This window comes from Prionailurus bengalensis, chromosome B2 (assembly GCF_016509475.1).
Source record: "Prionailurus bengalensis isolate Pbe53 chromosome B2, Fcat_Pben_1.1_paternal_pri, whole genome shotgun sequence".
Taxonomy (NCBI): domain Eukaryota; kingdom Metazoa; phylum Chordata; class Mammalia; order Carnivora; family Felidae; genus Prionailurus; species Prionailurus bengalensis.
The window spans coordinates 24,920,675-24,992,527 of NC_057349.1; the positions used below are offsets into that span (position 1 = coordinate 24,920,675).

The 71,853-nt window shown below is 45.8% G+C and overlaps 1 protein-coding gene across 1 annotated transcript; it reads left to right on the plus strand.

Moving 5' to 3' along the window:
• The first annotated feature begins 8,653 nt into the window (after window positions 1-8,653).
• PXDC1 (PX domain containing 1) lies at window positions 8,654-37,881 on the plus strand. The gene is made up of 5 exons (XM_043590922.1): window positions 8,654-9,262; window positions 23,652-23,743; window positions 24,443-24,560; window positions 32,459-32,570; window positions 36,647-37,881. The coding sequence occupies exons 1-5, from the start codon at window positions 9,007-9,009 to the stop codon at window positions 36,762-36,764; spliced, it is 696 nt and encodes a 231-aa protein (XP_043446857.1). The 5' UTR covers window positions 8,654-9,006; the 3' UTR covers window positions 36,765-37,881.
• Window positions 37,882-71,853: the final 33,972 nt, after the last annotated feature.

The window sequence follows — 71,853 nt, forward strand, 5'->3', positions numbered from 1 at the left end:
GATAAGCTGCAGGCCTGGGAGGGCTGGGGGGAGAGGGTGACACAGCAGGTCATGTAAAAGTCTTGGAGGACAGGCTGGATTTGGGAGCTTAACTCTCACATGGGAAGCCATTTACAATCTGCATTTAGTACCTGAATGCAGGTCTGTGGCCTGCATATCTATGTACCAAATTTCCTTTGCTCCTCTTTCTCATCCCCTGTATTGTTTTAGACTTTCAGTTGTAAATTATGCATTTTTTATTGCATGTATAATTTGGCAAGTCACCTGAAATCTTTTGTGGAATCAAACAAGACATATCTGTATCTCTAAATCTATCTATCTAAGCAGTAAAAAAATTTTAAATTATATTACCTGTTTTGGCCTAACATTTCTGGTTAATATGAGCCGCTATGTTAGCTCAAAACACTAAAACCAAGTTCAGGCATGGAAATTTTATTTTATTCAGAATAAGGAAATTCAGAATCCTAGTAGTAACCATGATCCTTTATTTAATCTAACTATTCAAAGAGGACTGATATCTGTCCTAATATAATAGATAGCCCTCATATAAATATTATGGGCAGTCACTGTGTCTCAAGCTACAATGCCAATTCCTTAATATTTCAACTTTGGTCTCGGGGTGCCTGGGTGGCTCAGTTGGTTGAGTGTCCAAATCTTGGTTTCAGTTCAGGTCATGATATGGTTCTTGAGTTAGAGCCCTATGCTGGGCTCTGTGCTGAGCATAGGGCCTGCTTGGGATTCTCTGTCTCTCTCCCTCCGCCCTTCTCCCCTGCATGTGTGCTCTCTCTCTCTAAAATAAATAAAATGAAAAAAAATTAAAAGTATTTCAACTTTGATCTTCAAAGTTTCCTTATTTTTCCTGTATAGTTTCCACAAACAAGCTTACTAATTCTGCTCATGGTGGCCAATAGAAAACAGCTTGACTGGATGTTTTTTTTTTTTTTTAATTTTTTTTTTCAACGTTTATTTATTTTTGGGACAGAGAGAGACAGAGCATGAACGGGGGAGGGGCAGAGAGAGAGGGAGACACAGAATCAGAAACAGGCTCCAGGCTCTGAGCCATCAGCCCAGAGCCTGACGCGGGTCTCGAACTCCCGGACCGCGAGATCGTGACCTGGCTGAAGTCGGACGCTTAACCGACTGCGTCACCCAGGTGCCCCATTGACTGGATGTTTTGATGAGCTAATAAACGTGAAAACAATGTTTATCTTGAAACCAGAAAATTATGTTAAATCACCTCATATATTCATGCATTTATACCATTAGAGGAAATGGAATGGGTGCGGGGAAGAACTACAAATGTTGTGTCTGTCCACAGGCTGTTTGCTGACTCACCTCACACAGGTTATATATTGAAGAATATTCATGGAATTCCAGTAACTAAACAGTGTGAACACCATCAGCCTTTCCCAGTGGGATTTTTAGGGCTGTGACTAATGCTGATAGTCTCAAACAGTCTTGGGTTTTCATTGAATTTTCAGAGGGTCATGCTAAAAAATGGCAACTTAAATTTAGGCAAACACCTTGGCTGCAGCGAAGGGTGAAGTCTGTTATCTGGGCCTTAAGTAACGAAATTCCATCCTCAGAAAAGGGAGAGTGTGAAACAATACTCAGTTTGGCAGAAGCAAAGATGAGATTGGCGGTGTAGAGGCTGAGGGCAGGTCACCTCAACATGTGCCACTTTGGCATACTGATGATTTCAAATAAAAGTTACCTATGATACAGCAGTGCAAGAAGGACTTTCAGACTGTCCTCCCTTCCCCTAGAAGCAGGATATAAATCTCACATGGAAAAGGGAGCCTCCTTGTACCAGGAGGTAAAGAGATATCCTTACCACCAGACAGAGGGAATTCAGAGCTTAGAAGGCCATATAAACAACCTTTGCTACTTTTTACTAATTTACCACCCAGCCCAAATTCTGTTTAGAATTTTTTTTTAAGTTTTATTTATTTATTTTGAGAGAGAGAGAGAGAGAGAGAGAGAGAGGCGGGAAGGGACAGAACGAGAGGGGGAGACAGACAGAATCCCAAGCAGGCTCCACACTGTCAGCACAGAGCAGGATGCAAGGCTTGAACTCAGGAACCATGATGAGATTGTGACCTGAGCTGAAGTTGGATGTTTAACAGACTGAGCCATCCAGGTGCCCCTAGAATTTCTTACTGAATGAAGCTCTCAAAGTTAAGTTTTATTCATTCTGTCAACTCCCTGTAGATTTACAGTCTCTTTGTCTAAAAAGTATGAAAACTGCCTGTTTGGTCATCTCCTTAGTTCTTAATTTCACTGTTGGGCCTTCATGCACATTTAATAAAACTTTGGGTTTTTTCTCCTGCCAATTTGTCTTATGTAAATTTAATTCTTCATCCAGCTAGAAGAATTCGAAAGATAGAGGAAGAATTTTTCCTTTCCCACAATAGGAATAGGGTTAGGATCCCTTGGGGATAAGAAGGACGAGAGGGATTATATGGATAATAAGACAGATTCAGGAAGAATTGATGGGTGAGTGAGTCTCAGTGGTCATCTACAGCCTGATCTTACTTCATAGTCAGGAAACAGAGACATTAGGAGCACAAGTGATTGACTACACAGCTAGCTGAATATCCTTAGTGACAAAGGAGAAGTGACCATGTAGACAGTATGAGAAACAATCTGCTTAGATGAACTTGAACTTTTAAATTACCTTCGATTTACTGCAGTCATGCCTGATTATTGCATGAAATCTGGAAAATACAAAAGTGCACAAAAGAAAATAAAAACCCATCACTGAGAAACAGTCATCGTGAACATTTTAGTCTGTCCCTTTTTAAAATGGTTCAATGCCTGGGGTTGGATGATAAATTATGAAACTTCCCCAATGTCTAATTGTTGGAAATCAAGGGATGTCATTTTGACAGGAGAACAGTGTTGGCTCTCTGGCTCATTCAGCCATTCTGCAGTTATTCAGTAAGCATTCATCAGGCACCAGGCCCTGTTTTGGGCATGAGGCATACAAATATGAACAAGACAGGTATAGTTAGTCCCTGACCTCATGGAGATTACATTTCTCTCCAGGAAAACACGATTAACACTTAGGTACAATTATGAATGAATGAAGGCATTATGAGATTGTATAATGGTGTCTCTTGGCATATTCCAGAGTCACTTTCTCTGGTTGTTGCTACCCAGAGTGGACTGCAGGCCATGAGCATCAACATCTCCTAGGAACCTGTCAGAGATACAGACTCTCGGGCCCATCCAGACTTAATGAAACACGATCTGCTGTTCACCAAGCTTCCTGGAGACCCACAAGCACATGAGGGTTTGAGGAGCACTGGTCTAAAGTATGAGTGGGAATCAGCAGTCCATGCAAGTGGTATGGGAATGGGGAAGGCCTGTCAGGCCCATAAGTGGGCTCTGGGTGAAGGCGCCTGCCACCTGGAGACAGTGGAGACAGCCAGTGTGGCTGAAGCAAGACCAGATGGGGCTGGTGGGATGAGCAGGGAGGCCCTCAGTCTGGGGCTTGCCATGGGTTGGAACCACTTTAGATCCTCTTGGAGCCTTCAGTGTCCTCACCTGCTAAGGGACAATTATCCTCCGCCCCATCCCCCCATCCCCAGGGGCTGTTGGGAGGCTCAGATTCGTTAATGTGCCACAGGTGTTCACAGCTGTGGGCCTCTCACTGCTCTTCTTTGGAAGAAAAACGAAGAGCTGTGGTTTCTAGGATGCTCATTGAATTACCTTACCATGTTTGGAACTGGTGAGGTGGGACTCAAAAGTAATTCCTGGTGCTCATACAAATAGTTTATCAAATGCATACTAAGCACAGGTAGTCATTCTGCATATTGGTGGAGGTAGAGTGTTAGGAGAGGGGTTACAAATGGTGGAAGCTGTGAGGTTAGGGCTGCCCCTGGGGCCAGGACTACCTCCCCCATCCCCGGCTCACTGCCTGGCATCAGCCCCTGCTTCCTATAGTGTTGTGTTGTCAGACACAGGAGGGGGGACACAGGGTGACCTGGAGAAGTGACTATCAACCTTTGCATTGTCTTCCTCTTAACAGGGAGGCCTGGAGAGAAAGGGTAGAACTTAAAGCAAAACAAAACACCACCAACAACGACAAAGCCAAAACAAAACAACAAGAGAAGAAAAATAAACAGAGAAACCAACCTCCCTTCAAAAGTAAAGGCCTTGAAGCTCATTTGCTATTATGAATCCGATTGAAGTATCTGGTTTCCATGGCTCTTACCCAGAGCAGGGCTCTTCCTGCGTTGCACCTGTGTAACTCTGCACCAGGCTTGAGAGATGGACAAGGTGAGCCAGAGAGCTCCTCTTTGTTCTCCACTTTCACACGCTATTATGCAGGCTCAGGCACTGAGCTGGCTAATCGGCTTGATTTACAGCCTGAAACCACCCTACCTCCTGTGTATCTGGTCCTAACATTTATATACTACGGGCCTCAAAGGTGTTCATGGCTCACTTTCTGCCACCTACCATGTTATCTGTCCTAGTAACAGGCATGGGCTTTTCCAAATTCTTGTTTACAATTCCTAATTCACAGAAAGGCATATCCAGGCCAAGAAAGTTTAGGTGGGTTTGAGGTAAAACAGCTGGAATCAGTCAGTGGCTCGACAGGACAAGAACTCAGAAGTGCTAGTACTTATTTCAGAGATCCATTCATCACCATCAGATGATGATATTTAACTAACAAAAAAACACTAAGACGGAAATCTCATTAGCAATTTTTCCCACCACCGAGACGCTAGCACTGGGGAACGCTCATGGCTATGTACTACCAGCCTCCCACAGCACCCTAGCCTTTTTAAAAATTACACAGGGGTGCCTGGGTGGCGCAGTCGGTTGAGCGTCCGACTTCAGCCAGGTCACGATCTCGCGGTCTGTGAGTTCGAGCCCCGCGTCGGGCTCTGGGCTGATGGCTCAGAGCCTGGAACCTGCTTCCGATTCTGTGTCTCCCTCTCTCTCTGCCCCTCCCCCGTTCATGCTCTGTCTCTCTCTGTCCCAAAAAATAAATAAATGTTGAAAAAAAATTTTTTTAAATTACACAGTATATGGGGCACCTGTGTGGCTCAATCAGTTGAGCATCTGACTTCGGCTCAGGTCATGATCTCACAGTTCATGAGCTCGAGCCCTGCGTCAGGCTCTGTGCTGACAGTCCGGAGTCTGGAGCCTACTTGGGATTCTGTGTCTCCTATCTCTCTGCCCCTCCTCCCCTTCAAAAAATAAATAAATAAATAAATAAATAAATAAACATTTAAAAAAATTACATGGTATGTGAATTCCTCTAATTCAGAAATATACATAAGAACAGTATAGATAAAGCCAATATCCCTCTGACACCCTCCTATCTGGACTCATTCACCACCCCAAAGGTAGCTTTATGAATTTGGCAGTATCTTTCTAAATTTAGAATTGCTTTGTCATACATATCTTTATTACTACACTATACCCATCAGTCGTTTCCACTGACATTTTGTTTCTGGGATCTATCATACTTTTATAACTGATCCATTTTTTTGGAGCTGTATTGTATTCTATCATGTGTCACTAATTTATTCATTCCACTTTTGATGAATGTTGAAGCCCTTTCCAATTTCTTACTGTGACAAACACTGCAACAATGAGTGTCTTTGTACCTTTCTTTTGCTGCCCACGTGTAAATACTTCTTTAGGATAGAATCCCAGGTGTTGTTGGATGAAAAGTTACACACATTTTCAATTTTAACAACTACTGCTAAAGTGCCTGCCAAAGAGCCTGTCCCATCTGATGCAACCAAATTAGTGTATGAGGGTACGTGTCTGTCCATAATCTTGCAAAAATCCTTATTGTCAGACGTGTCCAAGTATACTTTTCAAAAGTTAAATACAACTCTCAAATGTTTCTACAAATATGGCATGCACATATGTCAAATTTTTTTTTACTTCATCAATTAATGAGAAAATTTGTAAGATGAAAAAGTTGATTCGAAGACCATTTGAAGAAACAGGTTTATACAATCCTTAAAATATATTCAAACAATATTGCTAGACTAGACATAAAGATGGTTAATGTCCAGGGTGCCTGGTTGGCTCAGTAGGTTAAGCATCTGACTCTTGATTTCTGTTCAGCCGACTCTTAATTTCTGCTCAGTTTATGATCTCATGGTTGCTGGGATCAAGCCTGATTAAGCCCCGCGTGAGCTCTGTCAGCACAGAGCCTGCTTGCAATTCTTTCCCTCTCTCTCTCTGCCCCTACCCTGCATTCACATGCACACGTGCATGCTCTCTCTCTGCGTCTGTCTCAAATAAATAAAATTTTAAAAAATGGTCAATGTCCTACAGGGCAATAAATTATAACCTGTGAAGTTATCTTTTCTCTGGGGCGAAAATTATCTGCATCTCTACCAAGCACAAATCTACAAGTTAATATATAACTTTGCAGTCTTAGCCTTTCATTAATAGTAAATAGCAACATCAAACAATGGTGCATTCTGCTAGAAAATTAAGTAATCCTTGGGCTTTAAAACAATGCCCAATAACTATGAAAGGACATAGATTGAGAGGGTGACTATTCTCTTGGCCTTCTTTCTAGATATTGGATAAGTTTCTTAACAGATTTTTAGAAATCTGTATCAATGCAATGTATTAAAAAATGGTAGTTCATTGTTTTAATCTGAAGTTCTGTAATTACTAGTGGCTTTGGGGCAGTCATTACTTTTTAGTTAGCCCTGGTTTTCTCTCCTTCCAGGTCTCTTGAAACAAATATCACTGATAGGAAAACACTTTCTTCTCTTTAGTGACCAGGAATGCCCGCCACAGACTGAGGGGCAACTTTACAAAGTTAGGTCTCCCTAGCAACAGGGGCCCAAAGACCTGTTCCTAGGCAAGATTTTACAGAATGCTTAAAAGCACCTTAATTCTGGCCTTTAAAGTACTAGGGATGGCTGTTCAGCCCAGTGGCAGTAAGAGAAAAAGGGTGTGTGTCCTGGGAGGGTGACCGTAGGGGGGGGGCTGGGGGGGGGAGAATTGGGGGGCTCAGTGGGGCTTTGTTGAGGGAGGTCAAACTCAGCCCTGCTCCACTCCTTCAGACTCTGCCCTCAGGCCCCTGGGTGCACAGAGCAGACTCCCTGGGGTCAGCCTATCAATCACACCACACTTACTGATTGCCACCACAGTGCCAGGAGGCCATGCCAAATTGTGGAAAACCCCTTCTCCTCCCAGTTTGCACAGCAAACGGGGACTATGACCAGCACAGGGGACCAGGCGGGGGTGGGGGGTGGTTTCAGATAAACCTAGATGGTGAACCATGAAGATAGGATACCTACAAGTCACTGGAGCAGTCTGAATAAAACCTGGTGGTGGTGATGGGGGTGGGAAGGAGGACACGTCTGGGTCTGGACTCAGTCAAGTGACCAGCAACCCGCCCTCAACCTCTACAGTTTTTGTGCACTAGCTGGCCTTTCGATACTTTCTAGAACTCTGCAAAGTGCTGAAGGGCCAACCCGGTCTCTCCCACCCCTGCCTAGAGCTATGTGAAGTCACTTGAGACACTTCAGGACCCAATTTCCAATTCTTAAACTATCGCTTGAAATTATCTACCAATGAGGAACAGCCTAAGAAATCAAGGCTGCTATAGATCCCAGTTTTCAATGTGGGCAGTTAACCCACTTAGACTTCCGAAATCCCAGTCTCACAAAGGGCTACCAGGCTCCGGGGGAGGCTCTTTCAGAGGAAACGTCTTTCCCACCACCAGTTTGTCCCACTTCTTAAAAAGATTTGGGGTCTTCTCTTCCTTTTGGGGGCGACCGCTTCGCTGGCTGGCCGGACGAGATCTTAAGAGACGCCCCTTCTCAGTCTGTCCATCCCGCCGCGTCCTGGTCTGCAGCAGGCGTCCGGGCTGCTGCAGCACGACTGGAATGCGCGGGGGGACGCGGGGCGGGGAGCGGACTCGGGGCGGGGTGGAGACGCTGGGCACGGGGAGGGGACGCCGGGCGCGGGGAGAACGCGGGGCAGGCGGGTCTCTGCCCTAGACCTCGGCTCCCGGCCCTGCCTGGGGAGGGTGGGCGACGGCTCAGGGACTAGGGCGAGGCCAACAGTCCCGACGCCCGGCGCGACCGGACCTCTGGCACCGCAGCCTCGCCCGCGCTCCGCCCAGCCCTCGTCCCGGCCCCGGCACACGTGCAGTTTCCTTCCCGGTCGCCGGCCGGGTGGGGCGCGCAGCCCCCCACCCACGAGTTCCCCAGGACCGAGAAACGGAAGAGAAGAAAGTCTGCACCGCGAGCCCCGGGAGTGCAGGCCCGTCCCCGCCCTCCCTTCCCAGCTTCTCGTCCAGTCACCGGCCGGCGGCTCAGGGGCCGGGAGGGGAAGGAAGCGGCGGGGGCGGTCCGGGTCCGGGCCCGGGCGGGGGGCGCGGGGGAGGGGCCCGGCGCTCGGGTTTCGGCCCGGCTCCCGGCCGCCAGGGTGCCGGCGGCCCCAGCAGCGCGGGCTTCGCGTGGGCGGCGCGGGGCGCGGCGGGCCAGGCCACCCCCTCCGCTCGCGGCCCGCGGCCCGCGGCGCGTCCGCTCACCCGGAGGCGGGAGGAAGGCGGCGGCGGCCTCGACGTTGACGACCGCGCCGCCCGCGATGGGAAGTGCCTTATAAAGCCGAAACTCGGCCGGGCCCGACCGACTCGCCGCCGCGCTTCCCCTGGAGTGCGCGCAGAGGCCGGGGGCTGACCCCAGACAGACCGGGGTTACGACGGACTCCGGCCCTTGACAGCCGCCAGACGGACCGCGGCTCCGGACAGACCTCGGACGGCCGGCGGACTCCGGCCCCATCCCGGGTCCGAGCGGACCACAGGCAGACCCCGGCCCGATCCCAGCTCCGGACAGACATCGGACGGACCCTGGCCCCGGATAGACCTCAATCCCGGGCAGACCGCAGGCACACGGCGGCCCGATCCCGGCTCCGGAGACCTCGGACCGACCCCGGCCCGGCAGGCGGGCGGGCGGGCGGGGGCCGAGGGCGCCCCCGGAGGCGGGGGCATGCGCGGCCCGCGGCATGGCCTCGGCGGTGTTTGAGGGCACCTCGCTCGTGAACATGTTCGTGCGTGGCTGCTGGGTGAACGGCATCCGCAGGCTCATCGTCAGCCGGCGCGGCGACGAGGAGGAGTTCTTCGAGATCCGCACCGAGTGGTCGGACCGCAGCGTGCTCTACCTGCACCGCAGCTTCGCAGACCTGGGCCGCCTCTGGCAGCGCCTCCGCGACGCCTTCCCCGAGGACCGGCCAGAGCTAGCGCGCGCGCCGCTGCGGCAAGGTTCGGGGGCCGCGGGCACCGGGGTGGGGCCGGGGGTCGCCTCGGATGGGATCTTAGCCGGAGATGTGGTTGCATGGTCGTCTTACAGCGCAATGAAGGGAGGAGGGGAAGTTACTTAAACCGAGATTGCGGCTTTCCCCTCCATCCCTGGCACGGGACAGGGGACGCTCAGATCCTCCGCTCCCAAATGAAGGGCGCCCGAGGCAGCAGTGGTCGGAGGACAAGGAGTCAGCCCGTGGAGCCCTGGGGGCTCCGGGCCGAGATTGGCAAGACAGGCGCCCTGACTGTCCCCAGGGACGAGTCACTGACCAGTACCAGTGCAGCGGCCAGTGTTGGGGTGAACCCAGCCCCTGCTCCGGACTGGCGGTCTCCCCACCTCCCAACCCCCGGGAGGGCGGGCTGCGACCCCCGCCTCGCCCGGAAGGGGACAGGAGAGAGTCGGTGAAACATTTGGGAAGAGTTAACCACAGTGTCCGGCTGGGGTCGCGTCGGCTCTGGCAGCCGCCCCTCCGAGGGCTCCGCTGGAAGGGGCTGTGTCTCCGGTCTCCTCCGGTGACGGAGGAGCCTGGGTGCGAGGTGCCACGCAGCCTTCTGTCACTCCTCCGGAGAGGCCTCCTTTCTGGCGACTACTAGGGAGAGCCCGGTCCCCACCCCAGGGGTGGGTCTAACATTTGGGTTTGATTAACCGCGGCAGCCTCCTCCCTGGCCTTGTGACTGCCCTGGCCCTGGGAGATTTGAGTTCTCAGAGAACTGCCGCGGCTTCCTTCTGCCAGGCTGACGCCCTTCCAGGGGCTGCACTTGGGAGGCAGTAGGAGAGGCGGCCGGCCGCCAGAGGGAAGGAAGCGCCTGAGCGAGCGAGCCTAGAAGTAGGAGGGGCTGGGGGAGAGGGGGCCAGGGAAGACTGTAGGGCTCTGAGCAACCTTCCTCCACCACCGCTTGTGACCACCTGCAGCGCTGAGAATGGTCACACATCACCCAGAGGTCGTCCTGTCCACAGTCTTCTAAACATACCTGGGGGCTCCTGTGGGGGCATTTTACTGAAGCAGAGGGTGGCCGGGAGGAGTCTCCTTAGCTGCTGGTCTGTCTGCCTGAGGTCTTATGATAACCTCTACTTCCCCGGTCAATCCCCACCCCCCCGCCCCAGTGTGTGAATTATATGGATAATTAGCTCAGTTCTCATGACACATCCTTTGGAAAGGCTCCCAAAGCCAGCAAGTTTGAAGGCCCTGAGCCAGACGGCCTGCCTTTCAGGCTTCTCTTTGCCCCCCAGATTCTCACATTGATTTCGGATATGGAGATAGCTTTGTATTGTTTCAGCATGGCAGAGTTTTTTGGATTTGCTATTTGGGTGTGGATGTTGTTGTATTTTTTGATTTACCAAATGAATGCCTGAATCAGGAAAGCTTAGATGCAGGAACAGCAGTTTATTGTTGACTTACGTCCTTGCTGGAACAAGGCTGACCATTAACACATGAGAGCCCCTGAGAGCTGGCAGAGAGCTGGCCCTCCCCTCTGTGCTCCCCCCGACACACCCCGTCCACCCCTGCTCTAGGTCTCACTCTGGTCAGGTGACACAGCTCAGGCGTGTGACCCCAAGCAGGTAGATTGGCTGGAATTGTTCCCCCCCACCCCACCCCACCCCGTAGCATAGTACTTTTCCTATTCTTGTCTTTTTCTTTTCATTTTTTTTTTTTTTTTTTTGTGAGAATTACAATGCATAGTATAGTGTCCAGCAATAGTTAGTCCTTCCTATACTCTAGTTGTTACTGTTACCCTCAGCGTCAGCACTTCTGGCAAGGGTTGTAGCCAGCTGGGAGGCCCCAGGATATGGTAGTGAAAACACCTTGCCTGGAGCAGAGGCGGGGGTGAGTGTGAGGCACCAGACTTGCTTTACACACGCAGCCAGGCTCTGTCCTCTCTGCACTCACGCTCTGGATCCATTCTGGGTTCGTGATGCAGAGACACATAGCGTGCGTCTGAAGAGTGGAGCATCTACAAGTGAGAAAGGTTTAGGAAGAAAGTGATTATCAGGGAGAAAAGAAGATCCAGAGGGACAGGATGGCTGCTCAGGTATCTGAGGGGGACTAGAACTGGGTGTTAGCCAGGCTGCTGGTAGAGGTAGGGGCGGTGGGGGTGATCAGGACGGGGACCAGTGGTTGGCTTTATACTGGAACTGTTGGCACTACCTCCTGGGCTAGAGTCCTGTCCAGTGGAGACTTCCTGCCAGGGCTGGGCTGGCACCCCCTGGAGGGGAGGAGATGGGGCACTGGGACCAGAGGAGGGCGTGACCTTAATTCTTTGTTCCGGTCCTAGATTCTCTGCCTGGGGGCAAGCTGGTACTGACCCCCTCCTGCACCGCCTGAGTTTTGGGGCGCAATCCCAGGGGAACCCCTTTTCCTTTCTTAGATCCTTTTAAGTCCAGGGAAATTGTTCACGGAATAAAACACATAACAGTAACGTAAGAGAAGATTCTACCTTATTTTTATGCAGGTTTATTATTTGCATAAAAACATTGTCTGGATATACAAACTGTAAATACAAAAGGTAACCAGGTGCATGTATTCTATTGGAAATGCCAGGTTTTCTCAGTATAATTCCCCATCAGATTCCCTCGCTTGAAATTTATTGAAATAGTTCTGGGCTGGGCTAGATCTGGGCTCTCTACTTTTATTAAAAAGCTTTGTGAGGAAATCTGGGTTTCGGAGCTCACGCTGGCAGCCGGCTGGTAGCTCTTATAAATGTCTGACTGAACACCCTCATGGGGTGTGAAAGCCTTGGCCCCTACTTGCATTTTTGAATCTGCATGCAATTAAAGGGATGTTGAGCCCTTTTTCTTAGTCCCCCAAGTACTGCAGTGGAGGAAAATGTTTATGTGGAGAGAATGTGCTTTTTTCTCCCTTGTGCACATGCACTGTGGTGTTAAGCTCGGCAACCGTCCGTGGGCCTTGAATATTTCACAGACACACATGCGCAGAGATACTTAAAGCCCTGCATGGGTAGAGGCATAGTGCTCACTAATTTACTTTCCTGGCCTCCTCTTTGGGCAGGGCTGACCACCCCATCCTTTCTTGGGCCCCAGCCTGAGAAGATGGAGCCAGCTGCTTCCTGTGGATATTATCTCTGGGTGACCAAGGGGTTCCTTTTGCCTTTTCTACACCTTCTACCCAGTGGGGCTGGGTCTTTAAGTTGAATTCCCTCTGCATAATACTTGTGTGGTTCAGAGTTTCCTGACCGTGGCCAAGGTTTCCTGCCTATTACATCCCTTACATCTGGGAAGGTTTAACATGTTAAAACATCAGCATGTAGAATCTCTGATTGACCATTTGGGGTTCTTGGACTATTCTGATTTTTGTTTTTTTAATAGCACCAATATCAGGCTTTGTGAAGTCATCTGGTCACCACTGCAGCAAGAAATTCTATTTCCAAAATAGTCAGGTGATCTTTGATTCCTGACTACTGTGAAGTCAACATTTTGATTTCACATTCATCCATTCAGTGAGTATCCGCTGAGTACCTACCATGTGCCAGGAATTAGTCTAGGTGGTGGGGACACAGCAGTGATCAAAAGAGACAAAAAAAAAAATCCCTGCCTTCATGACTCTCATTCTTTTGTTGGGATAAATCTAATAATAAACAAGAAAGACAAATAAATAATATGTTAGATAGTAATAAGTATTCAGAAGAAAAAAGTAAGCAAGGAAAGGGCCTATGACCTCTAAGGGGAAGAGTTAACTTTCAGATAAGGTTCTCCAGAAAATCTCAAAGGAAATGAACTTTGAGTCGAGACCTGAAGGAAGGGAGGGAACAAGCCATTTTGTCAATACCTGGGGAAGAAAGCATTCCAGACAGAGGTGAGAACAAGTGCAAAGGCCCTGAGGCCAGCATATGCCTGATGGCTTCAAGAAGTGAGGAGGCAGCCCTCATGGCTGGAGTGGAGAGTAGGATGTGGAGAGTAGGTGACCAGAGAGGAGGGAATGGGCAGATCTGGGAATACTCTGGCCGCTGGGAAAGACTGGAGGTGGGCAAGGGGGAGTCAAGGAGATGGGAGACAGGTGCTAGGGCATCCTGCCAGGTGCAACAGAGCAGGTGTAAGAAGTAGTCAAACACTGATGTGTGTGGAAGGGAGAGATATGAGATTTACTGAGAGACCAGAGGTGGGGGGTACGGGAGGGTCAGGGCCACACCACAGCGTTCAGTGTGAGAAGTAGAATAGCCATTTCCTGGAATGGGGGAGCCTGCAGGAGGGCTGGTGTTGGGGCCCAGCTTGAGTGTGGTATTTGAGCATTTTCTCTAAATAAAGCCCATCATTGAGGGCCTGGCTGTGCTGCTAGCATACAGGCCCGTATTCACTTGTATCACCAAGGACGTTAATCAACCTGCATATTGCAGATGGTCTATTCTTCAGTTTGAGATCTGAGGAATGGAGTTAAGGCATCCAGGACAGCAGCAGAAAGGGCTGGCCGTGGATCCACTTGCCCAGCTCGCACAAGCCTGACTGTGCCCCCAGGCCCTAAGCCTGCATGCTTATTCTCATGTGGACTGCGGGGGCGAAGGTCTGTGCTACCCTGAAGCTAAAGGAGAGATTACCACCTGATGCAGCAGCAAAGCCACTGACTTTACTTTCTTAGTGAAAGTGGCTGAAAAAAGGTTAGAGGCCACACGGGTCCCAGGCAGCAGACCAGAGACAGAAAGCCCACCTCTGCCTAGCCCAGTGGACCCTTGCAGCGTGGTTCTCAGTGGTGTGGGTCTGACACAGCTCCCCAGGCCCCATGCATGGCTTCACTTTAGGGCATCCTGCCCCTTCTGACTGGGGCAACTTCACTTCTCACAGGGATTTGGGGTGTTTTTGATTCACAGGTGTATTTTTGAATCTCTTCTATGTATAGGGCGCCGGGGCTGGTGTGCTTTTCCCGGGCCCCCGGGGTATGCTGTGCCGCCCTAGCCCAGCACCAGGACCTCCGCCTCCTTGTAACTTGTTCTCTCCTCTCTGCCTTCTGTTTTCTCTTTCTTCCCCAAATGTGCACCCTTGCTGCCACCCAGCCTCCGCTGTGATTTCCTTTTCCACTGCTCCAGGGCCCTCTCCTTTCTCTTTAAGTGGCCACGTGGCTGAATTTGGTTCTTGGTCCTGTGATCTTATCCCATCGGATCTCAGACTGCTGTGGGCCCCCGGTGACCTGACCTAACCTCTCAGCTGGAGAAGGAGCCAGCCAGAAACTTACACAGGTGGTTAGGTAGCTTGCTTCTAGGTCACGGTGACTTTCCGCCCAATTTCCAGGGAGAAATTTGGCCTGCTTCTTGAGCACACAGCATTGTGAACCTACTGGTGGCATCTTGGCTGCCCTTGAACTAGTCCCCTGGAGACACAGGTCCCCTTCCCTTTTAAAACAAGTCTGGGCCTCCTGTGTCTCTGCTGTCTGTTTTTACAGACACTTTTCCAAATGGTGAAAGATGTTTCTGTGTTGTGAAGAGTCAAGTAAAAGGAAGATTCAAAGTGCTAGTGGATGGTGACAGTGCCACACAAAGTTACTGAAATAATGGGCATTTGATTGGGGTGCCTGGGTGGCTCAGTTGGTTAAGCATCTGACTTCAGCTTGGGTCATGATCTCACAGCTCATGAGTTCGAGCCCCATGATGGGCTCTATATTGACAGCTCAGAGCCTGGAGCCTGCTTTGGATTCTATGGTCTCCCTCTCTCTCTGCCCCTCCTCCACTCACACTCTGTCTCTGTCTCTGTCTCTCTCTCTCTCTCAAAATAAATATTTAAAAAATAAAAAAAATAATAATTTTATCAGTTTGCCACTTCTCACTGAAGCTCCGTGTGGAGGGGGTTGGGATTTGGGAGAGTGAGGACAGGCTAGGAGTATGAACCCAATATGCATTTTACCCTCATGGCCTCCCCGACAGATGTTGGCCATGGCCCACTCTTTGTGTGTCCTTGGGAGGGAGTGGGAGAGACAGTAAACTGAAGTGAGTCCTCATCAGTAGTTGGTTGCTGGTCCACTGAATCCATGGAAATAGCTTTTTATTGGTGTTTGTGTTCACGTTTACGTTTTTGGGTGACAGTAGGCATCCACTGGACACTTTTGGTCGTCATCACTGAAACATGGACCCCGTGTCCTGGAACGGGTCTGGGAAGCTCCCCGGGGCCGCTTCATCTGCATCCTCTCTTTGATTGATGGGTGGGGCAGGGATGACGTGAGGGTGAAGGTGTCCATGCCCCATCCTTTCCTGGCCAGGCTGCAGCCTCCCTTAAATGGTGAGAGCACAGATGTGTCACGCCCGGCACAGACCCATGTGCAGGGATGATCGTATTCTCCAGACAGACTCCTCCAGTCCACCCTCCTCACCCCACCCCCTAAATTGAGTCATGACCGTGGACAGAGCCACTTAGCTCTTTGGCTGATTTACACTGGCAAGTTTTCATATTTGTCTTAAGAACAAAACATCTTAATCACCCTTTGCAGGTACATAACTTAGAATCAGCAGGAAAAATACGATGCACAGCAGTTGGACAGAGGGTAGAGAGGGAAGAGGGAAGGAATAACATGTGATTAAAGCTTTTACCTACAGAATCTGAATCCCACCAGAAACCCCTCCTGTGTCCTTCAGGAGAAAATCCCCAAGGCCCTGCAAGATTGAGGACCCACCTGGGGACAGAGGGTCCAGGTGGGAGGGGTCAGGGTCATAGTGACTCACCTATGGATACAGCAGTGTCACCATGGAAGAGGATCAGGCTGAGTGGTTGAAGGCATTGGCTTTGGAACCAGATGGGTGAAGATTCAGACTCTGGCTCTGTCACCTGCTACTTGCTGGGTGACTTCAGGCAAGCTGCTTGGTTCCTCAAGCCCCAATGCCTGACTGATGAAAGAGCAGTAATGATATCCACAGGCAGGACTGCTGGAGTACCGAAGCAGTGACAGCCACAAAGTACCCAGCACCTTGGTGGACACTGGAGAGCTGCTTTGGACTCAGGACCATGTGTCCCTGAAGCTTCTGCCCTTTGCTCTCAAACACACAGCCTTCCCTCACCGAGAGTCAACCAGATGGGCAAGTGCGAGTATCATTGCCCGGCCTGCTGCCTCTGACAGCATCCTCTCCAGGTGTGGCTCTTCGTCCTCATGTCCCTAGGAGGCAGGGATGGTGATAGCCCCTGGTGATAGCCCCTGCCCCTCAGTGGGATGCTTACAGACCAGGTCTGTGGCTTTGCTTATCCAGAAACTAGAATTTGGTGTTTGACGTGGGTCATGCTTGGGGACTGTGCTCCAGGGGGCAGTTTCACAGGGGGCAGATTAGGGTGGACTCCTAGGGCAGGTATATGTATTAACCGTAAGAAGTAGAACTGCCAAGTGGGTAGAGTTGGGACCAGAGCCTGCATAGGAGGCCATGGCTCCCCATTGCCTGCCACAGGGCAAACCCTTAATGCAGTTTGTAAGGGCCTACTTGTCTCAGTCCTCGCCTTCCAGCCTCCTTAGGGTCTCTACACTTCCTGACCCCATTCCCTGTTCCCGTCCTCCCTCCCTGCCTCCTGTATCTGCTCACCCTTCAGGCTTCCTCGCCTAGAGAGGGTGGTCTCCCTGCTGGGAGTCTTCCCAGCCCCCCATGTGACACCCTACTCTTTGTGTCCAGTGTTTGCCACAGCTCCGTTCTCCTGGCTCTCAGGAAAACTCTGGGGATCTAGGGGTGCCATGGCACCCCCACCTGACAGGGTGCCCGGCCAGTCAGTACTTCAGCATGTGTGGGTAAATACATGCTTCCTGTTTTGTGAGTGTGGCATGGGATGGGGTGCCCTGAATACCTTTGTTGGTTGAAGACAGACTGGCCGAGTGAGTGGATCTTAAACTCATGAAGTGTGAAGTTCAGGAAGGGAACTGTGCTTTTATTGGGAGAGAATAATGAAGAGGCCCAGGGAAGGAGGGATTGGGAAAGGGCACAGTAGAGACCAGTACGTTTAAGTCAAGCACTCACTCTCTTGTGCTGGTAAAAGGATGTGTCACTCAAGGGAGCACCTCCCAGGTGCAAGAAGAAGCAGAGGAAGGAGGGTCTTCTTCTCTCAGCCCCTTCTTCGATCCTCAGGGAAGTGCTATTTCTTCTCTGCCTCTCTGTGTCCTCCTCCTCCTTTCTGTCCCCTGCTTTTCATTCTTGGAAAGATGCAGGGAAGAAATTAATGCCCATCAGGATTCCCCCTCTTACAGCAGGTGTGAGCATCACTGAACTAGAGCAGCCTGTAAGAGGGAGGGAGGTACCACCGTCAGCTGGGAACGAGGGACAGACAGGGTTTCTGTCCTTCCAGAAATGCTGTGCAATACCCCACACATGGGAACAAGGAGACCTGCATAGAGTAACCACGGGCTCCCAGGGAATTAGAACTTCCACTGAGATGCTTAAGTACGCACAGAATAACCACCTGGGTCACGCTGTCAAGCAAATCATTATTTACTTGCCACTTCTTGAATGTTGAGTACCTACCTAGAAAACAGGCACTTAGGAAATCAGCACTGAAAATTTCCCTTAGAAGATTTATAATATTTTGCTTCTAAAACTCATACGCAACCTTTAAAGAATACCTACCCCTATGCTCCCAGGATGACTGTGCATTCCTCACCTCACCTGAGCAATCTGCCTTGCTGTACAGTGTGTTCATGGACACATTTTTTAAATGGAAAAGGACCTCTTTAAATGTAATTTATTATTTGAGTCAGTTTGAAAGGTCACTTTACAGAAAATTTCCATAGGACTGTATTCTGAGAATCTCCTCTAAGAGACTTGTGTTCTTAGGGTAATGGGCACTTCTTAATGTGCTTTGAAAAGGACGTTCTTCCTTCCCAATTGACCCAAGAGACACCTTGTCTTTATTTCTGAAATGATGGAAGACGGCACTCAGGTTAGATTCCGACCTCTGAAGCCCAGCCCCCCGGGGAAGCCTGGCTCAGTTATCAGAGGAGTTCATCCCAAAGCCTCCACTTACTGAAACAGTGGGACTTTGGACCCACGTTTCTGAGGTTAGGAAACTGGTTTGTTTACATTAGCTCTTACTGATAAGTCTTTGTGCTGACCCTGAAATGTTCAGTTTGGGTTCCAAGAATAAGTCAGGTGTTTATGATTGCATGAAGAGGTTAATCCTGAAAAGTGACAGAATCACATTTTCTGTTCTCAATTTTCAGTGCCAAACTAGTTTAGAAATAAAGGGCACCCTGGCTGCTGTAGGCTGATTTTTGGCCACCAAATGTATGTTAAATTGGCGCACTGTAATTTACATATAATCATATTATCGGTCTTTCGGATTCAAATCTCTATTTTAGGATAATCTGGTTAAAATCTCCACGTCACAAACTGTGTAGATTGTAATTTTACAAATTGAGGTTTTATTAAGTGATTATGCTTTATCAGAAATTAGAAAAATTGCCAGGGGCTGTGAAGTTTTCTGAGTCAACTTCCTAACAACTAAAACATGCAGGTGGACGATTATCCTTCTATCCTCACTGGATTAAATCCCGTGGGTTCCACAGAGTGCTGGCCCCCTCTGCTGGCCAGTTCTGGAATGACATTCTCAGTACCAATAGATAATAAAGTTTTTCCATCCGGCTGTGCAAAATCACAGCCGTTGGCCCGCCTGCAGTTTTTGTTATTACCATCTCAGATAGTACAACGGAGCCAAACAATATCTCCACAGAATTATCATTTCATCCACAATATTTGGAATAAAAACCTAAAAGTATTTACATTGTTGTATTTAAACATATTTTTGAAATAAGTTTTAAAATTGTTATTCACTGTAAACAGTTGCTATCTGGAGAAGCTTTAGCAGCCATTAAAAACCAAAGCTGTTGCATCACAAAGGAAAAACACAACCGTTAGGGTAGAAAACAACCCCAATGCATAGAATTAGTCTGTTTGGGATGGGCTCAGTTCTTGGCCACCTGCCACAGAAAAGTAACGCAATGACCCACATGGGGTTCTCTTTACTACTTCACTCATCAGCGCTTGTAGCATTTTGAGAATTTATAATTTCGGGTGTGGCCAGCAGGTGTCTAAGGTTTCCACCAGTTATGAAACAAACCTGAAAGGAACCCAGTGACTATGAAACAATTAGAAATTTTAAATTTTTTAAAATTAATTTATTTATTTTGAGAGAGAGAGGGAGAGAGAGAATCCCAAGCAGGCTCTGCACTGTCAGCATGGAACCTGTTGTGGGGCTCAAACTCACGAAACCGTGAGATCATGACCCAAGCTGAAACCAGGAGTCATATGCTTAACCGAATGGGCCACCCAGGTACCCCAACAATTAGAAATTTTAAAATAAATATTTATTTCATTTTTGCACTGTGACCATTTGGGGTGTGTCTTCTTAAAAATATTTTCCTAAAGCATTTCAGGTACCCATTGTTCAATGGGAGGCACTTTTAAAACAGTCCAGAAGGGGGGCACCTGGGTGGTGCAGTCGGTTAAGCGTCTGACTTCAGCCAGGTCACGATCTCGCGGTCCGTGAGTTCGAGCCCTGCGTCGGGCTCTGGGCTGATGGCTCAGAGCCTGGAGCCTGTTTCCGATTCTGTGTCTCTCTCTCTCTCTCTGCCCCTCCCCCATTCACGCTCTGTCTCTCTGTGTCCCAAAAATAAATAAACGTTGAAAAAAAAAAAAACCCAGTCCAGAAGGGTGATGTCCAGGGCCCAGGACAGAAGGAAAATGCAGATGTCTGGCCAGGCAGTCAGGGGCTGCTTGGAGAGTGGTGAGTCCTTCATGCCCACGTTTGGGGTGTTGGGAGACTTGCTGTGCTCTTAGCTCTGGTAGTGGCTGTTAGACGGCTTTCACCACATTCTGCTAGATCCGTCATTTCATCAATTTCTGCCTTTTATTAGCTGAGGCCCCTGCTGGGGAAGAGGCCAGTGCTAGTTGTCACCCCGTGGATACATTTCTTCAGAGAGAGGGGGATGGCACCTTGAGGGAGCTGATCCAGATTGCCAACGTAATTGTCTCCGGGAAGCCCTGAGAGAGAAGCAAATGATAAAATGTGCCCCCAGCAAAAGGCCCAGAGCTTAAAAAGTAATCATCTGTCCTTTCTGTTCTTGCAGTGAGGGATTCCAGCATCTTCCTTTCCCTGGTTAAATTTCCTCAGCCTCCTTTTGTTTGGAAACATGTTTACATTTCCAAGGAGGACCATCTGGCCGCCATTCGGAAACATAAAGACGGGTCAAAGGAAGCAGTGTGGTTCCACACACTTTCACAAATAAAATCGAGCCAGACTGGCCGATGACTCACACGGTATGCCCCTTTGCTCTCAGGCAGCTCTCCTGTGAGGCCTGTGACCTAGAGCCAGCTGGCAGGAGGTTCTAGCTGGGGTCTGGCTGAGTGTGGTGCTGAGAAGCAAGAATTAGGGTCACTGCCCCGTGGGCAAGACAGAGCACACGCTTGGAAGATAATGCATGCTTGACTTGTGTTCACTAATACTAGACTTCTGTGCTCTCTTATGCAACTTTACTCAGTCAGCAAACGGCTAACAAACATGGATCCCCTGCTTGTATCAGGCCCTGTGCTCAGTGATGATAATGGTGAGATGAGCCACAGGCACATCCTACCCTCAGTTTTGCACAGTGGGCTTGGGGAGACCCAGAGGTCCAGGAGCAGTCACAGTGCCAAGTAGCAAATACTGTGGTGGGGGAAGGTCAAGGGGTTTGGGTAGCATGGACCTTCTCAATGGGCATGAGAGTATGGGGATGGCAGGACACAGAGCTGGGCAGGTGGGGTGGGGTTGGTCATGGAGGGTCTGTGCATTGAGCTCAGATACCCATACTTTTTCCAGTATCTTCATCAGGTTCTTCATCAGATGCTTCCAGAGGCCTCTTCTGGTATTTCCTGCCTTTCTCCACTTCATTCTGGAAAATGGAATACTCTACCAGGAAGAGAGAATTGCCAGATAAAATACAGAACCCCCAGTTGACTTTGAATTTCAGATAAACAGCCAATAATTTTTCAGTAGAAGTCTATCCATACTATTGTATTATTCACTGCTTATCTGAAATTCCTATTTAACTAGGTGTCCTATGTTTTATTTGCTAAACCCGACCATGCTTAAAAAAATCAGTATAGAAAAGAATGTATTTATCTGACTAAATCTTACCCTTTGAGGTCATAGACCCAACCAGGGGCTGAACATTAATTAAATCAAAGATGTAACCAAAACTATGTCATTAAGGCAAAAATGCAAGAATTATAAACCTCTGTGCTAACTTAAGATTGTTAAATTATGATTTATATTCTATAAAATGGGTTTGAGTATGTTGCATGCATTGATTTTATGAGAGGCTAATCTTCCTACAAATGTACGTACAGAATATTAAAATACAGCTACTGTGTCATAAACTTGAGTGATTTAAAACTTATGTTCTAGAGGTAATCAAAGTTGTAATTTAGTAATAGTTTTGATCATCTTAGGGTACAGAAGCATTCGGTGGAGATGATTTATTTAGTTGTCCTCTCTTTAAAAACAGTTTTGCAGTGGGTTTTGCATTGGCCCTCTTTTCCTGTGTAAACTCCCCTGTGGTAAGCAGAAGATGAAAGCATTTTGGTTCCAAGGGCGGTGGCACAGTGTGTGTGTGTGTGTGTGTGTGTGTGTGTGTGTGTGTGTTTCTAAGCAGGGAATTTAGGGCCTAGGGGAGAAGCATCCTGAGAATCTGGCACTATTTTCTTTCTTTTCCCTGCTTCCCACAATATGAAGGGTGGTGTGGTAGGGCCTGGTAACCCAAGGAGAAGGGGAGAAGGCCCGGTCCCTTTCTCTAGTGACTGCTGGGATGTCATACTGGGGTGTGTTCGAGTGGACAGAGGCTGTAGGTTTCTCAGCAGGCGAGTCACAGCCCACCCACCTCTGGGACTCCTCCCTGAACAGCTACAGGCTGGCCACCTGGGCCTGCATGGCTGAGGAGGTAGGCAGGGCCAGACGGCCCCTCTGATACCCAAGGTGGCCTGTACTTTAGGAAGTTGAGAGAACAATTCTCAGCCTTGACTACAAGTTGTCCCTGACTCAGGCTGATGTGAGGGATCCCCCTGCTACCACCCAGGCTTTCAGAAATGTCCTCACTCATGTTTGGGGGTGTCCCTGGCTCCAAGAAATATATGTTCTGGTCGTCTTATTTTAATCATATAGTTCAGGAAATTAATTTTATCATGATGTAGTCTTAGTCAATGACTTGCCTGAAAAACAAACAACCCTTTTGGGGCACCTGGGTGGCTCAGTTGGCTCAGTTGGTTAAGCGCTTGACTCTTGGGTTTCGGCTCAGGTCATGATCTCGTGGTTTGTGAGTTCGGGCCCCACACGGCAAAGAGCCTGATTGGGATTCTCTCTCCCTCTCTCTCTGCCCCTCCCCCACTCACTCTTTCAAAATGAATAAACTTAAAAAAATAAAAAACAAAGCAAAACAACAAAAAAAAAGAACCTGTCTCCTGCAGAGCAAAACCAAACCAGAAATGAAAAACTTAGATTCAGCAAGTGACAACAGTTCTGGGGTTCTGGCGTCTGGTTTGGCCGTGACTCAGGGACAGTCATGCTGGGTCACACGAAGTATGGAGAAGAGGCCAGTGCCCATGGGAATCTCCTATTCCCCTGTCTCTAGGACCCCGATGTGGAGAAACTGAAAGGGGAAGGTTTGTGTCCTTTACTGTTCCTGGGGAGAGGGAAACGTACCCCGGACCTCCAGGCTGCCAGCTGTAGTATTTTACAAACAAAGGACTATACTTTCTAACAGCCCCTTGGGACTTCTGGTAAGTGTAACAAGGATAGATGTTCAGATTCCTGAAAAGTGCTGTGAGTCATACCCACTTTGGGTTTTTCTGGTTAAAGGTCTGATTTTTCCCTTCCAAACCCAGCATTTAAATGACTTGCCTAAATATGGGCTTCATTTACATATGCCCTGCAGTGAAGTCAGCTGAGGCTGGCAGGGCAAGTCCTTCCACTGTGTGGTTGGGGGTAGGCAGGTCCTGGGGAGCCTCCCCTGGCTGTGGTCACCACGCTGGCAGGGGCTGAGTGGTCCCCAGGCAAGCTGTGGCCTTGTCCAGGGTGTTTACAGGGCTGGCCCAGACTGTCCCATTCAGAGGAGACTTTGATATGTGGCTTACACCTACCTTCCCCACTCATTCCACTGTCCCCAGCCTGCCTGACTTCTTTTGGATGGACATTGTCCACTTCGGCACATGTGTAAATCATTCAATGGGTCACTGAAACTCAAAATGAGGTTTAGGGGAGGGCTTTCAGGGTAGGACTAAGGAAATAATCCCAGACATCTTTTCTGGAGGATGGCGCAGGGCATCCTTGTCATGGGATGCCTGTTGTTCTGTATTTAACTTAGGGGCACAGTTCCTGGTCTGATTTTTTGGCTTTAAGGCATTTCTGTCTCAATTCTAGGACTGGTCGCCATAAAGGATGCGCATGATATAGAGACCAGGCTCAATGAAGTGGAGAAGTTGCTGAAAACCATCATAAGCATGCCGTGCAAAGTAAGTAGCATCTGGGCTGGGCTGGAGGTGGGAGGTCAGGACACATCTGGCCAGCTGCCCCCTCCCTGGGGGGGTAGGAATAGCCAGGGGAAAGGAAGATTTTTGTGGGGTGTTATGGCTCCATTGTTTTCTCCTTGGGGAAGAAGCGGGAATGAAGGGCCAAGGAGGCATTGAGTAGGAAGAGACAAGGTCCTTCCATTGTCGTGGTCTTTGCTCTCTTGCCTCCACTCAGAAGCCCACTCGTCTTGCAGCGGGTGTTTTGGAAGAGGGTGTATGGGAGCCAAGAAGAGTGTTAGTAGATGAAGTTTGCAAGCTTCATGTGGGGTCGTGAGGAAGAACCTGGACTCTAGTCAGGCAGTCACCACTTGACTATCATAGCATCCGTTTCCTCACCTGTGAACAGGGAAAGTCGACACACCGCAGTTTATTGTATAGTGAAGGCACCTGTGTGCGGAACACTGGCACATACCAAGCGCTCAGAAAAACTCACCAGCGTTTCCATTAACCCCATCCTATCTGTCCCTGGGGCCTTGCATTTTTGCCACATGGGGCCCAAAGTAAATGAAGAGTGTGCCATTATTGAAGCCTCATCAGTGTGGTCAGTCCTGCAGAGCATCTGAACAGTGCGGGGATGTTAACATCAGGTGAGGCTGCCATGACGGAGGATGAAGTTGTAGTAATTAATGTACTTACTCCCAGTATTCTAGGTCAGAAGTTGTGCTCACCTTCTTTGAAAGATCTCCTTTGGATCAGGTGTTAAAAAATGACAATGTCCATAAAATTCAACCCAGCTTTCAAAGCCCAGTGAAAATATCAGGTAAGAGCTACAGGGAAGGCATGGCGGGGGGCAGGTGCTGCTGTTGATGGGTGTGGTTTCCCAGAAGCCCTTCCAGTTCAGTGTCTGTGTGGTGGGCACCCCCTTCTATGGGATCCAGAAAGACAGTGCAGCAGAAGGGGGAAGATAGTGGGTGTAGCTGTGGCCTGATTTTCATGACACACTGCGTTTTCTGCCTACTGACCTGCATTTACACTTTTCCTGTTTCCAAAGTGAGTGACATGGCATGTAAATTGGAACTTACCTAAGAAATAGCATAACGAGAGGCCCGAGAGGGTGGCTCAGCTGGTTAAGTGTCTGACTCCTGGTTTCGGATCAGGTTATGATCTCACGGTTCATGGGTTTGAGCCCCGAGTCAGCCTCCACACTGAGAGTGCAGAGCCTGCTTGGGATTCTCTCTCTCCCTGTCTCTGCCCCTCCCCTACTTACTCACTCTCTCTTTCTATCAAAATAAAGAAACTTTAAAAAAAAGATATGAAAACATTAATAAGGGTTTTTGAAGCAAACTACTGTAATCGGGAGCCTAGCATGCTAAAATAAGATAGTTTCTGTAAGGTGGCAATGAATTTGGTTTTAGGGCACCCAGGACAAAGAGGGAAGCCAGTTTGGGTATCACCAGTCTTGATGCCGGGCCATGCCTTCTAGCCCCGAACAGGCAGATGTCCCAGCAGCAGGAAGAGCGAATGGTCAGCTGGGAGGAGCTGCTGGCTGGCTCAGCTGTGGGGTGGATGGAAAGGGAGGGCAGGCCTGGACTTCACCCTGTTGGGTAGCTTTCTGAATCTAGGTCACACCTGTTGCTAGGACAGTAGAGTTTTATTTTTGCAGTACGATTGTGGTGAAGGCTGCTGAGGGGCATTTTGTGGGGAAAAGAGCTCTGTCCCGGGAGCCTCAGCTACGGGGCTCCCCCAGGCAGTGGATCTATTTCTGAATGGAGGATGGAGGAGAGAAGGAGGAGCAGTGGAGGAGGAAGGCTCAGGAAGTTGATGAAGAAGAGTCCACAGATGAGAGCACATCTGAGCCCAGAGCTAGCTCATAAGAAGGCATGGGGGGTTCATGGTGATGGGGAGACATAGGACAAATCAGGATGGTGGCAGCTGATATCTTTGGTAGAAAAGTGTCCTTACTGAGCTATGTGTCACACAGCAGGGTTGAGATTCCTAGTTGTGTGCGGTGGCAGTGTGGACAGGATGGACAAGTCCTGGGGCCCTGGAGTGGAAAACACGTTTGGATATGGCTACATGTAAGCAGGATGGCTGTTAGGCCTGGGTTTGTTGGGGTCTGGTGCTTTTGATGTCTTCCTGTGTGTTCTTAAAAGAGCAGGGTTGTTTGGGCATCTCTCCTTAGCTGGCACCTGGCACCCAGAAACTCCTTTATAAGAGAAATGGCAGTCACTTATCTTGGTTGGGTGTCTACGGACCCCAGTCCTGCAGGGCACAACCAGGACTCCGGGAACCTGTCAGTCATGTTGGGCTTTACTTGCTGTCACCGGGACTGTGGGCAAGTGTCTGTTCTTTAGCCCTGAGCAGAAAAGTCCCAGAACTGGTATCTCTGTTTTGCCTTATTTCTTTCTGTTTTGAGCAAATAGGACAACAGAGAGCCACAGAACCCTTTCAGACCTTGTGTTGGTGGCTGAGCTGCATGGAGTTGCTTCTGATTCATTCCTGGAGTGCAGCAAGCTGGAACACTCCCTTTGTCTCTGTGTCCTGTTTGTACCTGTGGCTTGGATAAACACAGGACCCATGTTTACCCTAAAGGGCTGAGAGTAATGAGGTGAAAATTAACAGGGGTAACTGTAGTGTCCCAGGTGAGATTTGAACTACATTCTCTGGGTCTATTTGCGAGGACTCAGGACAGGTTTCAGCCTGCAGGGACACGGCAGTAGGTGGAAGAAACTGGAACAATTTTGGCTCCACACAGAACGCTTTGTAACAACTGTGCCTGCCTAACAATGAAGTCTGTAAACATCTATTGTAAGTCTGTGCTGAAAGACTTACACTCCGTGCAAAGGCCAGGGGGCCTATCAGAGGCATCCCTCTCAGGGTTAGCAGGCTGTGAGAAGCCTCTCCACCCCTCCAGGGCTAAGATTCTCTGACTCCTGGGGATTTTATCCTGTTCATCAGCTCTGATCTATTGGGCACCAAGTCTGGGGCTTCTCCCTTGGAAGCTTCCCAGGCTTCCCATCTTTGCTCCAGGAGTAGCCAGCCCTCACTCTGTCTGAGTGAGTGCTTCTCACCATAAATTAGTGTGTACATGTGCAGGCAGTGAGGGGGCATTCCCCAGGAAGTAAGATGTACTTTCATTATTCACAGAGGGAGGAAACCAATCCAGTAAGACAATGAACTATAGTAAATTCAAAAATACTTTTCAGTGAAACTTCTACTTACAGTAACACAAACAGCCCTTTTGGGAACTAGCCTGCACAGGGGTAAGCCATATTATGCTGGCTGGTTCCCCTGTGTGGGTGTTTATGGATTCGGGGAGCCTCAGGCTCTGGAGAGCATGGCCAGCCTGGGAACATGCCCCAGGACACACCCTGAATACTGAGGTCGGTCATAACTCTGACTTCCTGGGCTCACCCATTTTCTCAAGACCTTACACTCATGGTAAAGGCCAAGTGCCCTAGTCATTCCAGGCATGCCAGAGTCTGATCCTGTCACCATAGAACGCTTTGCTCCAGACCCTCAGCCTCCCCTCAGTGGGGCTTTGCAGGGCTGTGGGCCCCTGTCTTCCCTCTGTTCACACAAACTCTGCCTGTCTGTCACATCCTGCTAAATTCCATTCAGTGGTAAAAACCCACTAAATTGCACTCAATCGTGAAAATGTCCTTGCCTCCTGCGACTCACTGCACCCTTCTTCCTCCTCCCCTGTCTCATTTCTTAATGTCTTTTTATGCTGTGGATGTGGCATTTATGGAGGTGGCACCATGGGGGACAGGCACTTGACCTAGGCTGTCAGAGGCTTGCTTCCCTTTATGGGTAGGCAGGCACACAGCCTCTTCTTTCTCCTATTGGGACCGCCTTGTGGTCGGGGCTCCACTAGATGGTGCCAGGCGCTAGCAGTGTGGGAACCACGCCACATCCTGGGGCCCAGGCAAGGCAGTCAGGAAACTCTGTGGCCCCTTCAGCAATGCTTTGGGCCAGTACAGCCTTAAACATTCTTCATCCTATGTTAATCTAAATGTTTATGGAATAAAAAAACCCTAAATGTTCTTTTCTACACTGTGGCTGTGTCTGTGCTTTTAAGCATAAACCCCAGCTGAGATCTGGCTACTTGGACTAATCAACATAAGCCATAAAAATCTAATTATTCAGGTTTGGGGGGCCTGGAAATGACCTATAATTTCATATTTCATTAACCAAACATCTGTACAATCTCAACTCTAACTTTTACCTTAAAAGGTTAATCCGATTAGCCAATTAATAAAAAGGTGGTGCTTTGGATTTTGTTCTATTGCTGGACTACACTGAAAATATAACGGGAGAGAGGATTTAGATGGAGGGTGGCTACGCTATGAATGCTTTCAGGACTGAGCTGAAAAAAGGAATGTCTGCTGAAAAAAGGAATGTATGAATTACTGAACTGAAGGAATGATGGCCTAGGGGACATATGAAAACATGGCTACAGATAAAAATATAGAGAAGTTGCCACTGGGCAAACACCACAGTAGTACAGTTGACCCTTGACCAACATGGGGGTTGGGGCACCTACTCCCCACAGTTGAAAATCCGTGTATAACTTTGACTCCCCCAAAATTTAACTACTGGTAGCCCATTGTTGACCAGAAGCCTTACCAATAACATAAACAGTTGATAGCATATATTTTGTATGTTATATGTATTACACACTATATTCTTATAAAAGTAAACTAGAGGAAAGAAAACATTAATAAGGAAATCATAAGGAAAATACATGTACAGTACTGTACTGTATTTATCCAAAACCAAATCCACATATTAGTGGACCCATGTAGTTCAAATTTGTGTCATTCAAGGGTCAAGTATAATTGTTGCAGTAAAGACCCTATCTTTCCTGTTAAGATAGTAGGGCAAAGTTTAAGGTTTTACACACTCTCAATGCATCTCCCCTGGGTTATTTATTAACTACAAAGAGAAAGAGTAAATGTGGCAGAAACTTCTTATGCAAGTGATCCTGATGAACATCCTGGAAAAAAGGCCTGTTGACATCAGACACCCCCTGGCAGGATGCATGGAGGGGACACAGGGTCACCCTGCAGGATTCCTGCCTGGAACGCACCACCTGGGTCACATCGCAAAAGCATCAGGCAAATCCAGGGACCTTCGGTAAAATACCTCACCAGTCCTGCCCAAAGTGTTACTTTCATGAGAGATGAGAGGAGAGATCGAGGGACCATCAGAGGTCATACAAAACTGGGACACAGCAACTGAAGGCAATAAGGGATCCTGGATTGGGTCTCGAACAGAAAAAAAAGAGGGACATTAGTGAAAAAGCCTGTGACACTCAAGTAAGGGAAGTATTTAGTTATATCCAGCTTTCTTCACAGCACCATAGTTATGTAGAATATTAACATCAGGAGAAGCTGGGGGGAGCTCCATGAGAACTCTGTACTATTCTTGTAACTTTTCTGTAATTCTAAAATTAGCTCAAAATAAAAAGTTAAGAAATGGCAAAGCAGAACTCTTCATGTGAAAAAAAATATGAATGCAGAAAAGTAGCTTGAAAGTGAATGGCTTCATGGAATTAGTCAATTATGTGATTAAGGCAATTACATTGGCCAGTGATTTTTGCTATAGGTACTAAGCTGACTTCTAAGAAATTCACATTTTAAGTATGTTTGAAGATCGCCTTCAGAGGTTAGCACTTTTCTGTAATAATAACATTTTCTTTGGTTCTTTTTATTTGCTTGACATTAGCAATAATGATACCATCATTACCATTTTTCAAGCCCTCCATATTTGTTCGATTCTTTACAAATACCATCTCATGTCATCTCCACCTAGGTCTTTTAGGATGGGCACCATTATTCCCATTTTGCAGATGAAGAAACCGAGCAAGAAGTAACCTGCTCCTCATGCACAAGTAGCAGAACTAGTTTCCAGCTTGCCTTGTAAAAAATTAAACCACATGACTATGTACAGAGGTTTCTTTGCATAAGCAGTTAAGGGATGATTTGTTACAAATCTGTTTTGGGGGGCTGGCAAAGATTCCATGTTTTAGAGTTCCAAATTTCATATTTACGAAAAATTAGGAAGTTCAAAAGTTCCCAAGCAAGGTAACTCTTCAGAAACATGTTCAGAAATGTTCTGCTGCACGTACATTCGTTTTCACTCATAGGGTTTTCCCCTCCAAATTCCCTTAGCAAAGGGGTGGGAGAGGGGCTGGAAGCTATTAGCTGGCTGAGGTTTTATGTGCTTCTGAGACAGATTTGAGTCAGTTAGGAAAACACAATAAAGAAAGTGGTTCTGTGCTGCCATAGATTTTTATTTGAGCGGCGAGGGAATCTTAATCTTTCCTGTTAAAAGTTAGTCATCTTCAGAGTCTGTTCACTGAGACTTTGGTAAACATCTTCTCTCACATAGAAATGCTGTTGTTCCCAGAGGCTCCACGCACTGACTTCTCCTTGGATTTTGATGCTCCTTCTCGTGACTTTAGGCTCTCCATGCTTGTTCTTGCACAGGGAAGGCAGGTGGGCTTCAATCCAGAGGGGTGGGGTGGGCAGGAAGAGCAATGTGCTGATGTCACCCAGAGTGTGATTAACTGGGCTGGTGTTTCAAAAGACCAAAGGCACTGGACCTGTCACTTCTGCAGAAAGTCAGGAGGAAATTTTAGCAATTACTTGGCAAATCTGGTTGAGGAAGAGTCATTTTAGTCCTGTGGGGTAAGGAGGAAATCTTCTGTTTTTCTTTGTTCATTTTTGTGTGGTTTCCCTAATTCTCTTTGTATGGAGAAAACTTTGAAGAACTGTGAACCAAATACCTAGAAAGATTAAAAATAAACAGGAAGTTGTAATTATACTTATGAAAAAAGCAAATCCACACATGGGAATAAAATAACCTAAATTATAACAAGATATAAAAAAATATATAAGGAAACAATCCCACAAACAATTGCATCAGATGCCCACTGAGACTGTGGATAGTGAGGAATGTTCTTGTTGGCTGGGCTGGGCCAGTAGGAGAGGAAAGCTATTTAGAGCTGTGTGTGTTTCTATGTGTTAGACCTTGAATGGGGAGAGGATAATCCTTTGAATTTGAGAATGCCCCAGAAATTTGGAGTCTATTTTAAGCCTTTTTTTTTTTAAGTTTATTTTTATTTATTTTGAGAGAGAGAGATAGAGCACAAGCAGGGATGGGGCAGAGAGAGAGGGATACAGAATCCCAAGCAGGCTCCACACTGTCAGCACAGAGCCCACCATGGGCTCGAACTCACGAACCATGAGATCATGACCTGAGCTTTGCTGTCAAGAGTTGGACGCTTAACCAAGTGAGCCACCCAGGCACCCCTTAAGCATGTTTTTTAAGATGAGGTAAATAGAGGGCCTGATTTGAGAAGACAGACAAGGGCCATAAACATGGAGCTTAGCTAAGAGCTGAGGTTAGGGGCTAAGCCAGCCTTACAGAGAGATGGAGAACTACAACAACAAGGAGAACTGGTAATGGCTACCAGATATATTCTTGGAGTATGTTTAATCTACTGAAGTGACAAGAAACACATTCCTGGGGAAAGGTAAATAAAAGCTACACCAGATACTACAAGTGAATCAAGCCACATTGGCTCCTCATACTTAAATGGACCAGATGACGTGATGGAATCTGGAAGTTCATGGGAGTTCAGAGCAGAAAGGATCCTTGGAGATCACCCAGCAGTATTCTGAAACTTTCCAGTTGAGGATACTGAGTCCCAAGACCATGGAACTCATTGTTGGGCTGAGGTGCGGTGTCCAGGCCCCAAGCCAGTGCTGTTTCAGCTACCACACATTCACGCATCCCTTTTCTTTCCTCTCCCAGTGCTGGGTAAGCACCAGCCTTCCATCCTTGGAAGCTGTCCCCATACAGCCAACATAGGCATATGAAGATGTATTCTTTGTTGGCCTTTTTAAATTACAAGATTTGTGCTTACAGGTAAAGAAAAACTCAGTTTGTTTATAGAATTATATAAAGTAAAAAACTGAATTTGCCCATTGGTTTAAAGTGCATACTGATCTCAGGGCACCTGGGTGGCTCAGTTAGTTAAGCGTCCAACTCTTGATTTTGGTTCAGGTCGTGATCTCATGGTTAGTGAGTTTGAGCCCCACATTGGGCTCTGTGCTGACAGTGTGGAGCCTACTTGGGATTCTCTCTCTCCGCCCTCTCTCTGCCCTTACCCTGCGCGCACGCTCTCTGTCTCTCTCTGTCTCAAAATAAATAAATAAACTTAAAAATATATATGTAGATAAATAAAATGCATACTTATCTCATTTGACCCTCCCAGCAACCCAGAGTGGTAGACAGTGTTATCCCCGTCTCAGGCACGGGGGAGACTGGATACCCTGTGCAGAGCCTCATGGCAGTGTGTGCCAGACCAATAGATGTGAGCTCAGTAGTCTTTCTACCCCAGCTGTAAACCAATGGGGAAGGCATTTGGGGAGGGTGCTGTGCAACCACAGCATCTTTCTCGGGGGAGTGATGTGGCTTTTGGCTTGCATGGGGTCCACAGGTGTGGTTTCTGTGGAGGTTGGCATCAGCTCCTGAATCTGTGTGGTAGAGCTCCAGAATGGGCCTCTGGGGTGCAGAACGTTCTCTCAGAGCATGGGGGAGAATCTGGGGCAGTAGATGGAGGGGGAAATAGGGAGATTGGTATAAGCTCAAAACTTCAAATCCTGGCCTCTCCTGAATATTTACTTTGTTGCTTTCATTTTTCAGAAATCATGAGGTCCAATGGATTTTGCTTAGCAAATACAGAAACAATTGTTATTGACCACAGTATACCAAACGGAAAAGACCAACACCTGGGTGTGGATCCCACAGAGCATTTGTAAGTACATTGATTTGAATATAGTTTTATAGAAGGGCTGCCTGAATGGTCAGCTGGTGCCAGGGACTGGATTTCTCTCCCCAGACAGAGCTCTAGAGGAAGTAGATGTGGCCAGAAACATTGAGCCATCCTATCTGTATTTGGATACTTATCCTAAGTGTTTGCCTCTTCTAGAGGATGGTGAGAGCTTGATTCATAAACTTTGTGGGACCAAGTGGCTGGTTGTGAGGGGGCATTGAGGAGAAGTTGCCAGGCTCATATTTGTGCTGGGCCCTGAGGGGCTATAGGGGCCATAAGCCTCTTCATTCAAAGGGTCTAGTCTCCTGGGATGGGAAGGAGTGTCACCTGCATGGTCTTACATCGCAGGGCTGGCGGTTCTCCTGACTCTGAGGTGGCCTTTGTGTCGCTCACAGGCTAAGGCCTGGCCCTGCTGGGCCTGCTGATTAGTGGAGTCTGATTAGTGAAGGTGGGACCACCAAAGACACCACTGCCTTCCCTTTTCTTCTTTCCCCTAATAATGGGGAACTTTGACCATGATAAGTGCTCTAGGAAAGCCCAACCCTGGGGTCCCTAAGGGGCACCTTCATCGTTGGTTCACTTCCAGGTCATGTCCTTGGGAGTCCTTGGGAGGCAGCTTGAGGGGACATCACAACTTGGCTTCTGTTGACTGTCAAGGCCAATCCCAGGGCTCTTCCTGGTTGTGTGAGCTTCAGAAAGCTATTTAACCTCTTCTGGCTTCTTTTCTTCAAAGTGGGCCCCACTCTGCTCTCACAGGGTCACTGAAAGATCTCAGATGGTGACTGTGAGACATTTGGCCCAGGAGCCCCTGAAGGCAGCTCTGGGTGCTCAGGGTCTCCCTGTGGGTACCTGGGCAGCTCATCCCGGGATCAAGGGGCCTTGGGGTCCTACATCCTGCCCCACCCAACTGAGCTGCAAATAAAAATGAACTAGGAAAACTCATGTGCCGAGACACACTCAGACCAGCTGAATGCAGAACAGAGCATGACCCCAGGATGTACAGGTGACTGGAGCCTCCTCTACTGGACTCTTCCTGTGTCGCAGAGCACAGCAGGAGCCCTGTCCAGCCCATGGAACTGGCTCTGGCCAGCAGCACCCACTTTCCCAGGTGTCTCTTAGGTGGATGGCACAGGGATCCCTCACAATGGTGATGTCATGAAATACTTGTTTAAAAGGATATGCTGGTGAGGCTGCAAGGGGTGGCCCTTTTCTGAAGTGCCATTGTCTCTTCTGCATGCCTTGCCATGACACCACATGGCATCGCACCCACTGTATGTGTATATAGGTAGCTCATTAGTTCTTGACCCAAGGGTCCTCCGTGCTGGCATGGGGCTGGCATCATGGGGGAACAAGATGGCTGTGTATTAAGTGGGTGACAGGAAGGAGAGGCCCTTTACCTTCACAGGAGGAGCTTCTGGAGAGAGCTTGTCTTGGTGGAGGAGAAACAGGTGGAGACCCTCCCTCATCACCCTGCAGGGCCCTGGCTCTGGCCCCACAGTATTCCCAGGGGGGACCATTTCCATCGTCAGGAGGCCTCAGGATGCCATCTCTGCACCTGGCCAGATTTGACAAGCAAGTTGAACCTGTGGATAGTTTTGCCAAGGAGAGGCACGCAGAGAGAAAGCAAGGGTCGTCATGTGACCCCCCCCCCCCCGTGGCTTTGCATGGACAAGCATGACACACCCCCAGTATGTGGCCCCCTGGCTCCAGGATGCCCAGCTGGCAGGAAGCCAGCAAGAAAAACCTCTGTGATCCCAGAAAAGCTTAACAAAGAAACGTCTGCCTCCAAATGGCTCAGGGGAGCATTTAGAGGAAATTCCTGACTCGGGCTTGCCAGGATTTTCTCTAGGTGCCTAATGTAGAGCAGCACAGCTGAGCTAACGGTCTGCTGCTGGAGTCACTCAAGAGCAGCCTGTTTTAACACTGCACAGGGCTGCAGCAGGGGAGGGGGGTGATGATGGGACAGGAGGTCGCAGAGATGACGTTTGAGTAACAGGGCTGTGCTTCCCTGCCACAGCCATCCTCAGTGGTACCTGGGAGTTACCATTTGGCCCTGACACTGGGAATTTGGTGCTGTTGAGCCTGCCAGTAGGACCAGTGCTGTAAAGCCAAGCAGACAGGACAGAGACCCCACTGCACTCAGGGAATGGGGGACAGGATATGCCTAGCACAGATGTGAGTCAGCGTGACAGTGGGGCCTCTGCCTGGTGACCATCCTAGCTGACTGGAGTGGTGCCCGGGCTCCCAGGAAACTCACTCAGGGATGAGGCAGCCCCCACCCTGTCCTCACAGGATAGGAGCAGAGGTATCTGCTCCTGGTCACTCACCTTCCCCAGCCTCCCAGCCTCCCCTCCCTGCCTGGGTTTTCAGGGTCACCTGATCTGAGGGCAGACAGTGTAGGAAGGGTGAGAAGTTGTCCCCACAGGGCTGTATCTTGGTCCTGTCCCTCCCCTGGCTTGAGCCTTCCCCTACACCCAAGTCCTCTTTTAATTCATTCCAGTGCTGGTTTTCCGGAAGAGACTTCACATCCTGTAATAAAGTTGGAGAGTTGGTCTTCCCTCCACCAGACATGCTGCCTGGCTGGCTGCGCACACTTGTGTCCATGCTACATCTCTTTCTCTGCAGCCTGGAGCTACCACCTGGGCGGGCAGTGTGGGGAGGAGTAGCTGAGCCCCCAGCCCTTCCCCTGCGGGTGTGGGGAGGCCCCACGCATCCACACACACACCCCTCACTCTGGAATTAAAGGAAGACATGCTTCTGTGGCCTTTTCTGTCCAATTTCGAACCTCCTCCAACACTTTTAAATTTCAGCTTCCACTGAGAGGAAGTCTGCTTCCCTGGGAGCCCCACCTCTGAATCTGCGGGATTCAGCCCAGTGTGCTCTGCAGGCACGGGCTGGGCTCCTTCTCTGCACCCCATGCAGCCCCCTGGCCCCCTGGCCGGTGCAGCCAAGCAGACTCCCCTTGCGGTCTCCTTTGCTCGGTTCGTACCCTTCCTGGTTAGGCCAAACCTTTCCAGGTACAGCGGAGCTCTTACAGCTGTACTGCTTAGTGCCGGGAATCAGCGTAGGGACACAGTGTGCACTGTGGCCCCCGCTTTCCTGGGAGAGCCGAGGGGGAGCCTGCATCAGCCCACCTCTGCCCTGCCCCGCTTTTTGGGACTGATCCTTAGCCTAGGAAAGTGGAAACAGCCCAAGCAACTTCTCTGTTTCCCTTCCTGGGGAGAGTGTCCTTCAGGCGCTTCTTTCTCTTTTAGGCATTTTTTTTTTTTAATTTGGAGTCTTTTTTTTCTAGCTTAGGGGGCCTTGTCTGGGTTAGACAGGGATTGGAAATGGTTTCAATTCATGGGGGAATGTCAGGAAGGTGTTAGTCACCTTAAATTTGGCGTACACATTCACCTGCCTCCCCTCCCCCCAGGTACACCCCCCAGTCAGATGAAGGCCCCCTCTAGGAGGAGCCCTCCCTCCATGAACCTCCCCTGCCCCCTGCCCTGCCCACACCTCTCTGGACCGCTGCTCTCAGTCCCCGTAGTCCCCTGTGCACGTGTCCCAGGGATGTGGTTAGGTTGTGAGCTTGTGACCACAGTGGCTTCTCTCACTCATCTTTGCTGTTGTCTGCGTTCCCACAGACCCACAGACCCACTCCCTGCCTGGCTAAGTGCTGTGTCCCCAGACACAGAATGGATCCCTAGATAGAGAAAAATAATCACTCTGTGAATGAATGAATGCCTCAGTAAATATTGGCTAATGAATACAGATAGCAGTCTCTAAGGCAGTAAAAAGCAGAGCTATCACAGTCTTTAGAGAAGGGTCCATTTCACCTAATTAATTTGTAATCATGGTTCTTCCCCATACTTCATGCATTGAAAGGACTGTGCCTGTTGGTCTGATGCACCTGTGCATCCTGAAGAGCATTGTGGACAGGCCCTCTCACAGTGTTTGGCATTGACCCTGAAGCGCCCTCTTGCCAATGACCTTCTGCCCTTTATTTCTCCTCTTCAGTGGTGGTGGGGAGTCAGTGAGCCAGCCCCAGCCCTCACCTCTGGACTTTTCCATTTCAGGTTTGAGAATGGCAGTGAGTTTACCTCAGAGCTGGAGGATGGCGATGACCCAGCGGCTTATGTCACCAACCTATCCTATTACCACCTGGTCCCCTTTGAGACAGACATTTTGGACTGAGTCTCTATTGGGCCCCCACTGCTCCCCAACCCTTGACTGCTGGTTCGGCACTGGCTGCAGTGGGCAGAGCCGCTGCCCCAGGCCTGGGCCAGGTGGTGCCTCTGTGGGGATAGTGCCCGGGAGGCCCAGGTGTCCTGCCAGTGTAGCAGCAGGGTTTCCTGGAGTGAGGGCTGACTCGCAGGTCAGCCAGGTCACCAGAGTCCTGCACAGCCTGCTGCTTCTGAGGGCTCTTCTCTCTGCACCTGACACCACCAGCCTGTCTCTGCACCCCTGGGACTCGCTCCTCACCCTTGTGTGGGAGACCCACAAGTGCCTGCAGGACATGTGGGTGCCAGGGTAGACACCCAGGGCCCGGCCAGGTTCCTCCTTTCTCCATGATGGCTTCCTGGAGAGGAGCCTTCCTCTGGGTGCTGGGGGCCCAAGGCCACCCGGCCACCCTCACTCCCCACCATTCCTTCATACAACAAGCGCACAAAACATTGCCTGTGAGATTGTGTTGGGTTGCCAAGTTCTGAACGACATACACGGGGAATGTTAGGTAATCCAGGATTTCCCTGGGAACCCGGATGTGTGGCTTTCGTTTCTGTTTTTCATCTTCTATCTGGAAACTGTGGGTTTTGTGTCAGCCAAAGGGGCTCTTCACAGAAGAGTCATTGTGAATGGCACATATTGGCTGTGGAGACAGGGGAAGCCGTTGCTGAGCAGGTGCCCGTGAGCGGATACTGAGAAGTGCTGATTCTCCTCAAGAGGAAGAGAGTTCCTGCCTGGCCTGGCAGCCCCTCTTCAGCCCTGCAGTGTGGGGTAACAGTGCCGTAACCCCTGGACCGCGGACTGTGGGAGGTTCACCTCTCCTGCTGTATACCAAGCTCTCAGTGATGTCATGCCATATTGACCTGCGGGGGGGGGGGGGGATCAACAGGAAAGCGCTAAGTCTCCCCTTTGCCCCTGGGTGGGCGGGTCTGGGTTCTGTGTGCTCCTCTCCTCATGGTGTCTACTAACGACCAACATTTGCTAATGTAAATACTAGTAAATTATTGAGAATCCTAATTCTTTTACACAGTCTGTTTTTTAATCTATTTTAATTAAATAAAGTGTATTACTCTACTCGTGGATTTAAGATGTTTGGTGTGTCAAGGTTTGTCTCTTTTTATTCCGTGCAGTCTCAGAGCTGGCCACGGGGCACTCTGGTCTCATTGTTCTGCAGGAAATGTGTTCAGTTCTCACCCTAGGAATAATCTGTCCAAACTGAAATGTGAGCAAACAGCTTGTTTTGTGTGTGTGTGCGTGTGTGTGTGTGTGTGTGTGTGTGTGTGGTTGTTTGTTTTTTTTTTTTTTTTTTTTTACTTCAGGTTGTCCACCTTCTCCATGTTCCTTTTGGCAGTCCCAGGAAACCTCCTCCGTGACCCAAGTGCATAGCATATGGGATTTCCATGGCACCTACATTTCCCTTCTGCCTTCCAGCTGCATTTGGTTTAATATACCCTGCTTTCAAATAGGCTGTTGGGTGGCTGATGGCGGTTGACCAGTTGCCTTTCTTATCTTGCAGGGTGAAGTGCATTCTTTCCAAGGATAGGGCTGCTTGCCTGGCAGTTAAGACTGGAAATCAATCACCACATTTAGTTAATCACCACCTAGATTTCGGTTGTTGATCCTCATTATCCCTGTTACCCAGAAGTGCTTCTCCTTTCTGTCCAGCCACTGTCAGGCAGCTGCCTGTGGTTCTCAGCTGACTTGGACTGTATTTCCCCATCAGGTCCCAAGGTTGGTTCCAGAAGCTCCCTATCTGCCTTCACTGAAGAAGCTTCACTATTTCCAGTCAACACACCGTAAGATTTCTCAACTAAGAGTCAGCTGTTGGCATATTTGTTTTTCTATGAAGCACATCAGAATATTCTCTGGTTTCCTTCCCCCCCCCCCCCGAAAAAACACAATGTAGGCTTATTCTTCATGTTCCCACATTTGAAACAGTCAGAAGTACAGATAAATAGTTCTTTAAGTGGCATGGTAACTGGTTGCTGGCACTCAGCCTCACTGTGGGAAGGTCAGTGTGGAGCAGTGGGTACTGGAGCAAATGCACAGCTTGTGCACTGTAGAAAGGGACCCATTCCCACCGCTCAGTTTAGCGGACTGTTCCAGCCAGTAGTGTGAGCCCAGTGTGGCCAGTTCTCTCAGTTTTTCAGTAGGAGCTGGAAATTGGGACTTTTCATATGAAATATTCCAGTTTTGAAGGGCTACAAAAAACAACAGTGATGAGAAACTTTTCCAAGTAAAAGAATAAGGAACTTTGAGCTTCTAAACCATCAGTTCAGAGAATCAACACCAGAGGAGTTCAAGTTCATGTGGGAAGTTTGCACTCTTGCCCTCACATGTTTCTCCAGAGAATGCTTTTAGAACAACCTGCCTCTCATCTTATTTCTTCTGTGACATGTCCCTTGTGCTGCCCTGGTAGCCAGGAGGCCCTTGGCAGGGGTGGCCTGGACACTGCCCTTTATTACTGAATCCTGAGGACTACTGTCAAGAAGTTCATTTACTCTGCTAGAGAGGCCCCTGCGAGGGGGTATGCAGTTAAAACAATTTCTTAGCAAATCAAATGAAAGTTACCTAAGTTTCCTATTCAATAGGAACCTTCAGCAAAGGCTATTTATAGGCGGGGGTGGGGGTGGGGGTGGTCATCTGCTCTTTGTGTCGTAAATTAGATGCTGTATTTCACGGAGGAGGTTTGCTTGAAGGGAAGATGCACAATGAGGACATGATCTAGGTCTGCCCTCTGACGAGCCTGCAGAGTTGACATGCTGAGCAGGACGCGTCCTTGCTGTGGGACAGCAGACAAGCACAAGCTACCTGGTAATTGAGCAGACTGGGGGCTGATTAATAACCACACAGTTCTCACAGATAGAACATTCATTAATAGCAATATATGCAGGGGTGTTGGCAGCCAAACTGCCCTGAGCAATGTGTCCTAACCTTGGCTGCATTCTCCTGCTGGGGATAGAATGCACTCTTGGTCTTCATTTAAGAGGGCATTCTGTCAAATTACAAGCATTTTTATTGCAGGTGAAGTTTCTGACCCATGTCGGGTGCACTAATGTATCGGCTGCAGGTCAGTATTCTACTCTAGGGTCCTACTGTTTTAAAATGTAGATTTTACAGCAGGGGGAGAGAGGAAGGGAAGGTGCATGGGTGGCTCAGTTGGTTAAGAGTCGAACTCTTGGTTTTGGCTCACGTCATGATCTCAAGGTTCATGGGTTTGAGCTCCGCATCAGGCTCAGTGCTGCTGGTGTAGGATACTCTTTCTGCCCCTCCCCTGCTCTCTCTCTCTCTCTCTCAAAAAAAAAAAAAAAGAAAAAAGAAAAAAAATTAAAATGTAGATTTTATGGTTATACAGGTATGGCAAGGCCACCAGATCAGATGATTGCCATTGAAAAGATAGTTTGTTACTCACAGATCCCAAAAGGAGGGAGGCACAACACTATGTAGCACCACACGGAGAGACACTAGAGCTGGTCAGGAAACAGAGAAGGGAGGGCCTGGGGGCAAGAGCCTTTTCGTTATTTCTACAGACAGAAACAGAGGCAGGGTAAGCAGCTTTAGGATTGGCTAGGTTGAATAATTTCAGTGGGCTCTGGGGCACAGGGCTGTCCCTACTTGTAGGATACCTGGCCTTGAGGAGATTATGGCAGGTGGACAGTGACCCAAAGTATGAAAGCCCATAAAGGAGGTGGTGAGGGTGTGGACTCTGCATTGGTTGGTTTTCATATACTCAAAGGCAAGTTGTTCACTATCTCTAGGACTTGTCTAATCCGCGGAGGGGCAGCCCCTCCAATATGAGCAAGACCTCAAGATGTCTAAGCATCAAATACAGAAACTAGAAGATGCTGTTTTACACATATTAATCCCTATGAGTCCTTGGTCTACAGAGGGATCTGATTTTATCCCCTGATGAGGACACAGAGAAAACCAAACTTACGGCATGACACTGCCTCATGCAAAAATCTTCCAACAGGTACAGGTCTCCATATAGATATAGACATTACTTTTTCTTAAATCTTTTTTTTAACTTATTTATTTATTCTGAGAGATAGAGAGGGAGAGAGAGAGAGAGAGAGAGAATGAGCAGGGAAAGGGCAGAGAGAGAGGGAGACAGAGAATCCCAAGCAGGCTCCATGTCATCAGCACAGAGCCCAATACAGAGCTTGATCTCATGACCGTGAGATCATGACCTGAGCTGAAATCAAAAGTCATATGCTCAACCAACTGAGCCACCCAGGCACCCCATAGATGTTACTTTTTCTTCATTTGAATAGGTAATATATTCCTGTGGTGCAAAACTCAAAATGATTTAAAGGGTTTTGCACAGAAAGTATCATTCCTATTCCTGCCTCTATCCTATCTTCCCTAATACCGATTAGTTTCTAGGGCAGGCTTCTAATATTTCCTTATGAAAATACCAAACAAATATGAATATACCTATTTTTTTAGACAATAACTAAAGAAGTCTTCTGAAGTCTATATAACTTAGCATTCATGGTCAATAACAATGTGTCTTGAAGCACCTCAGAATTCAATAGTCTGCTCAAACTTGATAAATTTTGCTCCTAATCAGAGAGTGTGAACAGCTAACTGACTTGGCAGGTGTGTAGTGTATCAAATCTTAGACATGCTTAATTTTATTAGATTGTTGGGCACAGTGTTAGCATTTCTCTCATTTGCTCCTGTCTGTTTTGGGGGTGGGGGTGAGGATAGGAGTGGTAGGAATTGACAGATGATTGTGAATTTGCCATAAGCTAGGGGATGCCCTTGGTTAAGACAGTAAATCCCAAGAGCAAATTTTTTCTGTGGGCATATTCACGTTAAACAATCTTGAGACAGATGTCTAAACACCAAAGTGCCTGGTCATTTATTTATTTACATCAGAGACAACTGATCCAGGAACCAGAATCCTTAGAAGTTATGGCTGGCCAGTGCCTTCACTTCTTGCAAGTGAGAAAAGTTGAATAATGATCTAAAGCTTGTTCATGAATATGGAAATTAGAATAGAGATTAATTATATTAAATGCCACTAGAAATAACAGTGATACCAAGACTCTAGAGTTTTATGGAAGGCATTTTGACACCACACAGAGTCAACAGATTCACAGTTTTTAAAAGTGACGTTTTTTTTCTCATCTCTCTGCAGGCAAGTGAAAATTTGTCATGGACAAGCAATGAATTATTGGAAACCCAAGAGTTGAATGAAAAGACAATAGAGATGACCTCACCAATGTTACAAGCAGTAACATCTCCAAAGTCAGGATGGCCTTGCCTATCTGACTCAAATATTCAGATGAGGATTATGGGAGGGTAGACCCTCTTCTTGGCCCTGCAGCATCCTTGCTCAGCAGGGAAACACTTCTCCAGGAAGAGTTTGTTGGTGGGAGGTGGGGGCATATAAATTTTCATCCTTTATGTTCTTTTGGATGGAACAATTATGGCTTCCTACTGGACCAAAAACTCAGAGTTGGTTGGGTGGATCAAGATTTTTCCAATGGATGGTGCTTGGTAGGCACTGAACAGATTTGCTTCTGCAATGCACTTCTTCTCTGAGACACATTTTTTCTTCAGACACTTGAATATATTCAGACATGTCTTGCAGTCAAGTCTTGGGATCCATTTTTCCTATTAAAGGAGAATTTGCATATCTTAATTCTAATCAATTAAGTGTTAATTTTGGAATGTAACTCTCAATGGCAATCTTATTTGACTTTATGTTCTGAGTAGATATTGTTTGCACATGATACAAAATTCAAAATAATACAAAGTGGTGCTCTTTGAAAAGCAAGTTCCTGCTTGTCCTTATGCCCTAGCTACCCTAGGGACAATGATTATGGCCAGTTTCTTGGGTATACTCCAGAAGTATATATGAATGTATATACATTTTAATGTATGCACCTGGCTCTTTAACGTATGCACATATTGGGGGTGATCTTATAGGCCACAGTAAGGCATTGGCTTTACTGTGTGATTAAACCCCAGGGAGAATTTGAAAGGAGGAATAATAAGATATGATGTATATAAGGGTCATTCTGGCTGCTGGGTAGAGAATAGGACTGAGGGGGCAGAGTAGAAGTAGGGAGATTAGTCAGGAGGTGTTTCAGTAATCCAGGAGGAGATGATTGTAGACCATGGTGGTAACACTGGAAGTAAGGAACCGTGGTTGGGTTGGTCACTGGGTATGAGAGGGTAACTACAAGATTTTGAGCCCAAGCACCAGATCATTTGGTTTCCCTCAACCGAAATGCCAAAGGCAGAGCAGGTTTTGGAAAGGAAGAGCAGGAAATAATTTGGACATGTTAAATTTGAAATGACTATCACTATTACTTGGCTTTGAAGTTCAGGAAAGAGAGCAGATCTGAGGGTGGATATTTGGGAATTACCAAAATAAAAGACAAACTAAAGCCATGGGACTGGATTTGATCACCATAAGAGTGGGTGTAGACAGAAAAGAGTTCTGAAGATTATTCCCTGGGGCCCTTCAACACTGAGAGAAAAGAAGAAAAGAGAAAACAAGAATCAGAAGGGCCAGTGAGGTAAGAGAGAAACTGAGAGAATGTGGAGTCCAGAAGCTAAGCAGAGATGGTATTTCAGGAAAAGAAACAGATCAAGTGTGTTCAATGCTCCTGATAACTAAGTATGGTGACAATGGAGAAAAGAATTTGGATTTTGGCATAGTGGAAGTCATTGTTGACCTTAACAAGAGCAGTTTTGGTGGAATAATGAGGGAAAAAACCTGACTGGAATAAAAAGGTAACCAATGAAAATTTTCCTTCCTGTCTCCCCCATATACCATTTCCCCCAACCCTCTACCCCCAGCTGGGTAACCACTTTCATTGTTCCTCATCTGTCGACCAAGAGTTTTTATATGAATATAAGCATACATTTACCCATTTTTTTTGTACTCTCCACTTTTTTTACACAAAAGGTAGCATACTATGCACACTTCTCTACATCTTGCTTTTTTACTTAAAAAGATACCCCGAGCGTCTTTATCTATCAATTCTGAAAAAGCTTCTTCATCCTTGGCTGACATCTGCACAACATTTCATTGTGGAAGTACTCTATCTAACCAGTTGTCCGCAGACAGATGTGTGCATTGTTTCCAATATTCTTCAGTTATTACAAACAATATTGCAAAGAAGAACCTTTTTACAATACACATCTAGGTATATCTGTAGAGTAATCCCTCCAAAGCAAGAGATCTGGGTTACAGGGTACATTAATTTATAATTTGGTAGACATTGTCAAATTGTCTTCCTCAGGAGCTAGACCAGTTTGTACACCCACCAACAATTCATGTGAATATAACTAGGCCTCTATTGATGGAAAGTGAGATTGCTTCAAAAATTTTGCCATTGCCACAGTAAGAAGCAAAAGTATACCTGAGCATATAAAATTTCTCATGAATAAGAATGAATATTTGTTGAATAAAGCCTTATTGGCTGTAGAAGTATTTTTACATGTGAAAGATGTGTAGGAGTTTTTTGTTTGTTTCATTTTTCAATGAAGGAAATTAGCCTTTGTATCACTTAGCTTTTGCTGCATAACACAAGCTCCACACTTAGGGATTGAACTGCTATTTATTTAGCTTCCAGTTCTGTGGATCAGCACCATGTCCTGGGATTCACTGGGTAGTTCTGCTGGTTGGGACCCCTCTTGGCCAATCTTGGCTGGGCTCTCTGCAGGAGAGCTGGTGTAGGAGAGCTCCTGGGATGGCTCATCATTCCTGCTCCATGTGTTCTCTCCTCCTCCAGCTGGTCAAGTCAAGCTTTTTCACATGGGAACTCAGGATTTCATAGGCAGAAAGAAGGGAAGCCCCAATGTGCAAGTGTTTTTCAAGGCTGTTTCCATAACATTTGTTACGGTCTATTGGCTTAAGCCTCAGGTCCATGGACTCAGGTCCATGTGGAAAGACACTACCAACAATATGGGTACAAGGAGGTTTGAACAAGTTGGAGCCATTACTGCAATGAATCCACTATATCCCTTAAAGGCCCAATCTTAATTCTCTAAGTATTTGGGGTCAGTCTTGTCCCTATTATCAATAAAGCCAGGTACTGTGCTAGGCTGGAAGACACATGAGTTATGGTCTCCAAGCCCTGGACTCTAAAGCAGTTTCAGGTCTAGAATATGAGCTTTTTCGCTCTGGAGTTTATTTCTTCTGAAAAGACATAGATTTAGTGGGAGTGAGACCCAGGGAGGAAGGCTGCTACCCAATGTGGGATGCACCTCATTTTTGTGGTTTTGAAAATAAAGTTTTATTTTATGAACAGTTTGTTTTCCTTCACTCAAAAGGAGCTTAATGACCAGATATCCCTCAGGCATCCCATGCAACCCAGAAAGATTTTGCTGATTTCAGCTGATAATGTGTTTAAATGGAAACAACATTCATGATAGGGCTTTCAGAAATGGACTGGAATGGCTGGATGATTAGATTAAAAGTTCCCCAGTGACTTGAAATTTTGACTCATTGAGAATAGTCTGATTGACACTTCTCCACCCAATTTACTTCTTTTCATATTATGAATGGTGTTGAGTTGATTAAGTCAGCCCAGGAGCCCCCTGTTTGGGAGAAAGAAGCCTGCAATAAAATCCATGAAATTAGTCCTCTGAGAATTTAGGCAAACAGCTGACAATGACTTCCCAACCCCTGAGGCATGAGGGTTGGTGTGACATGACTGTTGTCATCCACATCCAGGCCTGGGAAACCACGGAAGTCCCTTGACAGGGAGTGGGAAGAGGAGGAAGAGAAGGAACATTTGTTGAGCATCTATTATGTCTCAGGCACTGCTCAACACATTAAGTGTCCAGAAGTGTCTAAGATGCTAAGTCTTGAGTAGACAGCAGCTAGCCTGTGAAAACATGAAACAAAACATAGTAGGAAGGAGGAAAGGGAGAAGAAGGAGGAGATAAGTAAGAAGAAAAAGAAGAACAAGAAAGAAAAAGAATTCCAGAAAAGCAAGGATAGTGAGAAGGTGTGTACTGACTAACTGCCTGGTAGGGCATTTGAAGGTGCTCTTTAACCATTGTAGATGGGCCCCGACTCCTTCAACCTCTGCTTAGTTTCAAGATACTAGTCAACTCACAGAACAGTTTGAGCTTTCAATCTACCTCTGAGTGTGGGGCCGGGTGCACAGTGTCCACAGCCTGTGTGGTCTTTATGCTTGAGTCTGGTCTGCACTCTGAGCTAGGATTTGCGAGTTAGAGTCACAAGCCCAGGAACTTCTTTCTTTAGAACTAGACTCTGCTGGTATGAGATCGGCATGCAGACAAGAGCTGAGCACTTTGAAAATCTCGGGAATTCCTTCAGGGCGCCTGGGATCTGATTGAGTGAGACCGGTGACCCAGTGTGTCTTGCTCACCTCATCATCCCAGCCCTAGAAAGATGCCTTGCATACAGGGAGGCGCTAAGTGGTGGCATGTCGTGAGAGCATGTCATTATGGCCGGAATGGGTTAATACTTTCTCCCCAAACACCCACAGTGCCCTGGGGAGTTATTTATTCTCTCTGGGAATCTGGTTCAACTTGATCTTCAGTAGTCCTGGTGGGGGTGGGAGCATGGGCCCTGGCTTGTACGTGTCCCTCACCAGAAGGAATTTCTACTCTCGCTCACCACAAAGAAAATAAGAAGAAAGAATGAGGAAGCATAAACCATACTTTCTCTGTGTCTGGCTTATCTGCTACAGGAAAATCCTTGTGACTGGCACCTGAGGATGACAAAGACCCTGGGTGTGCTCTCCTGGGCTGTGGATGATGGGTTACTTAGCTGCTTGGATCACTAGAAGCGACATACAAGTTTGGATTCCAAAGGTCCCAACTCTTACAGCAGGTAGCAGCTGGGTACTCCAAACTACTCCCCACCAGCAGGTGGGCTGTGGTCTGGGTGCTCAGGAGCTGCTGCCTTTGATCCAGCCCCTGGCGCATCTGCTTGCCGGAAAGGCAGGACTTTAGTCTGGGTTTGCTGAAGTATCCAGGTGCCTGAGGGGCACCTGAATCCAATTTGTCCTGTGTGGAGCTCTGACAGCCTGCCCATCTCCTGCCAAGGCACCCTGCTTCTGCAGTTCAGCTGTGGCCACAACCCTGTGGCCCACGGTCCCATCATCCACCAACAGCAGAGCATTGGACCACCATGAGTGGGGCTTCTGACTTCCACTCAAGATTTATCACTTGGCATGTTTTGTTTAAAACCTTCCCCCCAAAGCCCCCAAATACACTGCCTAGAACCCACACAATCCATTCTGTGTTGCTGGCTCTGTCACAGTGAGATAAAAATGAGTTTTGGTGATGAATTAAATGGAGAACTCCTAAGAAGTTTTATTTTCTCCAATATTTTCTAAAAATCTAAGAGCTTGATTAGATTTCACAGTTTATTATCATCTTGAAAATTAATTTTGGGGCACCAGGGTGGCTCAGTCGGATTTTGGCTCAGGTCATGATCTCACTGTTCATGGGCTTGACAGTGGGAAGCCTGCTTGGGATTCTCTCTCTCTCACTCTCTCTCTGTCCCTCCCTCACTCGCACATGTGCTCTCTCTCTCTTTCAAAATAAATAAACTTAAAAAAATTAATTTTGAAAATCAATACCAAGCAGGGCCAAGATTAGGCTGGTGTCGGTGGGTTTGGGGTGGCCTGATTGTTGGTGGTAGGTATCACCTCTTCTTCCTATGACCTAGCTTTTTCCACCAAACCTTTTCTGTAAACCATAATTTATCACTTTCCCTCTCTGATTATCCTAAGTAGACTGGGTTCAAGTGCCAGTCTCTTGTTAGGTCATCGTAGTTCATAATTGTTACCCTTTAGTGGGGAAATAGTAACTATAATTCTTCTTTTATAGTTATGTATTAAGGACAAGGTTCAAAGTTGCTGTGATAACTTACAAAGCCAGCAGTATAACATCATAGTTGTAGTACAGTCCTTGGAGCCAGATAGACCTGGTTCAAATCTCACCACACCACTGAATGGCCATAAATTCAGCTGGCTGCATGACCTCTCTGAGTCTGAGTATACCCAGCTGGAAACATGGACAATGGTAATTTCTTCATAGATTTGTTAAAGAATTTTAATGAAATAAGGAATGTGAAACTCTAGGGTCTAGGAAATAATATGTGGGCAATAGATAAATAGATTCTGCTCTATGCATCTATTTTGGAAGCAATGTATATTGGAATTTGGTCTAGAACAACTTCTGTTTGCTTTCTTAAAGATGAAGCACACTGTTCATATTTATATATACAAATTTCTATTTCTAAGTGAGTACCAGAAGGATTAAGTGACTCGCAGTTTGTATATCTACAGCTGTGGCAGGGGGAAACTGAGGAAGTGGGCACAGGGACCTGTTGGCTTTGAGGTTGGTACAAATGCTGCCTTCTCGTGGGCATCTCATGCTCCATGCTGGTGACTGTGAACTGGACAGATCATCCAACGGACTCATGTCTGATGTTTTCATGGATAATTCAGCTGAAAACATTTAGCATGCATCTGAGGAATATGCTCAAGGAACAAGAGGAAAATAGGGTGAAGACAAAGGGTGAAGGACTCTGTGTTTTGCTTTGACCATCTTTTGTTATCACTATGCAAACTCAGAGAGGAAAGGTGTTGGGCACCATGTAGATCTGCAATCTCTCTCCCCATGTCAATCATGTATCTGTTGTCTGGCCCTGAGTCCCCCACACATATCCTCACATACAGCCTCTCACAGCTCCCAGACTGCTTATTTCTCCTGGAGCACCAAAGCTTGACTAAAGTATAGGGAGTCATCCCTCCTCTGGGTATTAAAAGTTTTACCAGGGGATCAAAATCTCAAACCAAGGGGCGGATAGAGGGTGGGGCTTCAGGGCTTGGTCTCCGTGCACAGGGGACGAATAGGGGATTCAGTATCACAATAGCACCCAGAAGCGGACACTGAAATAGTGTTGGGCATGGACCCTGAATTGTCTTAGCACACTGTGATGAAGTGCCAGGTGTTGCCTCAGGACTGTGAGTAGCCATATTCCGATGATTGGACTTGACCCTGGGGCAAGTACGTTAGGCAAGCCCTTGCTCTACCACTGCCACCTCCAGCTGGCAGCTTCTACAAGTGTTCAGGAGGACACTACGATTTTAGTTTATATTAAGCCACTTACATATTATAGCTGTGAACATGAGCACTAAAGTCCTTCCTCCCCTCCCCCGCTTCTGCTGCCATTTGGTGTGGTCAAAAGCACCTGAGCTTTGGAATCCGAACCATGCGTGTTTAAATCTTCATTCCTACCTGGGCTGAGTCATCCTGTAAGTATGTGAAGGGCATTACAGCTGGACCAGACCCCAGGGCTGCAAGCATAAAAGGACAGAAGAAGACCCTCACCCTGAGGTAGCTTGCATTCTAGCAGGAGGAACAGGGACACAGGGACACATCAGGCAGTGTTTAATCACAACAGGGAAGCAGAGTTGAGGAGGAGCTTATGTAAATCGAGGAAGCTGGTGTGGCCCAAGGGTCTGAGTGGGCTTTCCTGAGGGAGTGACAGGTAAACTGAAATGAGGAGGGAAGATTAGTGAGGGGGTGGTGGTAGGAAAGAATAGCTCCAGAGAGGGAATGGTAAGAGCACAGCCCCTGAGTAAGAAGGATCTTGACCCTGAGTGTTTGGGCACACTTTTGTTTACCAGCTTTTCCCCAAAATTGTTCAAGAGGACGAGTGAAAGGCTACGGTGAATATGAAGTGTCTTGCACAGTGTTGGCCCGCTACCCTGTGGGACTGGCTGCCTTTCCCCCAGTACTCTCTTTTTTCTAAGAACTGTGAATGCCTATCTTCTCCTTATTTTTAAAAAATGTTTATTTAGTCATTTTGAGAGAGATAGAGAATTAGGGAGGGGCAGGGAGAAAGAGAAGGAGAGAATCCCAAGGAGACTCCACACTGTCAGTGCAGAGCCCAACACAGGACTTGATCTAATGAACTGTGAGATCAGCACCTGACCCAAGATCAACAGTTGGATGCTTAACCGACTGAGCCACCGGCAGGCGGGGGGGAGGGGTGCCATCTTCTTATTATTAAAACGCTAGTAAAATTTTCTCCCCTCACAAAGAATGAATGTTCTGGAATTTAGAAAATTTTGCCACCACAGGGATCGAGGAAGCCTGAAGTCTCACACAGCACAAGGAAACACCAGCTCCAGAAGGACTGGGCTGTAAAATGATAAGGGGGTGAGATTGTGTAACTTTGCCTCGGGGCTGGGCAGCAGGTGGTTGATGCCTCATCTGGCTCCCTGTGGGACTGGCCACCTGCATGAGTATTTCCTACTCTGTCACTGTACCTTTGTCAAAGAATTCTTGGTTCCTTCCATTACACTGCGTGAGAAAGCCTAATGACCGTAGGATTTCTCAGCTATAGGTCTCAACTGAGCCTTAATTATTCATATGTGCTGGATTAATTATTGAAGACGACGAATTGGCGTGTGCAGTGCGGGTTTACTAGTAAACAAGAGGCTATGTGAACAGCGTTTGGCAGGGGAGACAAGGCCTCTTGATGATTTCATTCGTGTATGGAAAGAAGGGTTTGTTCAGTGATGACTTACGCTGACTTCAGGATGCAGCTGTCTGCTGGTGTGAAAAGCGACTTTGCCTATACTTTCTGGATAGGGAGGAGAAATGTGCTTAGACCCTGTCTCTGGGCCACGGCTCCTGGGGCCAGATTATATTTGATCTTCAACTGGTGATAGCTCTGCCAAGATTTCTTATGTGTTTGCATTCTTGATCGTTTGTTGTAAAATGTGTTCATGAAACAGATCTTTGGCACAAATTCTCCTCCCAGCCTGGAGTGCATGAAATTGGAAACCAACAGAGCCAAGGACATGGAGCTCAATCCTAAGACAGATATGGACTCTTACTGCTGATGTGGCTGAGATTTTCCGAGATACCCCATCCAGATGGCCGGAGCAGGCTCTCAGGGCCCCTGCACCCCTTCCCTGCCCGACTTCACCTCACCCAGCAGAGCCCTGGTTCTGCCCCAGAACCCCTTTCCCTGCACCCACTGCAGTGGAGAATGCTCATTTTCCTATAGCCCGGGCGTTCCAAACTTTGCACCTTATCCCAGGCTGACCAAAAGCTCCCTCCTGTTGTGAAGGAGGCTGGTGCCTCTCTACCCCCAGTCATGCCTGACCTCCAGGGGGCAGCACTGTTCAAAGTCCCTCTCCTCAGTCACAGGGATGGTGACTTTGCAGCCTTTGCTCCTTGATCTCTTTCCTCCCAGTAACATCTCATCCTGCTCCCCCTAAGCCACCCACTGTCATGGCCACACTCTAGACTTTAATGATATAATTACCAGCTCCAAAATAATAAAACCAAACACGTCAGTCTCTGGCCACAACTTCCTGTTCTTTCTAGCTCGCTGGCTCACTGATTCTCATTTTTAAAAAAATTTGTGGTAAAACATACACAACATAAAATTTACCATTTAAACCATTTCAGGTGCACAGTGCTATGGCGCTAAGTACAGTCACATTGTAGTGCATCCAATCACCACATCCATCTCCAGAACTTTTTCATCTTCTGAAACTCTGTCCCCATTGAATACTATCTCCCCACTCCCACCCCCTCCTCCTAGCCCCTGGCACACACCATTTTATTTCCTCTCTCTGTGAGTTTGACTATTCTATAGGTGCAATCATACAGTATTTGTCCTTTTTTGACTGGCTTAGTTCATTCAGCACAATGTCGTTAAGATTCCTCTGTGTCATAGCACTTGTCAGACTGCTTTTCCTTTTTAGGACTCAATCATATTCTACTACATGTTTGGACCACATTTTGTTTATCTATTCACATGTCGATGGATATGATCATCCATCATATGTTGATGGGTTTTTTCTACCTTTTTGGCTACTGTGAATAATGCTGCTATGAACATGACTATACAAATACCTTTTTGAGTCCCTGCTTTCAGTTATTTTGGGCATATATCCAAAGATGGCACTGCTGGGTCATATAGTTCGGCTTTTTGAAGAGCTACCAAAATGTTTCCCATAACTGCTGTACCATTTTACATTCCTACCACTAATGCACGAGAATTTCGGTTTCTCTACATCCTCACAAGCACTTGTTATTTTTATTTCTTTACTTACTTATTTACTTACTTACATGTTTGTTTGTTTGTTTATAATAGCGACCCTCATGGGTGTGAAGCAGTCTCTCATTACGGTTTTGATTTGCATTTCCCTACTGGCCAATGGCGCTGAACATCTATGTCTTTATGTGTTTACGGGCCATTTGTTTGTATACATTCTTTGGAGAAATATCTATTCAAGTCCTTTGCCAATTTTTCAAGCAGGTTTTTTTGTTGTTGGGTTGTAGGGTTTTTAAACATATATATTCTGGATATGAATCCCTCACCAGGTATATGATCTGCAAATATTTTTGCCCCTTTTGTGGGTTGCCTCTTCATTCTGTTGACTGTGTTCCTTGATGCACAAAGTTTTAAAATTTTGATCAAGTCCAAGTTATCTGTTTACTTTAGTTGCCTGTGCTTTTAGTGTCATATCCAAGAAATGATTGCCAGATCCAATGTCCTGAAGCTTTTGCTCTATGAGTTTTAGAGTTTTAGAGTTTAGCTCTTATTTTTAGATCACTGAAATATTTTGAGTTGATTTTTATATATAGTATAAGGTAAGGGCTCAACCTCATTCTTTTGCATGTGAATATCTAGTTGTCTCAGACCTATTTGTTGGAAAAATTGTCCTTTCCCCATTGGATGGTCTTGGTACACTTGCCAAAAGTCATTTGGCCATATATGTGAGGTTTATTCCTGGACTCTCTTTTCCATTAATCTATGTGTCTGTCTCTATGCCAGCACCATATTATTTTGGTTATTGTAGCTGTGCAAATTTTGAAATTAGGAAGTATGAAACTTCTACCTTTTTTCTTTTTTCTTTTGTTCTTCAATATTATCGTTACTATTCAGGGTCCCTTAAGATTCCATATAAATTTTAAGATGAATTTTTCTATTTGTGAATTTTTTTTTTTTTTACTTTGGAGCTCTTCCAGTCTATCAACGCTTTCATTCGGTCCCTCTTCCATGGCCCATCATTATCACTGGTTTCTTGCAAACATTCTCAACTCCCTGGCTTCTCCCTCTCCTCTTCACATAAGCTTGGGTGCACAACCATCTGCCTTCTCCCTGCCTGAACTGATGCACTACTACTACTCTGATTGCCACCACTGCTGCTGTGAATATTACAATAATAACAGCCTAACACACACTGAGTGCTCACTGTGAGCCCCACACAGTTCTAAGCACTTTATGTGAATTAACTCATTCAGTCCTCTTACTTCAGTAAGATGTTTCTGGAGACAGCAGAGCAGACTCACATCACTATAAATTCATAATCATTCTCCCAAATGAATACCTAGCACTGCCCTGTAGTCTTACTATTTTTTCCGCTAAGCTGAACTTTCCACTCTCCAAAATGATTATTTCCTACCTTCATGTTTTCCAAAACCTCACCTCTCCACATTCTTTCTCAGCTGATGAACTTGCTTCACACTCTTTCTTTCTTTCTTTCTTTCTTCTTTCTTTCTTTCTCCTTTCTTTCTTTCTTCTTTCTCCAAACCTACTTTCCCCCAAGCAATCTCCATCTTGGTGAACGGCACTTTGATCTACCCATCCAGAAACTTGGGAACCATTCTTGACACAGCCCCAACATTTTCCTACCCCACACTCATGCCATCAAGAAATCCTATAGATTCTACTTCCAAATTAGATCTCACATCCATTCACCTCTCTTCTTTACCACTGCCACCTGCCACTGGCTAGTCCCATTCACCATCATCTCTTTTCCAGACTACTATAGCAATCTGCTCACTGCTTCTCATAAAGGGCAAACATCGACAACACCTCCTCAAATCATGGCAGAAGTCTGTCATGATTCCGGAGACGGAAGTGAAGTTCTAGGATCCATCCTGGTCTCAGAAACTGTAATAGAGCAGGGGCACCTGTGTGGCTCAGTCGGTTAAGCATCTGACTCTTGATTTCGGTTCAAGTCATGATTTCATGGTTCATGAGATCAAGCCCAGTGTCAGGCTCTGTGCTGTCAGCACAGAGCCTGCTTGGGATTCTCTCTCCCTCTCTCTCTGCCCCTCCCTTGCCTGTACATGTGCTCTCTCTCTCTCAACATAAATAAATAAACTAAAAAAAAGAAGCTGTAATAGAGCATATTTTTCTTCTCTGGGAACCTATGGATTGTTGTATCTGAATAAAATCAAGTTTTCAACCCAGGGTTCTATATATACTTCCAAACTCACATTCTCTTGATCTGAGAGGCTAGGTCTCCTGGGGCTTTAGCCCTCCAGGTGGCATAGAGAAATCCTTAAGGAGCAGTTACTTATAGATTCTGTTTCCATAACCATGTGCATGAAAGGAGAAATGGGAGAATCTGAAGGGCTAATTCAGCTATGGGCTGCAGTCACCCTGCATGCTGGGTTGTGAGTGCACTATTTCTCCAGAGGTGGTAACTCCTGAAACAGCTGGGGGAGAATGTGACTAAAAAAATGGCTCCCACCTCACCTCTGACCTTGCCATTTCTTTTAACATGCACACACACACACACACACACACACTCAGCAGATGTGTTATTGAAGTCTCTTTTTGTCTTTGTTTTAATTCAGGAGCCTGGACAGAGTTCTGACTATGGCCAGAGGAACCGGCCAGGTGGTTGGGAGTAGGCTTTCCTTGTTACTACTTGGTCCCTGCCATTTTGGCCACTAGCAGACAGTTGTGCTCAACCAGCTTAATCCAGTAATCCATGGCACTTAATCCATCCACTGCAGACCTCAGAATTCACTGGCTGTCCTCGTGTTGGGGTGGAGAGGGAGAGGGATGAATTTCCCAGCAGTCGCTGGAAGACAGGACAACAGTGCTGTAGCTCCATCCTTTCCTGGAAGAGCTGGTGTCTGGGTGAGGCAAGCAGCTCCCAGAAGTGCCAGAAGACCATGTACCAGATCAAGGGACAGCTTATAGCAAACACGTGGGTGAGAGCAGTCCACACTCAGCTCCTTAGAGTCCCTTTTGCACTGTCCCATTCTTCTCCTAGGGATCCTTCAGGTGTCATTGATCCTTCAGGTCTTGGCTTACTGAAAGTAAGAACTCACGTTTATTAAGAATGTGTCCTGTGCCATGGGCCTTACAAGTATTTTCTCATTTAATCGTCAAAATAAAGCCATCTCATCATCACCACCACCACCATCATTATCATCACCATCATTACCATTTTTTCCTTCCTTTTAATTTTTAGATGAAGAAAATGAGCTCAGTAGTGAATTGGTTCACTCCAGGTCACACAGGGAATGAGATTTGGCTCTGAGCCTAGCTCCGATCCTAGAGACATGCTATTGGCTCCTTCACTCTGCTGTCCCGCCCCCACACTTTGGCTTGTCTGGGCTGGAGATGCCTCCATGCTCTGGAGAACCAATGCTCTGCTCCAAGGCAGGCAGCTGAGTGCCTGACTGGGGCTAACATTCAGCATTCTATGGCCTGGTGAGCAGAGGCAGGCAGCCTCCCAAAGGTAAGGTGCCTCTTCACTTCACAAGTCCTGCCAGTCAAGCCCTGGGCCCACTTAGAGGGACATATCTTTTTAATTCACACGAAGGCACCATATAGGCTAAGGAGCTCTTGCATTAGCACCCCATAATTACCATCTTGTAGCAATTACCACAATTATCGAAAGTTTTAGATTTTCATCAACTGCCTTCACACAGGTTTTATTATCATCAAGAAAAGTACCGCAAGGATGAGACAAGTGTGCAGAGGTCCTAGTAGCTCAGCTCCCTTCTTACTAGTTATGGAAACCTGGTCACATCATTCAGCCTCTTCCGGCCTCAGTTTCCTTATTTCTGAAATGGGAACACTAATGTCTACCTCATAAATTTGTTATGCTGTTTAAATGAGGCATTCCTTGGGAGGGTTTAGTATAGAGGCTGGTACAAATTACCTACTCAATATACGTTAGCAATATATAAGACTATACATACATATATTATTATTTAAAACTTTTTTAAATGTTTATTTATTCTTGAAGGAGAGAGAGATAGAGCATGAGTGGGGGAATGTCTGAGAGAGAGGGAGACACAGAATCTGAAGCAGGCTCCAGGCTGTGAGCTGTCAGCACAGAGCCCAATCCGGGGATGGAACCCATGAGCCGCGAGATCATGACATGAGCTGAAGTCAGACACTCAGTTGACTGAACTATCCAGACCCCCTAACCATTATCATTATTACTGTGTGGAGAGCATGGCCTTTGTTTTTTTTTTTTTTTTTTTTTAATTTTTTTTTTTGAAGGGGAGGAGGGGCAGAGAGATAGGAGACACAGAATCCCAAGTAGGCTCCAGACTCCGGGCTGTCAGCACAGAGCCTGACGCAGGGCTCGAGCTCACGAACTGTGAGATCATGACCTGAGCCGAAGTCAGATGCTCAACTGATTGAGCCACACAGGCGCCCCATATACTGTGTAATTTAAAAAAAAATTTTTTCAACATTTATTTATTTTTGGGACAGAGAGAGACAGAGCATGAACGGGGGAGGGGCAGAGAGAGAGGGAGACTCAGAATCGGAAACAGGCTCCAGGCTCTGAGCCATCAGCCCAGAGCCCGACGCGGGGCTCGAACTCACAGACCGTGAGATCGTGACCTGGCTGAAGTCGGACGCTTAACCGACTGCGCCACCCAGGCGCCCGAGAGCATGGCCTTTGAATCCAAGTTGCTTAGACTCTGAACAAAACAGACACATCAGCAAAAGAACAACATCCCATCAGTCCCAAAGGTGTGAAGCAGACAAGGAGGGCTGTGGCAGCTGACATGAGGGTGGGAGCTTTGGGGCTCAAGCGGGGCAGGGAGAAGCATATGGAAGGTGACTCTGAGTCAGATCTGGAGGGACGGGGGAGGAGGAATTCCAGATGCAAGAGCCAAATGAGTGAGCACCAAAGACTAAGTATTCCCCTCACCTCTTCAACACATCCATGGGTCTCAGCTTAAGTGCCATGACTCAAGCATTCCTGGACCCTTTCAGCAGGCCCATTCCTCTTGTCACGTGCTGCTGTATTCTGATGCCAATTCTCCAATGCCAAGTGGGTGTTCTGCAGCTCAGTTTAACTACCTGGTGTCAGCGTCAAATTGCACACATCAAAAGGCACAGTCTCATCAGGACTATCCTCACTTTACATGGGAGCTGCACTTTGGGGGTTCCCAGGCCACCTACATTCTTTTTTTCTGGCTTGACTACAAATTCAGGGGTTCCCACACCTCCCTTTAGGTTTGATAATTTCCTAGAGAGACCCACAAAACTCAGGAAAGTGCTATCTGTATGATTATGATTTTATTGTAAGGGATACAAATCAGGACCAGCACAGGGCAAGGATGGGGGAAGGGGGGAACACAGAACTTCCATGCCCTCTCTGTGGAATCCGGGCATATCACCCTCAAAGCACATCAGTGTATTCACCAACCAAGAAGCTCCACGGAGCCTCGCTGCCTTCACGTCCATTGGGGTGTCATTACATAGGTATTGCTGATTAAATCTTTGGCCAGGCAACTGAACTCAATGTCCAGCCCCATTCCCTTCCCTGAGGGTTGGGCAGCTAAACATTCCAACTTCCAAATCACGTGGTTGGTCTTTCTGGTGACCGGTCCCATCCTGAAGCTCTCTAGGAGCCACCAAGGTTACCTCAGTAGCATAACAAGGACACTCCTGTCACCCAGGAAATACTAAAACTTTCTGCAACTCTGTGCCAGGAACTGAGACAAAAACCAGATACAGTTTTTAATTGTACCGACAATACCTACAGCACTTTTCCCAGCTAAAATGGATTATTTGTGCAATTCAGTGTCGAATATTCCTTTCTCCCACTAGACTATGAGCCTCATGAAGGCAGGGATTTAGTTCTTGTTCGCCTATAGCCTCAGCATGTAGCTCAATTCCCAGCACCGACAATGGCTTAATAGATATTGACAAAGTGGATGCATAGTGGGGAATAAGACTAGAAAGTTATATGGGGACCGGATTGCAGAAAGTCTGCCTGCTCTGTGGCCTTAAATGTTTTCAGCATTTCTCACATTTCATTGAAGCAACTTCTGGGAAAACATTGCTGGGAAGGTTTATGAACTCATCCAGCCTACTCTGGCTCCATGATGTTCCTCTGCAACATGAATCTTATGAAGTCTGGGAAGGAGAGGGTGGCAGGAATGAATGACTCAGCATGTAATCACAGTACAGGGTGTGAACTTATCTCTAAGTTGAGGGAAAATGGACAAAAATACAAAAAGTGGAAAGATTAGTCTCTCTCATGTTTAACAGCCTGAGAAGTGATTTTCAACAAAAGAAAAAGAAGAAAAAAAAAAAGAAGGGAGAAATGCCATAGCCCATTGGACAGGGAAATGGGGAGACAAGGTCTGGTTCCTACTAAGCGTCAATAGACATGGTGGGGGGGAGGAAAGCCTCTGCGGGAAGGAATCCAGGTTCCCTAGGAGGACCTGACAGATGCCTTAAAGGCTCAGTTCACAAGCTTCCATCGTCTCCTGCTAACGGCCAAGCCAAAGGAAAAAAATATATAATGTCTATTCATAAAAATAACAAAAGAACAAAGTGAGAGACTGATGACATCATGATGTAGAGATGGGCTACTGTTCTAATCCAGACTGTTGAATGCACCCCCCCCCCCTTTTCAGAGCAGAATTTGAGTGACTTTAAACATTCAGATAAAGTCTTCGTTCTTCACTTTGTCTGCTTGTGTGGTCTTAGCTTTGTTTTCTAGAAAGCATACAATAATTGACTATTAGATTTGGAAGAAATCTCAGAATCCATCATTTGGAGCCCTAGTAAATTGCCAGGGCCACCCAGGCCCAGTCTCCATATGGATTGCAACTAAAAACCATAAGCCCAGGGACATCTGGGTGGCTCAGTCAGTTAAGTGTCCTACTTCAGATCAGGTGGTGATCTCACAGTTCATGGGTTCAAGCCTCACATCAGGCTCTGTGCTGACAGCTCAGAGCCTGGAGCCTGCTTCTGATTCTGTGTTTGCCTCTCTTTCTGTCCCTCCCCCACTCATGCTCTGTCTCTGTCTCTCTCTCTCCAAAAAAAGAAAAAATATATATATATATGTAAAAAACAAAAACAAAAAACAAAGAACTTTAGCCCAGAGGAATAATAAAGAAATGCAGTAGACTTGTTGTTTTAATGAGGCTCCTTCTAGGGGTTTGCACAGTGTACCAGAGTGTACCATAGAGTAAGCATCTCAGAAACCTTTATATGTTATTCCCCTCCAAAGTTCCATACTGGGAGCAGCCACTAGATCTTTCTCCTTCTCCCATCTCCTGGTTTCACACTGCCATGCTGTCTCCACCCACTTCCTGTTTTTCTTCCATCTTGCCTTCAACTCACCTTTACTGCAGGGTCCCCTCAGGAATTCTGCTGCTGGCTTTCTTGCGCATTGGCCTTCATTAACACTGAAAACTTTCCTCTAAGAAATTCTTACTCAGTATTTCTGGTGAACAAAACTAGTTACTCTCCTAAGAAGTTGTCTCAGTGCTGGGCATGGCACAGGCAGTATTTAAACCTTGATGGATGAAGGACTAAAAGGTTTTTCTCATAAGATTCCACTCTTCCAAAGTCACCAGAAGACTATCTGCATCTCACGGACCCATGAATTACTTATTTTATTCTAGGGGAAAAAAGATGAGACATTTCTACAAACAATGTTTATGAGACATTTCTATGAAAAAAAAAGACATTTTTTCTATCCTTGGGTGCTCTCTCCATTGGGTGGAGGGACCATTCTTTTCTGGAATCATGAGGAGGACCTGCTGTCTACATGTATACATGTCTTACTTTGGGAGGAGATCTTCTATAGGATTTCAGGGGGTTGAAGAGCCTGACCCAAGAATCCTTGGTAAAGTAGGGAAATTCTAGGTGAGGCCCCATCCTTTCAGGCTGCTAATGCTCTTAAGATATGATTGAACTCTCTGCTGCTTATTTTCTCAGGATTCTGTTACCCTCAGTGTGAACAAACAAAATTGTAGAGAGGGAAGAGCAGAAATTTTTTTCCTTGACTACATAAACAGCAAACTCTTTTTTGCTCAGGCTTCTGGTCTGTACTGTTGGATGCCTTTTTAAAGCTGCAGGTTTACAAAACCAACCTGCATATGGGCACCTGCATGGCTCAGTTGGTTAAGCATTTGACTGTAGATCTCAGCTTTGGTCATGATCTCATGGTTTGTGAATCTGGGCTCCGCATCGAGCTCTGCACTGCCAGTGTGGAGCCTGCTTGGGATTCTATCTCTCTGGCTCCCCCTGACTCTCCCCTGCTTGCTTGATCTTTCTCTTTCAAAATAAATAAATAAACTTAAAAAAAAGAACACACACCTGCATACAATGGCTCATTTTCTGTGATGTTTTGCCAGATCTTAGGATAAGCCCCCACCAGGTGAATGGTGAGGAGGCCGTGGCTCATCAAGGAGGGACAGTTAACTAAGCCTCATGTGCTTTTCAGTTCAATCATATTTTTATTATAAACTAAAAGCAGAAGGTTTTAGTGCAATAATGAAACATGAACATTTTATGCTGTTAAATAAAAATATAGAATTCAATTTAGAGCAGGATTTTTTTAAAAAAAACTGAATGCTAAAATACGGACAGTTACCTCAAACTTCCTACATTATTATACATAATTGAAGAATTACCAAGTGGTTTAATCATATTTTCTCAGGTATGCCTTTGTCTTCCTACCTTCTTCCACCTTTGAAGAGCTGCCCCAAATCACTTAGCTCTGGCTCCCCTTGAACGTGCTTTTCTCCTTTTCTTCCTTCTTTTATTGCTCTCTTCTCTGGCCTGTTTGAGGTCGTGGGACTTTATTACACATCTACATTTTCATGTTGGGATTTAACACCCCAAACGCAGCTCTCTTGCACCTTCTGTGTTAACCAGTGCTTTTCTCTTTGCAACTCCCCACTCCTGTCCCCTGGCTCAAGGACTGTCCCCTGTGTGCACAGCTCCAGGAAGAGAAGATTACAGGCACAGGGTACTCTCACCAGCAGCCCAAATTCCTGCGATTAGTTTGTCCCCAATGCTCTAAGTTTCTTCACAACTACAACTTCTGCCTCCATTTAGAAAGCCAAAACGTTTCAGTTTGAAATAATTTAAGACCTACAGAAAAGTTTCAAAAACAATTCAGAGAATTCCTATAAACTCTTCACTGAAATTCCCCTACTGTTAATATCTCATGTAACTAGTGCTCAAAGAGCAAAATTAAGGAAGCAGTGTTGGTATAACATGGTACAAAACTATAGATTTTGTTCCTATTTTCCCATTAGTGGTTTTTTTTTTTCTTTCCAGTCCAAGATCCACTTGAAACTCCCATCTTGTGTTAGACATCATGGCTCCTTGGTCTCCTCCAATCTCTGGTGATTCCTCAGTCTTTCCTTATCTTTTATAATCTTTCACTTTGAAGAATACCAGTCAGTTATTTTTGCCGCATATCCCCTCAGGTTGGTGTTGTCTGATAATTAGATTAAGATTTTACCTTTTTGGTAAGAATATCACAGAAGTGATGTGCCCTTCTCAGCGCATGATATTAAGGGAAAAATTATGTCGCTATCTCTTACTACTGCTGTTGACCTTGAGCACTTGGTTAAAATAATGTCAGCTGGGTTTCTCCACTCTAGAGTTACTATCTTTCCCTTTATAATTAATACTATCTTGGGGGAGATACTTTGAGACTATGCAAATATCCCATTTCTCCTCAAACTTTGGCTCACTAATGTTGACACCCATCAGAGGATCTTGTCTGCAATAACTATTTCTGTGATTTTTAATGGCCATTTTCTACTTTCTTCATTCTTTGTACCTTTACTAATTGGAATTTTTCTGTAAGGAAGAGCTGTCTTTTCTCCCCATAATATTTATTTACTCAACTACGTATTTATTAATATGGACTCATAAATATTGACTTTATTCTGTAGGTTATAACTAATGCTCTTGCTATTTATTTTATTGCTAAAATTGTGTCAGCTTTGGCAATTGGTTTCTCCATGCCCTTTTGACAAGCTCCATCCTTTTTGAACATCTCCTCACTTTCTGGTACTGCAATATGTCCTTGGCACTTTTTATTGCGTTTATCCTATCCTAGCCCTGGAATCAGTCAGTCCTTCATGGATATTTGGTTCCTTTTATTGAAGACTGGTATTTAGAAATGAAGATCTGGGCACTATGTGCGTTCATTGCTATTGGTGTATCATAGTTTCTAGACCCTTTAAGCAAACAGGACTAGAAAATAAATGTATTTTTTATACTAACCCATACATAGACACATATTTGTATCTATCTATCATCTGTCTATCATAATCATCTATTATCTATCTTTATATTGAAGATCATGAGTTCTATTACCTACCTACCTACCTACCTATCTTTATATTGAAAACCATGAGTTCCTAATGATACTTCCTATAAATCAGGCACTAGAGGGTTTATTCTTGCCTTGTCATTTTCCTTATTTGTAACCTTCTAAAAATTATCATTATAACTGATCCTTCCTGTTCAGCAGCCTTGTATTAATTAAATATATATCTAGCCATTTCCTTTGCAACCACAAGATTACCTCAGTCCTCTTCTTTGCACCCTTCAGCATGAGCAAATCATAGAAAGGTAAAGAGCAGAAACTTTTTCATGATTAAATGGACAGCAAACTCTCCTATCTGCTTAGGATTCTGCTCTGTGTTATAGGCTATCTTTTTGTAGCTGTGTGTTTATGTTTTTTAAAACATGCCTCTAAATTTATGTGCTTAGACAACTTAATTCTATGATTTTGCAACTCCAGGTTCATCAGATATCTCTAATAATGTAATTTGGTTGACTTTTTATATTGAAACTGTGCCATATCTCAAGTAAAACAAATATACAAAAAAATAGATTAATTTACAAAAACAAAATAACACAGAAACAAGGCAAAGAAATATCTTAAAAATTACTGCAGGCAATACAGATTACTGAAGGAAAAGTACAGATTATCTACAAAGGAATAGTATTCAGATTCCTCATTAACAGTGACAAATGTCAGAAGAGCACAGAATGATATCTTCAAAGTGATAGAAAAGAATAACTGAAAACCTAGATTTTTATGATTAGCAAATCTCTCATTCAAGTGAGAAACTAAAATAAATACATTTTCTGATGAACAACATCTATGAGATTTTACTACCTACTGGTCTCTTGCTCAAAGACCCATGAAGGCAGTGCTTTAGCAAGAAGAAAAGTGAACTAGAGTAGGATGTAAGAAGCAATGTTGAGCAAAAATATTAGAATGACCTGCTAGTAGAACTAGAAAAAAGTAGCTTTTAAAATTTTAATCATAACTTACTCTGGAGAGACAATTAAAAACATGGTGAAGCTTTAATACTAGATAATAATAATGTAGGAAATGGAAGAAAGGTTAGATGTCCTTGACTTTTTGAAGAATAAGACAAACATACTGATTAGCTTTTTGCCTTTTTAAAATATAAATTATAACTGCATATCAAAAATAAGATAATCAAAAGAAGAATACAAATTGAGTGTTTAACTTTAAAAATTATGGAAGAAGTATGCTCTTAGTATTTGGGGTATATTCCCATGATTCATTGCTTCCATACAACACCCAGTGCTCATCCAAACAAATGCCCTCCTCAATGTCCATCACCCATTTTCCCCTCTCCCCCACCCCCATCAATCCTCAGTTTGTTGTCTATATTTAAGAGTCTCTTATGGTTTGCTTCCTTCCCTGTCTGTTTGTAACTATTTTTCCTCCTTCCTTCCCCCATGGTCTTTTGTTAAGTTTCTCAAGATCCACATAGGATCTCTGTCTTTCTCTGACTGACTTATTTCATTTGGTATAATACCTTCCAGTTCCATCTACATTGCTGCAAATGGCATGATTTCATTCTTTCTCATTGCCAAGTAGTATTCCATTGTATGTACAAACCACATCTTTTTTATCTATTCATCAGTTGATGGACATTTAGGCTCTTTCCACAATTTGACTACTGTTGAAAGCACTGCTATAAACATTGGGGTACATGTGCTCCTATGAATCAGCACTCCTGTATCCTTTGGATAAATTCCTAGTAGTGCTATTGCTGGGTTGTAGGGTAGTTCTATTTTTAATTTTTTGAGGAACCTCCACACTATTTTCCATAGTGGCTGGGCCAGTTTGCATTCCCACCAAAAGTGCAATAGGATTGCTTTTTCTCCACATCCTGGCCAGCATCTGTTGTTTCCTGAGTTGTTAATTTTAGCCATTCTGACTGGTGTGAGGTGGTATCTCAGTGTGGTATTGATTTGTATTTCCCTGATGATGAGTGACGTTGAGCAGCTTTCCATGTGTCTCTTGGCCATGTGGATTCTTCTTTGGAAAAGTGTCTATTCAGTCTTCTGCCCATTTCTTCACTGGATTATTTGTTTCTAGGGTGTTGAGTTTGGTAAGTTCTTTATAGACTTTGGATAGCCCTTTATCGAATATATCATTTGCAAATATCTTTTCCAATTCCATTGGTTGCCTTTTAGTTTTGTTGATTGTTTCCTTTGCTGTGCAGAAGCTTTTTATCTTCCTGAGGTCCCAATAGTTCATTTTTGCTTTCAATTCCCTTGCCTTTGGGGATGTGTCAAGTAAGAAATTGCTACAGATGAGGTCAGAGAGGTCTTTTCCTGCTTTCTCCTCTAGGGTTTTGATGGTTTCCTGTCTCACATTCAGGTCCTTTATCCATTTTGAATTTATTTTTGTGAATGGTGTGAGAAAGTGGTCTAGTTTCAACCCTCTGCATGTTGCTGTCCAGTTCTCCCAGCACCATTTGTTAAAGAGACTGTCTTTTTTCCATTGGATGTTCTTTCATGCTTTGTCAAAGATGAGTAGGCCATAGGTTTGTGGGTCTAGTTCTGGGGTTTCTATTCTATTCCATTGGTCTATGAGTCTGTTTTTGTGCCAATACCATGCTGTCTTGATGATGACAGCTTTGTAGTAGAGGCTAAAGTCTGGGATTGTGATGCCTCCTGCTTTGGTCTTCTTCTTCACAATTACTTTGGCTATTTGGGGACTTTTGTGGTTCCATACAAATTTTAGGATTGCTTGTTTTAGCTTCGAGAAGAATGCTGGTGCAATTTTGATTGGGATTGCATTGAATGTGTAGATAGTTTTGGGTAGTATTGACATTTTGACAATATTTATTCTTCCAATCCATGAGCATGGGATGTTTTTCCATTTCTTTATATCTTCTTCAATTTCCTTCATAAACTTTCTATAATTTTCAGCAAACAGATCTTTTACATCTTTGGTTAGGTTTATCCCTAGGTATTTTATGCTTCTTGGTGCAATTGTGAATGGGATCAGTTTCTTTGTCTTTCTGTTGCTTCATTATTAATGTATAAGAATGCAACTGATTTCTGTACATTGATTTTGTATACTGCAACTTTGCTAAATTCATGTATCAGTTCAAGCAGACTTTTGGTGGAGTCTATCGGGTTTTCCATGTATAATATCATGTCATCTGCAAAAAGTGAAAGCTTGACTTCATCTTTGCCAATTTTGATGCCTTTGATTTCCTTTTGTTGTCTGATTGCTGATGCTAGAACTTCCAGCACTATGTTAAACAGCAGCGGTGAGAGTGGGCATCCTTGTCGTGTTCCTGATCTCAGGGAAAAAGCTCTCAGTTTTTCCCCATTGAGGATGATGTTAGCTGTGGGCCTTTCATAAATGGCTTTTATGATGTTTAAGTATGTTCCTTCTATCCCGACTTTCTCAAGGGTTTTTATTAAGAAAGGTTGCTGAATTTTGTCAAATGCCTTTTCTGCATTGATTGACAGGCTCATATGGTTCTTATCTTTTCTTTTATTAATGTGATGTATCATGTTGATTGATTTGCGAATATTGAACCAGCCCTGCATCCCAGGAATGAATCCCACTTGATCATGGTGAATAATTCTTTTTATATGCTGTTGAATTCCATTTGCTAGTATCTTATTGAGAATTTTTGCATCCATATTCATCAGGGATATTGGCCTGTAGTTCTCTTTTTTTACTGGGTCTCTGTCTGGTTTAGGAATCAAAGTAATACTGGCTTCATAGAATGAGTCTGGAAGTTTTCCTTCCCTTTCTATTTTTTGGAATAGCTTGAGAAGGATAGGTATTATCTCTGCTTTAAGCGTCTGGTAGAACTCCCCTGGGAAGCCATCAGGTCCTGGACTCTTATTTGTTGGAAGATTTTTGATAACCAATTCAATTTCTTCGCTGGTTATGGGTCTGTTCAAGCTTTCTATTTCCTCATGATTGAGTTTTGGAAGTGTGTGGGTATTTAGGAATTTGTTCGTTTCTTCCAGGTTGTCCAATTTGTTGGCATATAATTTTTCATAATATTCCCTGATAATGGGTTGTATCTCTGAGGGATTGGTTGTAATAATTCCATTTTCATTCATGATTTTATCTATTTGGGTCATCTCCCTTTTCTTTTTGAGAAGCCTGGCTAGAGGTTTATCAATTTTGTTTATTTTTTTAAAAAACCAACTCTTGGTTTCATTGATCTGCTTTACAGTTTTTTTAGATTCTATATTGTTTATTTCTGCTCTGATCTTTATTATTTCTCTTCCTTTGCTGGGTTTAGGCTGTCTTTGCTGTTCTGCTTCTATTTCCTTTGGGTGTGCTGTTAGATTTTGTATTTGGGATTTTTCTTGTTTCTTGAGATAGGTCTGGATTGCAATGTATTTTCCTCTCAGGACTGCCTTCGCTGCATCCCAAAGCATTTGGATTGTTGTATTTTCATTTTCATTTGCTTCCATATATTTTTTAATTTCTTCTCTAATTGCCTGGTTGACCCACTCATTCGTTAGTAGGGTGTTCTTTAACCTCCATGCTTTTGGAGGTTTTCCAGACTTTTTCCTGTGGTTGATTTCAAGCTTCATAGCATTGTGGTCTGAAAGTATGCATGGTATGATCTCAATTCTTGTATACTTATGAAGGGCTGTTTTGTGACCCAGTATGTGATCTATCTTGGAGAATATTCCATGTGCACTCGAGAAGAAAGTCTATTCTGTTGCTTTGGGATGCAGAGTTCTAAATATATCTGTCAAGTCCATCTGATCCAATGTCTCATTCAGGGCCCTTGTTTCTTTATTGACCGTGTGTCTAGATGATCTATCCATTTCTGTAAGTGGAGTGTTAAAGTCCCCTGCAATTACCACATTCCTATCAATAAGGTTGCTTATGTTTGTGAGTAATTGTTTTATATATTTGGGGGCTCCTGTATTCAGTGCATAGACATTTATAATTGTTAGCTCTTCCTGATGGATAGACCCTGTAATTATTATGTAATGCCCTTCTTCATCTTTTGTTACAGGTTTTAAAGGCTAGTTTGTCTAAGTATGGCTACTCCAGCTTTCTTTTGACTTCCAGTCGCATGATAAATAGTTCTCCATCCCCTCACTTTCAATCTGAAGGTGTCCTCAGGTCTAAAATGAGTCTCTTGTAGACAGCAAATAGATGGGTCTTGTGTTTTTTATCCATTCTGATACTCTATATCTTTTGGTTGGCGCATTTAGTTCATTTACATTCAGTGTTATTATAGAAATATATGGGTTTAGAGTCATTGTGATGTCTGTAGGTTTCATGCTTGTAGCGATGTCTCTGGTACTTTGTCTCACAGGATCTCCCTTAGGATCTCTTGTAGGGCTGGTTTAATGGTGACGAATTCCTTCAGCTTTTGTTTGTTTAGGAAGACCTTTATCTCTCCTTCTATTCTAAATGACAGACTTGCTGGATAAAGGATTCTCGGCTGCATATTTTTTCTGTTCATCACATTGAAGATTGCCTGCCATTCCTTTCTGGCCTGCCAAGTTTCAGTAGAGAGATCCGTCACAAGTCTTATCGGTCTGCCTTTATTTGTTAGAGCATGTTTATCCCTAGCTGCTTTCAGAATTTTCTCTTTATCCTTGTATTTTGCCAGTTTCACTATGATATGGCATGCAGAAGATGGATTCAAGTTACGTCTGAAGGGAATTCTCTGTGCCTCTTGGATTTCAATGCCTTTTCCTTCCCCAGATCAGGGAATTTCTCAGCTATTATTTTTTCAAGTACACCTTCAGCACCTTTCCCTCTCTCTTCCTCCTCTGGAATACCAATTATGCGTAGATTATTTCTCTTTAGTGCGTTACTTAGTTCTCTAATTTTCCCCTCATGCTCCTGGATTTTTTTATCTTTTTCTCAGCTTCCTCTTTTTCCATAATTTTATCTTCTAGTTCACCTATTCTCTCCTCTGCCTCTTCCTTCCGAGCTGTGGTCATCTCCATTTTATTCTGCAGTTCATTTATAGCATTTTTTAGCTCCTCCTGACTGTTCCTTAGTCCCTTGATCTCTGTATCCATAGATTCTCTGCTATCCTCTATACTGTTCTCAAGCCCAGCGATTAATTTTATAACTATTATTCTAAATTCACTTTCTGTTATTATTGTTTAAATCTTTTTTGATCAGTTCGTTAGCTGTTGTTATTTCCTGGAGATTCTTTTGAGGGGAATTCTTCTGTTTGGTCATTTTGGATAGTCCCTAGAGTGGTGTGGAACTGCAGGGCACTTCCCCTGTGCTGTCTTGAATAACTTGCGTTGGTGGGCGGGGCTGCAGTCAGACCTGATGTCTGCCCTCAGCCCACCGCTGGGGCCACAGTCAGACTGGTGTGTACCTTCTCTTCCCCTCTCCTAGGGGCAGGATTCACTGTGGGGTGGCATGGCCCGTCTGGGCTACTTGCGCACTGCCAGGCTTGTGGTGCTGGGGATCTGGTGTATTAGCTGGGGTGGATCAGAAAGGTGCACAGGGGCAGGAGGGGCAGGCTCAACTCGCTTATCCATCAGTGATCCACTTCAGGAGGGGCCCTGCGACACCAGGAGGGAATCAGACCTGTCACCAGAGGGATGGATCCACAGAAGCACAGCGTTGGGTGTTTGCGAGGTGCAAGCAAGTTCCCTGGCAGGAACTGGTTCCCTTTGGGATTTTCGCTGGGGGATGGGCGAGGGTGATGGTGCTGGCGAGTGCCTTTGTTCCCTGCCAAGCTGAGCTCTGTGTCCAGGGCGCAACAACTCTCTTTCCCGTTGTCCTCCAGCCCTCCTGCTCTCTGAGCAGAGCTGTTAGCTTATAACCTTCCAGATGTTAAGTCTTGCTTGCTGTCTGAACACACTCTGTCCGGCCCCTCTGCTTTTGCAAGCCAGATGTGGGGCCTCTGCTTGGCCAGTGGGCTGCCCCTCTGCCCCGGCTCCCTCCCTCCAGTCCGTGTAGCGCGCGCCTCTCCGCCCTTCCTACCCTCTTCAGTGGGCCTCTTGTCTGTGCTTGGCTCCAGAGAATCCATTCTGCTAGTCTTCTGGTGGTTTTCTGGGTTATTTAGACAGGTGTAGGTGGAATCTGAGTGATCAGCAGGACGCGGTGAGTCCAGCGTCCTCCTACGCCACCATCTTCCTAAAATCTGTCCTTTTGTAATTAATAAGTAACTTGTGGGGAGACACTTTGAGACCATATAAATAACCCATTCCTTATCAAAATTTCCTTTCCAGATTTAGCATCCATGGAGGATTTTTTCTTGCCTCAATCTCTGCTGTGGTGGTTTAAAATGGTTTTTACTAATTCTATCATTCCTTCTATATTTATTTGTCAGCATTTCATTAAAAGAAAGAGATTTCCCATTTAAGAAAATAAATAAAATAAATAAAGATTATGGAAGAAAAATGGAATAAAGAAAACCCATAAGAAGACAGGAAAGGAGAACAAAGAAAGAGAAGGAGGGAAAATACAGTAAATAGAAGATACAAAAGAAGATGGTAGAATAAGTATAAGTATATTCATAATTCAATCAATATAAACACATTAAACTTATCTATTTTAAAACAGAGACTCTTAACTTGGATAAAAAAAAAGTCCAGTTAATTGATGTTATAAGAAACACACCTAAAATTTAATAGTCAAAAAAATACCATTACTAAGAAGGAGGTGATACAGAAGAAGTAATATCAGAAAAAAATAGGATATAAAAAGAGCACTAATATGGATAAAGACAATCATTAGTTAATGGTAAAAAAAAAACCTTCAAAAATATGTAAATGTGGCACATTTATATGCTTTTCAAACATAGGCTCAAAATATACAGAATTACAAGGAGAAATTTCCAAACTCATAATGATACCTGGAAATTTTAATGTGTATGTCAGACGTTGTTAGTTACCCTTTCTTACTTGATAACAGAACATCATTCAGAGGTGGCAGAGGAGTCAACTGCTCCAGGAAAGCGCTGGGCAGACAGTGAGAAGAAGTTCCTACCTCAATTTCCTGAGACATATGTTTCAAGATTTATGCATGGTGTATTGATTTTAAGAGCCATTACACTGTGGGGGTGGGGTTCCCACAGATCCACCAATTCTCTGCAAAACCAGTTGAGTGTCCTACAATTCAAGTTAGTACTAACACTATCTGCTTGGAGATCACATCCTGCAGGTCAAGAGCTCAGTCCCACAAGACTGCCCTCTCCCCAACTTCAGATGCCAGTTGAAAGCCCAGATTATCACTTGTGCTTCATACTGGCCAGCTATAAATTGAAGGTTCTAAAGTCCCTCTTCCTTGGATTTGATTAATTTGCTAGAGTGGCTCACTGAACCCAGGAGAACACTTACTTACTTTTACCAGTTTATTACAGGATCCGATGAAGGATACAGATGAGCATCCAGATAAGGAGATATATAGGGCAAGGTCTGGGAGGGGCAAGAATGTAGGAGCTTCTGTCCCCATGGAGTTGGGATGTGTCACCCTCCAAGAGTGGATGTGTTCAACCACCTGAAAGCTCTCTGGACCCCATCCTTTTGGGACTTTTGTGGAGGCTTCATGTAGGCATGATCAATTATTACCTCCATTTTCAGCCCTTAGTCCTTCTCCCTTCTCATGAGAATGGGAGTGGAGCTGAAAATTCCAAGCTCCTAATCATGGCTTGGTCTTTCCTGTGGCCAGCCTTCATCCAGGACCTCACCCAGAGTTGCCTCATTAGAACAAAAGACACTCCTATTGCCTATGAAATCACAAGGTTTTCAAAAGCTCTGTGTCAGGACCCAGGGTCAAAAAATGCTCCTGAGCTCTTATCACTTATGAAATTGCAAGGGTTTCAGGAGCCGTGTGCCAGGAACTGTGGACAGATACCAGTATGTATTTTCTATTACCCCACACATGGCAAGATTGTTTCCCAACGAGTCTGCTTTGCCTGGCCTGCGTTGATCTTTTTTCATTTGACCTGGAATGAACAGGCAGGGAAAGGGCACTTGGGGCATGTGGGGGTACTGGGAGGCACTTGGGGGTTCTGCAAGGGAAGGATCCCTTCATTTGGGAGCCTCAGATGTGTGTTTCACATTGTCCAACACAGCTTTGGGAAGAAGATGGAAGGAAGGTGTCCATGACACTGAGAGGTCAACTGACTTAGCTGAAACCACAGACTTCACCAGAACCAAATTCTGGAGAGAATTAATTTAGGAGATATGACTGAGACCAGTTCCTTCTTAGGTCTCCGGAGTCCTTATTGCCACCCTCCATTTCCACTCCTCCATTCCCCACCCCACTTGAGGCTCTTTTTCACATTTCTGTATGTCATTTACTGTGGAAGTTTTGAGTATTTTCTATCACAATTCTAATTTTTTTAATGTTTCTGTAACATTTTTAAAAAGAAGCTCTTTTGGAGACTCTCTCTTTGACCTCCTTTGCTTAATTTTAAATTGTCCAGGTCCATTGGTAAAAATAAAGACAGTTGTTCTGTTCTTTGTTCCAAGTCTCCTTAATTTTGTTTCTCACAAGGCATTTGTGCTTGAGTGAAATTTACCTCTGAAAACTGTTGCCATGGTAACTGGGGGGACCGTCTTAGTGAAACAAATCCGTGACATGTAAATAAATGGGGATGAATGTGATGGTATGGCAACAATATTCCCTCTTTTACCAGCAATCTGTCCTATTCAAACCCATTGTGGTATTTCAATGTTCTTGGCAGATTTAATCACATCAAACTTCCATTCATACAGAAT

Coding starts and splice junctions, on each gene's coding strand:
- PXDC1 (XM_043590922.1), top strand. CDS start 9,007: ATGGCCTCGGCGGTGTTTGAGGGCACCTCGCTCGTGAACATGTTCGTG. Junction 23,744..24,442: donor TCATAAGCATGCCGTGCAAA/GTAAGTAGCATC, acceptor ACTTACTCCCAG/TATTCTAGGTCAGAAGTTGT. Junction 24,561..32,458: donor AAGCCCAGTGAAAATATCAG/GTAAGAGCTACA, acceptor TTCATTTTTCAG/AAATCATGAGGTCCAATGGA.